This window comes from Oncorhynchus mykiss, chromosome 3 (assembly GCF_013265735.2).
Source record: "Oncorhynchus mykiss isolate Arlee chromosome 3, USDA_OmykA_1.1, whole genome shotgun sequence".
Classification (NCBI taxonomy): Eukaryota; Metazoa; Chordata; class Actinopteri; order Salmoniformes; family Salmonidae; genus Oncorhynchus; species Oncorhynchus mykiss.
The window spans coordinates 45,830,603-45,900,282 of record NC_048567.1 but is presented as its reverse complement, the minus strand read 5'-3'; the positions used below and the strand labels follow the sequence as shown (position 1 = coordinate 45,900,282).

At 42.5% G+C, this 69,680-nt stretch overlaps 2 protein-coding genes across 2 annotated transcripts; one reads left to right on the top strand and one right to left on the bottom strand.

Annotated features, from left to right (window-relative positions):
• Positions 1-16,088: 16,088 nt before the first annotated feature.
• LOC110504149 (protein Wnt-6-like) lies at positions 16,089-48,101 on the bottom strand. The gene is made up of 4 exons (XM_036974278.1): positions 47,732-48,101; positions 40,753-40,973; positions 20,736-21,046; positions 16,089-19,572 (listed from the first exon to the last, which is right to left on the bottom strand). Exons 1-4 carry the CDS (start codon positions 47,809-47,811, stop codon positions 19,111-19,113), a joined length of 1,074 nt encoding a protein of 357 aa, XP_036830173.1. The 5' UTR covers positions 47,812-48,101; the 3' UTR covers positions 16,089-19,110.
• A 7,137-nt stretch (positions 48,102-55,238) lies between these two features.
• LOC110520032 (chondroitin sulfate synthase 2) lies at positions 55,239-69,353 on the top strand. The gene is made up of 4 exons (XM_021597001.2): positions 55,239-55,879; positions 60,799-61,363; positions 66,466-66,648; positions 67,277-69,353. The coding sequence occupies exons 1-4, from the start codon at positions 55,599-55,601 to the stop codon at positions 68,537-68,539; spliced, it is 2,292 nt and encodes a 763-aa protein (XP_021452676.1). The 5' UTR covers positions 55,239-55,598; the 3' UTR covers positions 68,540-69,353.
• The last annotated feature ends 327 nt before the right edge of the window (positions 69,354-69,680 follow it).

Below are 69,680 nucleotides of genomic sequence, written 5' to 3'. Positions count from 1 at the left end.
ATTAACAATACTGTATTTACAGCATTAACAGTTTTAGTAGATATATACAGCACTATATTGCTGAGAAAACTGTCCGCCGACAGCTCAAAACCTCATGCCAAGTTCATGTTTCTTGGAGAGTTTTGTAAAGGAATGAGAAGAAGGTTAGCCAATTACAACAATTTCACAGACTAATAGGTAAATACTTGAGAGTACATCAAGAGAGGTGGAGAAACTACAAGACAAACTATGTCGAAAAGAACACAGAGAACACTCTCCACTTATAGGAGCATGCAGACAAATACTAGCTAAGAGTTGGAGGAATAATCAGTGTTTGGAATGGATCGGTATTATTACAACTGAATGAAAATAAGAGAGTCACGGTTCCTGAGATTGAAATGATGGGCTAATGCAGGACTATTAGATGATTGAGGAATACACTTCTACAATAGGCCTACATCTCAGACAATTGCAGTGGGCTATAGATCCGGACCAGTACTTTGGTCAATACTTCTGCCTGCCTGTTTTTATTTCCATACTAACAACCACTATAGAAATGTCGTGATTGTTGTACAGAAAGATTGTGCCGAATTTGTATTTAAAAAAAAAAAAGAGACTGTAATGTCGGGAATGAACTTCTTTAAAGTCTTAAGCCAAGACCTTGTAAAAAAAATGTTGTAAACATGTTGATTATTGAAACTGCACTGTTAAACTGATGCAAGGTGCAACAGAAAGGTTAGGCCGACCTTGTTATTCCTTTTTATCTGTGTTGCAATCTTCTGGGTGGAAGAACAGTATGGTTTTAATCAATTAACGAGTCATTGCGGTACAAAAAAAATAAATAGTTTGGGGATGAGTGAAACCTTATTTAGGACCGTCATTAACGACTCACAGAAGGTACACTAATTTGTCGCCTAGGGGAGACTTTAAATTTAGCAAAACTTTTCGTGGGCTGTTGAAACATGGGGCGGGCTTTGTTTCGATGTTAGCGAGAGAGTCGGGAAGGGTGGTGAAATGAGCCAAAGAGAGTGTGGTGTCTATGCACTACTCTACATGTTTATTTATCTGGAAAGGACATACTGGAGGTCAGGCTGAAATAGGGTGTGTCGTAAATGGCAGCCTATTCCTATGTAGTGCGCTAATTGTGAGTCCTAAAAATCAAATCAAAATCAATCAAAGTTTACTGGTCACGTACACAGATTTGAAGTGCAGTAACAGCTAGCAATAAAAAACAAAACAATACACACCAAATCCAGAAAAATATAACAATAAGTTGAGGATGAGCCATGACTAGAATACAGTATCTACATGTAAAGTGGGTGAAACAGCATGTAAACGTTATTAAAGTGACCAGTGTTAAATGACTATGTACATAGGGCAGCAGTTTATATGGTGCAGGGTAGAGTATCGGGTGGTAGCCGGCTAGAACAGTGACTAAGGTTCAGGGCAGGGTACTGGGCGTAGGCTGGCTAGTGGTGACTGTTTAACAGTCTGATGGCCTGGAGATAGAAGCTGTTTTTCAGTCTCTCGGTCCCAGCTTTGATGCACCTTCACTGTCTCCGCCTGAGGTCCTATGGGCTCTATATACGGAATCGGGTGGCATTTGGATGAAACTTGCCACTCTCAGCCTCACTCTGATATCTGACATGCATTGGAGTACGAGAGGAAACAAATCAGTAGCGTTTTGAGAAATGCGTTGGTGGTGGTGGTGGTGGGGGGCAGGGGGGGGGGGGGGGGCAGTTACATTTCTGCAATTGCACAGATTTTGCCATGGGGCAGAGATGAACATTTGCAGTTGTATAGCTAATCTTTCTATTCTACACATTTTGCCATGAGGCTGAGATAAAACATTGCTGTGTTAAAGCTCATTTCCTGTAATTCTACACATTTTGCCATGGGACAGAGAGGAAAATGTGCAGTTGTATAGCTAATCTTGCTATTCTACACATTTTGCCATGAGGCTGGGAGAAAATGTTGCCGTTTTAAAGCTATTGGTTTGTTGACTGTGATAAAGGCACTGGTGAGGCACTGGATTATGAGCTATCTTGTTTGTTAAATGAAAAAATGAAGTACAGTAGGCAGTGGCATGTTGCATATACATGTAGCTGTAGAAATATATGCCTCAATGCGGTCATATTCATAGCTTATTGGGGGTGTGGGTTTCAGTTAGTTATTTTTGGCCACCCATCCCATGAGAGTGAATGTCATTCCTGTTCATATGAATGTCATTCCAGTGCACTGCTTGCTATGAATTCTATCTGATGGTGTTTGCATGTTTAGGTAAAAAGACAAATAATGTCCCGTTTGCAGAGGTAGGTGAGTACTGAAAATCTATACTTAAACCTCTTAAGTTACAAATGTAGGTACTTTGTTACACCTAATGATAAACTGTGATAGCAAACAAAAAGAAAGACAACTTAGTGTAATTGATTTGACGTTAATGTATTATTTAAGACTGTCAGCATCATCTTGTGGACCCCAAGAATAGTACAGGCCGCTTTAGCCGCCGCTAATGGGGATCCTCAAGGGCGTCGTTAAGGAGGGGGGGACATTAATGATTCATGGGGCCCTAGCTTTGTATGGGCCCCTAAATGTTTAGAAAATGATTTGTTTATCACTTAAAAAATGTTAGACAAAGAAATCTGTGATGAAAATTAAAGCGAATAACCATAATCAGATCAGGCATCTCTACCCAACCATCTCAATAAAGCTAGCTTGATAACTTGCTAGCTATAGGTAGCTGCCTTCCTTGGACTCACTCGGCTCGGTCAGAGCAGTAATTATTAACATGATGATGATGAGCTACCACTACCAGCTATGGCTAGCTAATTAGCTATTATTTAGATATTATTATACAGTTGAAGTCAGATGTTTACATACACCTTAGCCAAATGCATTTAAAGTCAGTTTTTCACAATACCTGACATTTAATCCTAGTAACAATTCCCTGTTGTAGGTCAGTTGGGATCACCACTTTATTTTAAGAATGTGAAATGTCAAAATAATAGTAGAAAGAATGATTTATTTCAGCTTTTATTTCTTTCATCACATTCCCAGTGGGTCAGAAGTTTACATACACTCAATTAGAATTTGGTAGCGTTGCCTTTAAATTGTTTAACTTGGGTCAAACGTTTCGGGTAGCCTTCCACAAGCTTCCGACAATATGTTGGGTGAATTTTGGCTCATTCCTCCTGACTGAGTCAGGTTTGTAGGCCTCCTTGCTTGCACAAACTTTTTCAGTTCTGCCCACAAATGTTCTATAGGATTGAGGTCAGGGCTTTGGGATGGCCACTCCAATACCTTGACTTTGTTGTCCTTAAGCCATTTTGCCACAACTTTGGAAGTATGCTTGGGGTCATTGTCCATTTGGAAGACCCATTTGCGACCAAGCTTTAACTTCCTGACTGATGGCTTGTGATGTGGCTTCAATATATCCACATCATTTTCCTGCCTCATGACGCCATCTATTTTGTGAAGTGCACCAGTTCCTCCTGCAGCAAAACACCCCCACAATTAATCTGTCTGTAAACAGTTTTTTTTAAATTACTTGTGTCATGTCCTAACCGACTTGACAAAACTATAGTTTGTTAACAAGAAATTTGTGGAGTGGTTGAAAAATGAGTTTTAATGACTCCAACGTAAGTGTATGTAAACGAGTTTTAATGACTCCAACCTAAGTGTATGTAAACGAGTTTTAATGACTCCAACCTAAGTGTATGTAAACTTCCGACTTCAACTGTAACTGTATCCCCCACTATTTGCGTGATATTTGTTCGCTGGCTAGACTTTAATTAAAACCTAACATGTAGACTACCTATCCATACTGTAGATGTTACTACTACTACTGCTGTAGACAAAGATCCCAACATGTGTCTACTACATGAAGTGGGAAACAGCAGACCTTGGAGGTGAGGCAGTTGTTTTGTAGCAGCAGTAGCATAACTAGACCATTTTTTAATTGTAAAGTTAGGCACATGATGACTTAGACACACTTAAATACAGTGCCTTGCGAAAGTATTCGGCCCCCTTGAACTTTGCGACCTTTTGCCACATTTCAGGCTTCAAACATAAAGATATAAAACTGTATTTTTTTGTGAAGAATCAACAACAAGTGGGACACAATCATGAAGTGGAACGACATTTATTGGATCTTTCAAACTTTTTTAACAAATCAAAAACTGAAAAATTGGGCGTGCAAAATTATTCAGCCCCTTTACTTTCAGTGCAGCAAACTCTCTCCAGAAGTTCAGTGAGGATCTCTGAATGATCCAATGTTGACCTAAATGACTAATGATGATAAATACAATCCACCTGTGTGTAATCAAATCTCCGTATAAATGCACCTGCACTGTGATAGTCTCAGAGGTCCGTTAAAAGCGCAGAGAGCATCATGAAGAACAAGGAACACACCAGGCAGGTCCGAGATACTGTTGTGAAGAAGTTTAAAGCTGGATTTGGATACAAAAAGATTTCCCAAGCTTTAAACATCCCAAGGAACACTGTGCAAGCGATAATAATGAAATGGAAGGAGTATCAGACCACTGCAAATCTACCAAGACCTGGCCGTCCCTCTAAACTTTCAGCTCATACAAGGAGAAGACTGATCAGAGATGCAGCCAAGAGGCCCATGATCACTCTGGATGAACTGCAGAGATCTACAGCTGAGGTGGGAGACTCTGTCCATAGGACAAGAATCAGTCGTATATTGCACAAATCTGGCCTTTATGGAAGAGTGGCAAGAAGAAAGCCATTTCTTAAAGATATCCATAAAAAGTGTTGTTTAAAGTTTGCCACAAGCCACCTGGGAGACACACCAAACATGTGGAAGAAGGTGCTCTGGTCAGATGAAACCAAAATTGAACTTTTTGGCAACAATGCAAAATGTTATGTTTGGTGTAAAAGCAACACAGCTGAACACACCATCCCCACTGTCAAACATGGTGGTGGCAGCATCATGGTTTGGGCCTGCTTTTCTTCAGCAGGGACAGGGAAGATGGTTAAAATTGATGGGAAGATGGATGGAGCCAAATACAGGACCATTCTGGAAGAAAACCTGATGGAGTCTGCAAAAGACCTGAGACTGGGACGGAGATTTGTCTTCCAACAAGACAATGATCCAAAACATAAAGCAAAATCTACAATGGAATGGTTCAATAATAAACATATCCAGGTGTTAGAATGGCCAAGTCAAAGTCCAGACCTGAATCCAATCGAGAATCTGTGGAAAGAACTGAAAACTGCTGTTCACAAATGCTCCCCATCCAACCTCACTGAGCTCGAGCTGTTTTGCAAGGAGGAATGGGAAAAAATGTCAGTATCTCGATGTGCAAAACTGATTGAGACATACCCCAAGCGACTTACAGCTGTAATCGCAGCAAAAGGTGGCGCTACAAAGTATTAACTTAAGGGGGCTGAATAATTTTGCACGCCCAATTTTTCAGTTTTTGATTTGTTAAAAAAGTTTGAAATATCTAATAAATGTCGTTCCACTTCATGATTGTGTCCCACTTGTTGTTGATTCTTCACAAAAAAATACAGTTTTATATCTTTATGTTTGAAGCCTGAAATGTGGCAAAAGGTCGCAAAGTTCAAGGGGGCCGAATACTTTCGCAAGGCACTGTATGTACAGCTGCAGCGATCGGTTAGCTGCTCAGATAGCTGATGTGAAAAGTTAGTGAGGGAAATGTAAGTCTCCAGCTTCAGTGATTTTTGCAATTCGTTCCAGTTACTGGCAGCAGAGAACTGGAAGGAAAGGCGCTGTCCAGATTGTCTAGCCCAGCTGATTTGTACGAGTCCAGATTTTGCAGCTCTTTCAGAACATCTGCTGTCTGGATTTGGGTGAATGAGAAGCTGGGGAGGCTCGGGCAAGTAGCTGCGGGGGGGAAGAGCTGTTGGCCGGGGTTGGGGTAGCCAGGAGGAAAGCGTGGCCAGCCGTAGAGAAATGCTTATTGAAATTTTGGATTTTCATGGATTTATCGGTGGTGAACGTGTTACCTAGCCTCAGTGCAGTGGGCAGCTGGGAGGAGGTGCACTTGTTCTCCATGGACTTTACAGTCTCCCAAAACGTTTTGGAGTTAGAGCTACAGGATGCAAATTTCTGTTTGAAAAAGCTAGCCTTTGCTTTCCTGACTGACTGTGTGTATTGGTTCCTGACTTCCCTGAACAGTTGCATATCGCGGGGATGCAGGTAATGCAGTGATCGCTGAGATCCTGATTGAAAACAGCAGAGGTGTATTTGAAGGGCAAGTTGGTCAGGAAAATATCTATGAGGGTGCCCATGTTTACGGATTTAGGGTTGTATCTGGTGGTTTCCTTGATAATTTGTGTGAGATTGAGGGCATCTAGCTTAGATTGTAGGACTGCTGGGGTGTTAAGCATATCTCAGAGTAGGTCCCCTAACAGAACGAACTCTGAAGACAGATGGGGGGAAATCAATTCACATGTGGTGTCCAGGGCACAGCTGGGAGCTGAGGGGGTCTATAACAGGCAGCAACAGTGAGAGACTTATTTCTGGAGAGATTCATTTTTAAAATTAGAAGCTCGAACTGTTTGGGCATACTCACCTTGAGCATCCCATACTCTTAATCTTGTGGGTGTACGTGCAGCTCAGTCGTGCCCAGAAGTATCAACCTTTTTTCACTGTGTGAATTGTCTTTACAATCTGTTCAGTGCCAGCCCAGAGCGATGGGCCATTCTCAAGTTTAAAAAAACTGGCTGCTGTCTTAATCGCCTTTCAGACACGTGATGGAGTGTGTGTATTGCTGCCTAGACATGCCTCTTGCTACCTGCAGCCTGACAAACTAAGACAAATCTGAGACAAAGCATCTGAAAAGCTACTTCAATCAATCAATCAATCAATCAAATGTATTCATAAAGCCCTTCTTACATCAGCTGATGTCACAACGTGATGTACAAAAACCCAGCCTAAAACCCAAAACAGTGGCTAGGAAAAGCTCCCTAGAAAGGCCAGAACGTAGGAAGAAACCTAGTGAGGAACCAGGCTATGAGGGGTGGCCAGTCCTCTTCTGGCTGTGCCAGTTGGAGATTATAACAGAACATGGCCAAGATGTTCAAATGTTCATAGATGACCAGCAGGGTCAAATAGTAATAATCACCGTGGTTGTAGAGGGTCAGCACCTCAGGAGTAAATGTCAGTTGGCTTTTCATGGCCTATCATTCAGAGTATCTCTACCATTCCTGCTGTCTCTAGAGATTTGAAAACAGCAGGTCTGGGACAGGTAGCACGTCTGGTGAACAGGTCAGGGTTCCATAGCCGCAGGCAGAACAGTTGAAACTGGAGCAGCAGCACGACCAGGTGGACTGGGGACAGCAAGGAGTCATCAGTCCAGGTAGTCCTGAGGCATGGTCCTAGGGCTCAGGTCCTCGAGAGAGAGAAAGAAAGAAAGAAAGAAAGAAAAAGAGGCAATTAGAGAGAGCATACTTAAATTCACACAGCACACTGGATAAGACACGAGAAATACTCCAGATATAACAGACTAATCCTAGCCCACCGACACAAACTATTGCAGCATAAATACTGGAGGCTGAGACAGGAGGGGTCGGGAGACACTGTGGCCCCGTCCAACGCTACCCCCGGACAGGGCCAAACAGGCAGGATATAACCCCACCCACTTTGCCAAAGCACAGCCTCCACACCACTAGAGGGATATCTTCAACCACTAGAGGGATATCTTCAACCACCAACGAAGATATCTTCAACCACCACGAAGATCTCCCCCACGGCACAACCCAAGGGGGGGCGCCAACCCGGACAGGAAGATCACGTCAGTGACTCAACCCAGTCAAGTGACGCACCCCTCCCAGGGATGGCATGGAAGAGCACCAGTAAGCCAGTGACTCAGCCCCTGTAATAGGGTTAGAGGCAGAGAATCCCAGTGGAAGAGGGGAACCGGCCAGGCAGAGACGGCAAGGGTGGTTCGTTGCTCCAGTGCCTTTCTCTTCACCTTCACACTCCTGGGCCAGACTACACTCAATCACTCCACTCCACTACACTACACTAGTGAAGAGATGAGTCTTCAGAAAAGACTTAAAGGTCGAGACCGAGTCTGCGTCTCTCACATGGGTAGGCAGACCATTCCATAAAAATTTAGCTCTATAGGAAAAGGCCCTGCCTCCAGATGTTTGCTTAGAAATTCTAGGGACAGTAAGGAGGCCTGCGTCTTGTGACCGTAGCGTACGTGTAGGTATGTATGGCAGGACCAAATTGGAAAGGTAGGTAGGAGAAAGCCCATGTAATGCTTTGTAGATTAGCAGTAAAACCTTCAAATCAGGCCTTGCCTTAACAGGAAGACAGTGTAGAGAGGCTAGCACTGGAGTAATATGATCACATTTTTTGGTTCTAGTCAAGATTCTAGCAGCTGTGTTTAGTACTACTTCATGTCTTTCAACGCAATCTTCCTGCTCACTTTCTGGGTAAAAGTTTTGCAGCATTTTGAGAATAGAAGCCTAATTCTTCAGTCAGGAAATATTTACCTGGACACACAATAAGGCACTACAGGAAGAAATACAGGCTCTGCGTAATCAATGGAACGCTCTTCTGGCATCAGCCTCCACGGTGGCAAATGAAATGGGTGTAACTACTCAGTTTCACAGTGAACAGAGGAGCCGCCAGGAAAAAAAAGAAAATGTTTCCCTGACGAGACCGAAGATGACAGAGCAAATGAACCGTCAGACACTGGATTTCGCAACACAGTGTTTTATGTGGCTCTGGATAGTATAATCAGTCATTTGGATGTGCGGTTCCACACGATTACAGCTATACGCGAGGAGTTTTCACCAATACTTACATTTAGGAAATTGACTGATAACCAAATTCGTGTGTCTTGCCACAAATTGAGAAACAAGTACTCCAAAGATCTCACAGATGGATTTGAACATGAAGTGCGACATCCAAAGACGATATATGGTGTCACTTTTTCAGATGGTCTTTCTCCTGTAGAGATCCTAAATGCCATCCACAAGATGCAGCTGCGGAGCATTTCTGGAGAGGTGTGCGTTGCACCACGAATCTTCTGTACAATGACCTGTAACCGTTGCTGGAGGTGAACGTGCATTCAGTAAGCTGAAACTTACAATGAACTGTCTAAGATCTACGATGTGCCAAGACAGGTTGGACATCCTTGCTATCCTTTCAATTGAAAACCAGTTAGCTAGAAAATGTAACTCTAAAGACATTATGAATGAGTTTGCTCACAAGAAGGCTCGACGCTGGGCTCTTGGTGCAGTGTAACCTCTTGAGTTTTGTTTACAGGGAACAAACGCAAGGACAAATGCCTTAACCTGTTCTACCCAAGCCTACCTGGGGATGGGCAAAATACTGTTTCAGAGTATTATCTGCTATGGTTTATCTCCTGTTGAATTTACTCAGGAATGCCCACATGATGTCTTGACACTACAGTTGCAGTTTCACAGATGCTTGTTCTCTGTAGATACCACATTTATGCCTGCAGTCCACATAGTTCAGGACATTTATATTTCTTTTGGGTATGTTATTTAGGCATATATTTAGGAATTATGCATAGGGCAGAAGAGGGTTAGCCTTGTTTATAAGAATTGGTATTCAATTCTTTAATCTGAAACATGGATCATTGGTAATTTCTTCATTAAAACTGACTACAATACCATATATATTTTTTTTAAGTCACCAATTGTGTAGTTATTTATAATAAAGCATCATAAAAATGGCATGACCCAGACTGCTTTTGTTAACATTAGGAACCAAAAATGTTTGCAGTACTGTTAATATAGGCAAAGGACGAAGGTGAAAACTAGAATCTGCACATTTGTAGTATAGAGCAGCAGAAGCTTATAGTTAGTACATGTAATAACACATATTGTTCGGTACGTTATTTTAATCTGAAATGTTCTAATTTCTATGTTAGGGGCCCGGTAGTTTTTTTCCCATTAATTCTGGCAACGCCCCTGGGGGTCCTAATAAAAATAAGAAATTGCAGATGTCCTTCAGAACAGGTAGTCTTCAATAAAAATCTGCTGGCTGCACAGTTTAAATTATTGTCTCATTCAAAGTTGACTTAATATCTATCAATGTGCTCTATTTCATGAAAAAGGTAACTAGTACTCGAGACATTGGAATAATTTCCAAATTTCAATAGATTTAATGAAAATGAATTTCACAGTATAATAATAATGTGATGGTGAAAGCGTAGTAAAAAGGTTCACACCAAGTGTGATGTTGAATTTTTTTATTCAGAATTAAATTACAAGGAGGATCAGGTATCAGCCAAACAACAATCAGCTAGCTTGTCTAACTACCTTAGCTGGCATACCTTCTGGCAAGGTTGGTAGACTTTAGAAAAGCAAGCAATTACTAAATGTACTGAATATGACTCACATTCCTTTCAATCTTTTACCCAGATTTTTAGCAGAGATGAAGAGAAGCATATTTAATTTCTTAAAAGAAAAAAAACTACTAGTCAGGAGGGTACAGACAGTTTGAGAGGTATGCTTAGATAAAATAAAATAAACATAGAATTAAGCATAATGATTATGGCTCTAGATTGTAGAAAAAAAATGTTTAATGTCTTTGAAACATTCAAAATTCTCCAACTTCCTGAAAGAGGGTGTAACGAGCGTCGTCGTAGGTGGAAGGAGGTGAGGACCAAGGTGCAGCGTGGTAAGTGTCCATATTTTTTAATTAAGTAATTGAACACTGAAACAATAAATAGAATGACAAACGAACAGTCCTGAATGGTGCTGGAAAAACACTGGACAGAAAATAAACACCCACGAAACCCAGGTGGAAAAAGGCTACCTAAGTATGGATTCTCAATCAGAGACAACTAACGACACCTGCCTCTGATTGAGAACCACACTAGGCCGAACACAAAAAAACAACATAGAAAAACATACATAGACTTCCCACCCCAACTCACGCCCTTGACCATACTAAAACAAAGACAAAAACAAAGGAACTAAGGTCAGAACGTGACAGAGGGACCACGGGCCACCTCCAAGCCATCCTGACGTACTGTGTGCCACTTCAGATATTTGCGTTGCGTGACGCGCCCTGCTCCACTGTATTGGATTTTCATGCTGGTAAAGTAAAATTCACTTAAAAACAAAAAAGCTAAAATGTCCACGATTCTATTCCATCATATTCTATTCTACCGCATTCTATTATATTCCGTTCTATTCTCAACTGTCTGGGTATCCTCAGTTATTCCCAGATATTCCGTGACCAGGTAGTTTATGGTTTGAACTAAGCATTGGATGTGTTATTAATTCCTGGAGGGCAATAAGCAGGGAATCTTCTGTGCTGGTGTTTACCTATCAGCTGGCTCTGGCTCTCCAGAGCTCATTGAGGAAAATCAGAACATCGCTTATTTTCGTTACCGCTTGAATTACTCCTGAGTATCCCTAATTGGGCATAATTACATGTTTGTTTGATATTGTTATTGTGTAAGAACATCTGTTTGTGCAATGCTGGAGATACGACCAGAGAAGTATGTAAGACAGAAAACATTTCAGCAAACATGACCCCATTGGCCCCATGTGGGTACTTGGTAGGCAAGGTGGCCACGGGCTAGCCCACACCAGGCCCAAAGCAATCCTGCATCAGCCCAACAGGTCTATCCCACACCAGCCCAACACAGGCTAGCCCACACCAGTCCAACACAGGTTAGCCCACACCAGCCTAACAGGCTAGCCCAAACCAGTCCAACACAGGTCTAGCCCACACCAGCCCAACACAGGCTAGCCCACACCAGCCCAACGCAGGCTAGCCCACACCAGCCAAACAGGTCTACCCCACACCAAGCCCAACACAGGCTAACCCACAGAAAGCCCACACCAGCCCAACACAGGCTAGCCCACACCAAGCCCACACCAGCCCAACACAGGCTAGCCCACACCAACCCCAACACAGGATAGCCCACACCAGCCCAACACATGCTAGCCCATACCAAGCCCAACACATGATAGCCCATACCAAGCCCAACACAGGATAGCCCATACCAAGCCCAACACAGGATAGCCCATACCAAGCCCAACAAAGGATAGCCCATACCAAGCCCAACACAGGATAGCCCATACCAAGCCCAACAAAGGATAGCCCATACCAAGCCCAACAAAGGATAGCCCATACCAAGCCCAACAAAGGATAGCCCATACCAAGCCCAACACAGGATAGCCCATACCATGCCCAACACAGGATAGCCCATACCAAGCCCAACACAGGATAGCCAATACCAAGCCCAACACAGGATAGCCCATACTAAGCCCAGCTAGAGAAGGGGGCTCATTCGATTATTGGGTGGTGTGCACACAATTACTTTTATGCAACCATTACTGAGAGTGTCGTTCCAGTTTAAGCGATATGTTGTGAGATGTTTGGGATATGTTTGGGATCTTGTACACTGCCAATAATGAAGTCTTTAAAAAGACTTAAAAAAGTGCATGTGACATGAGAAACTTAAAAGTCGGTCCCTCTCCTTGTTCGGGCGGCGTTCGGCGGTCGACGTCACCGGCCTTCTAGCCACCGCCGATCCACTTTTCACTTTCCATTTGTTCTGTCTTTGTCTTTCACACCTGGCTTCACTCAACCAATGACTTGTTTATTATTTAACCCTCCGTTGCCCATGTTTTGCTTGTGAGTGATTGATCATTGTACATCGGTCCGTTTTTGTGGGCTCGCTATGTTACTGTGTATTTTTGTTTTTTGAGTAAAGTACGTTGATTACTCATATCTGCTGTCCTGCGCCTGACTCTCTACACCAGCTACACATAGGACTATTACAGATGTCTTTCTGATACAATAATGTATCACATTTCATAAAAACCTTTTACACTTGGAAATTATGCAATTTATGCATTGAATTAAATTCTTAATAAATGGCAAAGATGCATTGGTCCAATGTGGGCAGCCTTCACGGGGACAATATTTTAGCCTGCATTGGGCCAATTTGGGAATATTTGCTAGTATTTTTTTTGTTGTTGCTTATTTCAGACAAAGTGAGTGCTGCCTTCATCAGATATGGGCTACTCACACAAGGCCACACGTGGCAAATGCCTTGGGGGCTAATGTCCAGCCAATGAGCAAAGGTGCATTGGCCCAATGTTGGCAGCCGATATGGGGCCAATATGATATGGCCCAAATCGTGCCAATGTGGTCATGTTTGCTGGGATAGAATACACATTTTGAAATATCGGCTGTTTGTTGCTGTTTGTTTGCTCTACTGTGGGAATATTGTAGTGGGATCTCACTCTCTCTCTATGCTATAGATGGTGGTCTCTCTCTCTCGCTCTCTCTCTCTCTCTCTCTCTCTCTCTCTCTCTCGCTCTCTCTCTCATAGGCAGTGCTGACCCAATCATCTGGACTGTCTCTCTCCATGGCCTCCTGTGAATCATTCACCAATGTCTTGTTTATCAAGACAAAGGACCGCAACAATTTACGGAGCGGAACTTTTACAACTTTTACGTAAACTGCACATAAACCCCAGAAAGGAGGAGAAAGAAGTGGCTTGAGGCATTATCGATGAGCAATCTGAGGAGAGAAACGGGGTGAAGATTGAGATCTGAAGATATGCTGGGCCTGGGCATCTTTCAAAACCTTTAAGTAGAGTGATCTCAGGTGACAGAGATGAAGATAAGGATGAGAAAGCAGGGATTTCAGTCTGTTGAAGCACCTGGCCCACTAGGTCTGGTCAGCTCAGTGCACGAGTGTCTCCATCCCGAATGGCACCCTATTCCTTGTATAGTGCACTACATCTGACCAGGGCCCATAGGGCTCCTCTGTTCAATGTAGTGCACTATATAAGGAAATAGGGTGCCATTTGGGACGGAGACATTCATGCACTGAGCTGACCAGGCTGACCAGGCGACAGATCACTTTGGCTGGCCAGTGACCTTGAACAGAGAGTTATATTGAGTGGAGGATTTGAAAGCCACACAGTCAACAAAAAGCTCCAAACCCATAGGTATTGGTGTTGCAAGTCATCCATCGCAGTTAACCAGCTATTTCGTGACGCAACATTTCGAGGAGTTGTCTTTGAAGCATGGCTCAGATGGGAAAGGGAAAAAAACACCCTGTTCAAACAGCGCCATCTTGTGTCAAAAGATCATACTGTCCTCTAAATTGGCCCTGAATCTCAGTGCCGATTTGAGGTGTTTTGCCTTTTCGATCGCAATGAATAAGATTGCATAGACAGGGGGACCTGATCCTAGATCAGCACTACTGCTCTGAGACGCATGACACATACGGCCCCAGGACACCAGAGAAACTGAGCCATATACTGTATCATCAATACTCAACAAGAGGGATGTACTCAAACAGTGAAATCAACATTTGATTCCAGACAGAGACAACTACATTAGGGAATTCCCGTATGGAGTGTTCGCAAACAACATTGTTTATTGACACAGTCCTGGAGTGACTATCCTGAAGCCTGTTTTCTTTTGAACAGGCATTGCCAAGTCAACCTAAAACAGCAGGTTCCTCAATCACCCCCCGACCAAGCAGCAATGTTTTTACTGCAAAGGATAACAAGGAGGTCTACTTTTACTAAACAAAGAGTGCTCAATTGTATGTTCATCCAGCCAAAGTAATGATACACTGTAGGTAATTGTGTTACTCACATAGTATAATGCCGTGGACCATGGTGGGCCCCTCTCAGTCAGTCCACCACGCAGACAACAGCTGAACTTCCAGCTCCAGCGGGACGTCTCGCTCGTGAGTATCATTGTTTCATCCAAACACAGCGCTCACACACTGCTAGAACGGAGGTTTACACTCTGTGGGTTATAATTAGATTGATTATGGCTCGGATCAAATCTCACGCAGCGTTTGTGAGTAGATTTATAGTCGATAGCATCTCAGTGACGAGCAAGAGAAATTCACAAAAGTTCACAGAACATTATGGTGTTATGTTGTAACAGTTACTCTAGCTCTCACTCTCTCCTTTGTTCTTAGCAACGAGTCAAGCTGCCTGACAACAGAGAAAGATCTCCTTGATTAAAAGGAGCGAACAAGAAGAGATTCACATTTAAGTACATTTAACTGGCTTTCTGTGACAAACATGTTTCCCAAATGACACCCTATTCCCTATTTAGTGCACTCACTACTTTTGACCAGAGTCATATGGGTCTTGATCAAAAGTAGTACACTAGATAGGGAACAGGGTGCCATTTGGGACATAGACAAAAGTTATAGTATCTAAAGACCTACAGTATGCACCTTTAATGATAACCTCTAAGCTCAGTGACTAGACCACCGGGAGTTCATTCATTGCCCTTACGATAACCAGACGCTACCCCAGGAGGACTCCTATTGGTCTGATTGATCCAAGGAAATGACTGTCTGCCTCATGACACATATCCACTTACAGTGGCAGGCCTTCATTAATGTCTCTGTGTGTTTTACAATCAGCGGGCAAAGACAGACAGATCTCCGAATACACCGCATTCCTCGGGGCACTGTTTGGAGGGGGACATATGGAAAAGTACAACCTCTTCATTGAAACACGGCAGGGAGAGCGAGAGAGGCAGCCACATTAATACCAGAGCTTCTATAAATCTATCCACTGTCTATGCAGTTTCTCTGACTTTACCATTGCTGAGCCGTGGCAGCTTGAGGAGAGAGCGCCTCGGGCGCTCTCCATGTCTGTGGCCTACCTCTGCCTTCAACACTGCTGGCTCTGCTGCAATGTGAATTCCTGGATAATATGAACTTGTGTCGACTTGCAAGGCTCAAACTAATACAGCGGGAGTTTTTTCCCCCCTCCAACACCATAAATAACTAAAAACAACACCTTTGTTGCTGAGTGGCAAAAGGATATAGTTGAAGCAGAAGTGTCGAAAATATCTTTTCGAGAATGGTCATTGGGAGTGAGGTGAAACCCTCAACCCTGACCCAGTATGAAGTCAACCAGTTAGAATAACACTTACACGATGTGTTGAAGGTCAATGGAAGGAAAAAGTGACATACGTTTCTATAAGTCTACCAGTTTATACAAGGGTAATGAATCTAAACCTCTGCTTTATCTTGGTCTAAAAAAGTTAGTTGATGTAGTTCACATCAAATACAACAAAAATATTTTAAAAATGAAATACCCCAAAAATCAAGAGTAGAGAGAACAGTTGACTTTTTATTTGTATAGTAAATGCAGAAGCTCACTTGTCAATTCATTCCAATTTCTACACATACTGTAACTGGAAAATAACAAAATGGATATGAAACTAACTTTGTAGAATACAAAAGTTTAATCAATGAACAAGCAATTATGGAAGTCAAAATCCTGTCTCTGAACCCAAACAAATGCTGACGACTTCTCTTTAGATCATTCAACATGCCCTGACAAAATGATGTTTTCAAAACTTGGAAATTGGGTCTTGCCTTGAATCAAACCGTCAAAGCAGCTGTCTTCCATTTTGACAAGGGCTGTTTAAACATACATGCAGTAACATCGGAAAACTCCTGGCAGCCCAACAAGTCCTAAAGTTGTTCTATGGGGGAAATATAATGGCCAGTTTTTTAGGTACACCCATCTAGTACTGGGTCAGACCCCCCCCCCTCCCCCTTTGCCTCCAGAACAGCGTGGATTCTACAAGGTGTGGTGTTCAAACGTCGCTAGGAAAACATTTCACACACCATCACACGATCACACCACCGCCACCAGCATATACCGTTAACACCAGGCAGGATGGACCATGGACTCATAATGCTTATGGCAAATCCTGACGACTCAACAGGAAACGGGATTCGTCGGAACAGGCAATGTTTTTCCACCCTCAGTTGTCCAGTGTTGGTGATCGCATGCACACTGGAGCCGCTTCTTGTAGTTTTTGACTGATAGGAGTGGAATCTACTGCAATAGCCTATCCGTGACAAGTTGTACGCTGCGTGATGCTGTTCTGCACACCACTGTTCTACTGCACCGGTATTTGTCTGTTTGTGGCCCCCCCTGTTAGCTTGCACGATTCTTGTCATTCTCCTTCGACCTTTCTCATCAACAAGCTATTTTCCCCAACAGGGCTGACACTGACTGGATGTTTTTTTTGTTTGTCACACCATTCTCAGTAAACGCTAGACACTGTTGTGCGTGAAAAACCCAGGAGGCCGGCAATTTCCGAGGTACTGGAACTGGTGTGCCTGGCACCAATGATCATGCCACACTCAACGTCGCTTAGGTCACTCGTCTTGCCCATTCTAACGTTCAATCGAACAGTAACTGAATGCCTCAATGCCCGTCTGCCTGCTTGATATAGCAAGCCATAGCCACGTGACTCACTCTCTGTAGGAGCGAACCATTTTCGTGAACAAGGCGTACCTAATAAACTGGCCACTGAGTGTGTCTCACATAGGAATAGCCACATTTGGTCTGATTTCCTGATTTGGTAGACTGCAACCCAAACGTAACATGGTAAAGTGGCCAATTCTACTGCTTATGTAAAGAATGCCTGATATTGTTGCAGAGCTCAGTCAGAATAGTTGACCACTCTACCATGTGAAGAATGCCTAATATTGTTGCAGAGCTCAGTCAGAATAGTTCCACTATACCAAGTTTTTATCCCTTAACGTGATATGCTTTTGTACAAAAACTACATTTAGGTAAATTAAAAATTGAATGGTGCTGACTCCACAGACAGGACTAGTAGCTCCGAGGACAGAGTAATCCTGTGCAGTGTGTATCCACTGTCATGGTAACAATATTAACGATGAACCCTCTGGCAAGGAATAATCTGGTCATAAACCATGGCATATTGGCAATAAATTGTAGCGATGTCATCCCTCATTGTACTCTCTCTCTCTCTCTCTTTTGCCCAACAAAAGATCTTACAGATCCCTGAAAGGTAAGTAGCAACAAAATCATACTCTAAAGGAAGGGTAAGACACAGTACACTTGAATACCTTCGACCTATACACGTAAAAAGTGAAAATGTACAGCGCGTTTGGGTACAACACGCTTCGTAAGTAATTGTAATCATTAATGACGGTGAAGATAGGTTTTGTCCCCCCCCCCCCAAAAAAAAAAATTTAAAAAATAAGCAGAGATCTGATCTGCCTATTCCGAAGAACGTAGGCAGAGAGTCAAAAGAAATGGTCTTCCTGACGTCCAACTCACTTCAGCGAGTTGACTTATCAAAGAGACAAATGGATGGATTCATTGTCAGCATTGTATGTGATTGTGGAATGGCCATTCTGCACAACATGACTTATATGTAACAAATCTACACGCAGCAAATGCTTTAATTGAAAGTGCATTACAAAAGCCCTGTATATTAAACAGATAAACATAATATTATACTTTCTCGATACTGCACCTCGAACGAAAAAACAAAGAAAGTTGTAACACGTTTCTCCATTTGCAAACTACTCAAACAACAACCAATGTAACATATGGTTCACAGAGATAGCTCCCATGTCCAAAGTGCTTTTCAGAGAGAGACGTTAGGCACGTTCCTCACCTTATCACTATGAGTAGTCTTGTCATAAAATGTCCATAAATAATAGTCTCGGGTGTCAGTTCAGCTCCTCACCATGAAACGTGATGGGGTTCGTCCTCCAAACAAACTAATCCCCAGATTTCCCTTTTTCATACGTTTTGTGCTTGATACCTGTATTCCACGTTGTGCGTGTCCATTTTCAATGGCGAAAGGCTTGAGGTGGGTCACTGCGCAAACACGTTTGGGAACCACTGCTTTAGAGGCAACGACCTCCGTACCGACGACTGAGAATGGTACCAAGCTGTCTGATGGTCTTCTATGAGATGGGACCGAACCGTTCTGTTCTAGAGCGTTCTCGGAGCTGAATTTGAACTTTTAACCTTAGATGTGACCTTCAATATTCCACTCTGGAGAGCTGGAACAGTTGTTGGGTAAGTTCCTCCAGTGGGTTTCTAGAAAAAGAGCCTAAAAGAGCCTCCGTTTCTGGGTCATAGAGCTCTATGTGGTGAGCACTGGAGTAGCGGCCATTCTGGACTGTTCTACAGCTTGAGAGAAGAGTTACCGCAGCTGTCTGTCCAAGATGATCCTAGATAAGATACTAATCTCTCAGCGTGCTCCTGAATTGAACTGTGGGAGCATGATCTCAGTGCATCTTTCGTGTGAGGCAGAAGAGGCCAGGCCTGAAGCCAACCCAGCTTCACTATGGTAATGCTAGTGACAGAGACTGAGCTCTTTCCTCACCGAGCACTTCTTACACTGCACCACGCAGCACCAGTGGAAGCGGCAGAGGCAGTTCTCCTCGAACACCACCGTCTCGTCTCGGTAGCCACGCTCACAGCACAGCAGGTCACAGCCGCTCACGTCCATGGCTGTGCTGTTGCACATGCGGCCCCGCGTGCCCAGCGAGCCCGTCTTCCTATTGGGCGAGCAGAAGTCGGGCGACTCGGCCGAGTAGATCAGGTCCTGTTTGTTCGGAGGCTTGATGTTCTGGCCTACGGGAACCAGGGTCTTGCCATCATTGCCTCCCATCACCTTGGAAGCGCCATTGAACCGCTCTAGGAGGCGATCACCCACCTCGCGAAAGTGAGGCATCTTTTTCCAGCAGGTCCGGAGTGTGCAAGACCCGGACAGGCCATGACATTTACATTCAGTCCTCATATAATTCCTCACCGCCTGTAGTAAAGACACAGAGATAGATAGGTGAGATTAAAGCAGACACTATTCAGAAGGAATGTATCCCTTCCCCCACCCGCAACCGGCCTCTGGCCTTCCCAGAGCTCACAGGCCTTGACATCAGAACAGAGATCATTGAGTTACAATTGAGGTAATTAACCCATTTTGCATGCAGAGTTCTAAGCTCCTAAGTCTTTAACCTCACTTTGTTGTTTTTCTACATGTGTGCAACCTTTTTCTTCTTGTTGTTTCATTCAAAAACCTGTCTTCCGGAGACTATAATTGGCCCAACTACATAGCCACTCCTCCCCATTTACCTGTCTCTGACCCCTTGGGAAAGGTTTTGGCTTGTGTGCCAATGTAACATACTGTGATGAAGCAATACTGACAGGGGTGAGCAAAGTCCCAGGAAATTCAAAGCAATAACCTGTAATTGGCTTCTCAAAAGAGCAGACAACCTCCTAACTGAGTGCAATGCTCCTCTCTTCCTCTCAACAAGGAGGCCATTGTGAATCCAATATTTGACATTTTTAACATACATGTACTGTATTGAGTCCTTAACAAAGACCTGAAAAAGTAAAAGTTTTACAAGGAGAAAAAGTAGCAGCTACTTGCCTTAAAGCCTTGAAAACAAACTGAGGCTCACACTTGTTTTATTTTATCCGAAATATGATTCTGGTTAAAATATCAGTTTACATTGTTACAGAACTACAGCTAGAGGCTGTCTTGGATGATGCATTGGATAAAAAGAGGAACATTCAGCTAAATATTGAATACTTTCAGCACTTAGACCGAATTTTGTTTAAAAAAAAAAGCCATACAAATAAATTAAAGAATTTCACTTGATGATAGTGAGCATAATAGAAAAAACATTTCACATGTATGCTTGCTTGTACTTTTGCTTAAATCAGCACAGGTAAAATAAAAGATAGGAGATTTGGAGTGTGTTTGGAGGGAATTATAAAAAGGTCATTCACAGCCTGGGATGGTCTAGTGTTCTAAGCTGCTGCCTCTGGAGCATGTGTACTGTACATTGTACCGCTGGCAGCAAGGGGCCCTTTCAGCTTCATTTCCTTTCTATCTCTACCCTTTGTAATAAAGGATTAAAAAGTACAAAAGGAGTCCTGCAATTCTTATTAAAAAAATAAAAGTTAATTCACTACCAGTCGTCCTGCTTCGTTGTTGTGGAGATCGATCAACGTCCTGATGTCACTCTTGCCCTTTTTCCTCTTGGCATCCATGAACTGCTTGGACTTCTCGTAGCCAAACTCCACGTCGTCTCCGCAGCCGCCCCACTCCCACTTGACTCCCTCGCCAGAGGTGGTGGTGGAGGAGGAGGCAGGCCGGGGGGGAGCCCTGCTCCTGGTCGCCTCACAGCCACACTGCAGCAGCTCCCCCATACTGCAGGCCTGAGTCACCGTGTGGGTCACCCCAGCCGCTGTGATGGCGTACACAAACGCTGTCTCCCGGATGTCTGAAAGACACGCACGCGCGCACACGCGCACACACACACACACACACACACACACACACACACACACACACACACACACACACACACACACACACACACACACACACACACACACACACAGGGGTATCATCAGAGGAGTGAACAGAACAGTGACCCAGGTCACATACCGTGCTGATACCACTGGTATCTGAGATGGGGTGGGGGGGTGGGGGGGCTAGGACACAGCTGCAGGACTATTTGTGTAGTAGGGGAGTTTACCACTCTAGCCCAGAGGGATCCTCTGTCTTTATCTTAGGGACCACAACATCATTCTAATTTGTATTGTCCTTTGTTGCTTTGGAAAATACAACACGTCTATGCAGTGTTCCTAGCTGCTATGGGGGAGAAGAGGAGGTAGGCAGTTAGCAGTCCATTGTGTCGAAGCTGAAATGAATGACATTTATTTTCTGGAGCTGGAAGACATGAGCGTGTCGTCACCGCTTAGCCCTGTGCCAATTCCATATCGCATGATTCAGTGAATGGGATTCATTAAATCTAGTGAAACGGAATCGGTGCCGTGCGAGGGCCCTTCAGACCAGCACCCGGTGATATTAATACCAGCTGTCCGTCTGCACACCCACTGATGGCTCCATACAGGCCGGTTCTGTGTGTGTGGCGTCTCCCTGCCAGCCCAGACCCAGCCTCAGCCCCAGCCCAGCTTGGACCAGCACCTGAACACACAGTTCTCCTCACATACTGCTCCAATAAAGCCCTTCCCTGCCTGCCTGCCTGCCTGTCGTGTGCATTGTGAAGGCCATTCCCCATCCCACACCATCCCTGTTTCATCTCAGGTTTAGGCTGTAATAGATCTGGGGGGGGGGGGGGGGGGGGAACAAATGTTCTCCTCCCAGGACAATTGAGCGTACAGAAGGGACAGAGCTGACTAACTCAATAACTTCTGTTGAGACTTCTCTTAGACAGGCCAGTCATGTCTGCTTCATATAGGCTGCGTCCTAAATAGCACAATATTCCCTTTATAGTGCACTACTTTCGACCAGGGTCCACTGAGTGCACGAAACATTAAGAACACCTTCCTAATGTTGAGTTGCGTTCACCCTCTGAATGGCACACACAATCCACGTCTCAATTGCCTCAAGGCTTAAAAATTCCTTCTTTAACATGTCTCCTCCCCTTCATCTGAGAAGTTTATTTAACTAGTGACATCAGTAAGGGATCATATCTTTCACCTGGATTCACTGGGTCAGTATGTGTCATTAAAAGAGCAAGTGTTCTTAATGTGTTGTAATCTCAGTGAATATGGGCCATTCTACAGAAGTGATGCAAATTGTGGGGTTAAATGTTTTTTTTTCTCACATTTGTATCCTATTTCTCCAAAACTTTAAGCACGTCTTACAACACACTGTATGTCAGATAGACATATCTACCAGTGGAGGCTGCTGAGGGGAGGACGGCTCATAACAATGGCTAAAACGGAGCTAATGGAATGGCATGTATTTGATACCATTCCACTTATTCCGCTGCAGCCCTTGACACGAGCCCGTCCTCCGCAATTAAGGTGCCACCAACCTCCTTGTTTCTATCTACTACTCACACACTTTGTTTGTATTGCATATTTGAAATAATGTACCGAACTCCAAGCCACTAAATTTGTCACTACCGAAACATAGTGATAGTTGCAGCAAAGCGAGAACAATGCACAGTAGTGATCATTTTGATGAACCTTCTATTACAGATACATTTATTAAACGTTATTTGCAGACAACATTTACAAAATAGGAAAAAACATGATTTTTAACCAGATTTTCAAAACCTTTCAATTTCATTTATAGAAATATAATCTCTATTATTCTCTATAAAAGGTTCAATGTTGATTTTATGAATCTGTAACGACTCTCGTGGGTGGAAGAAGGGGACCAAGGTGCAGCGTGGTAGGGCGTTCATGATTTTTAATCAACTGAACACCGCAACAAAATAACAAAGTAGAAAAAACGAAAGCGCACAGTTCTGTCAGGCAACAAAACAGCTAAACAGAAAATAACTCCCCAAAAACACAAACGGAAAATCACAACTTATATATGATCCCCAATCAGAGACAACTGATCCCTCTGACTGGGAACCACACTCGGCAAAAACAACAAAGATATAGAAAACATAGATTCTCCCACCCGAGTCACACCCTGACCTAAGCAAACATAGAGAATAAATAAGGATCTCTGAGGTCAGGGCGTGACAGAATCTGAAACCTATTGATTCATTGAATAACTTATGCATCTAATTAGTTATGTTCGTTAGATGGTTCAATTGTCACTTTGTCTCTGTGGCAAAATATCAGGCGTTTCGGTAGTGACCAGGCGTCACATTAGGAACTTAATTAGGAACTTAAGTGCTTACTTAATTGAAACCATATCAAATATGATACACATAAATATCACAATCAATAAATGTCTTTCTGTTTATTTCTGCATTTTCACTGCTGCCCTGCACAGTAAAAAATAAAAGTGTTAATTTAACTCCAATAGAGTTGAATTCAACACTGTTTCAGATAACATTTGGTCCCAGTCTACATAGAGTTAAAGTTACTCTACAGGTAGTGTCACATTTTAAAAATTAATTTGACTCAAAATGGTGTTAAAATTCACACAAATGTGTAATAACACTGGTTTAACATATATAGGCTATTACTCTATAATTAAGTAAATGTCAAAGTGAAAACCTTGCTATTAGTTGTTGACCTTACTTACAATTGCGTTGACAAGTAAGTTGAAATAATGACCATCCACAACCACAGCAGAGGATTGGCACGTTTTTTCATTCCACTGAATTGAGTTGAATTACACTGCAACGGCTGCATAATTTTACACTCCGACACTATAGCTCATTGACTCCTCATAATGTTGAAAAAACTCATCCCGGGTTAAAATAAGTCATTAAAAATTAAAATTAAACATTAAAATAATGTTGTTCATCGACTACAGCTCAGCCTTCAACACCATAATGCCCTCCAAGCTCATCACTAAGCTCGGGACCCTGGGTCTGAACCCCTCCCTGTGCAAAAGGGTCCTTTACTTCCTGGCGGGCCGACTCCAATTGGTGAAGGTTGGCAACAACACCTCCACGACACTGATCCTCAAACACGGAAGCCCCACATGGGTGCGTGATCAGACCCCTCCTGTACTCCCTGTTCACCTATGACTGTGTGGCCACGCACGTCTCCAACTCAAATCATCAAGTTTGCTGACGACAACAGTGGTAGGCCTGATTACCAACAACAATGAAACAGCCTACAGGGAGGAGGTGAAAGCCCTGGCGGAGTAAAAATAATCTCTCCCTCAGCGTCAACTAAATGAAGGAGCTAATCGTGGACTACAGGAGGCAGCAGAGGGCATGTTGGGCATGTTGTCCGGTCCTCTGGCAGTCTCTATGGGGGTGCCACAGGGTTCAATTCTCGGGCCGACTCTTTTCTCTGTATATATCAATGATGTTGCTCTTGCTGCGGGCGATTCCCTGATCCACCTCTACGCAGACGACACCATTCTGTATACTTCTGGCCCTTCCTTGGACACTATGCTATCTAACCTCCAAACGAGCTTCAATGCCATACAACACTCCTTCCGTGGCCTCCAACTGCTCTTAAACGCTAGTAAAACCAAATGCATGCTTTTCAACCGTTCGCTGCCTGCACCCGCACGCCCGACTAGCATCACCACACTGGATGGTTCCGACCTAGAATATGTGGACATCTATAAGTACCTACGTGTCTGGCTAGACTGTAAACTTTCCTTCCAGACTCATATCAAACATCTCCAATCTAAAAGCCTCCTTCACTCCTGCCGCCAAACTTACCCTCGTAAAACTGACTATCCTACCGATCTTCGACTTCAGCGATGTCATCTACAAAATAGCTTCCAATACTCTACTCAGCAAACTGGATGCAGTTTATCACAGTGCCATCCGTTTTGTTACTAAAGCACCCTATACCACCCACCACTGCGACCTGTATGCTCTAGTTGGCTGGCCCTCGCTACATATTCGTCGCCAGACCCACTGGCTCCAGGTCATCTACAAGTCCATGCTAGGTAAAGCTCCGCCTTATCTCAGTTCACTGGTCACGATGGCAACACCCGTAGCACGCGCTCCAGCAGGTGTATCTCACTGATCATTCCTAAAGCCAACACCTCATTTGGCCATCCTTTCCTTCCAGTTCTCTGCTGCCTGTGACTGGAACGAATTGCAAAAATCGCTGAAGTTGGAGACTTTTATCTCCCTCACCAACTTTAAACATCTGCTATCTGAGCAGCTAACCGATCGCTGCAGCTGTACATAGTCCATCGGTAAATAGCCCACCAATTTACCTACCTCATCCCCATACTGTTTTTATTTATTTACGTTTCTGCTCTTTTGCACACCAGTATCTCTACCTGCACATGATCATCTGATCATTTATCACTCCAGTGTTAATCTGAAAAATTGTAATTATTCGCCTACCTCCTCATGCCTTTTGCACACAATGTATATAGACTCTTTTTTTCTTTTTTCTACTGTGTAATTGACTTGTTTATTGTTTACTCCATGTGTAACTCTGTGTTGTTGTCTGTTCACACTGCTATGCTTTATCTTGGCCAGGTCGCAGTTGTAAATGAGAACTTCAACTAGCCTACCTGGTTAAATAAAGGTGGAAAAAAAAGAGAGGATCCAGATTGTCTAACCCAGCAACGCTTTCAGAACATCAGCTATCTGGATTTGGTTGAAGGAAAAATGGGGGAGGCTTGGGCAATTTGCTATGGGGGGAGCAGGGCTGCTGACCAGGGTAGGGGTAGCCAGGTGAAAAGCATGGCCAGCCATGCTTATTGAAATTCTCAATTATCGTGGATTTATCGGTGGTGACAGTGTTTCCTATCCTCAGTGCAGTGGGCAGCTGGGAGGTGGTGCTCTTATTCGCCATGGCATTTACAGTGTCACAGAACTTTTTGGAGTTTGTGCTACAGGATGCACATTTCTGTATGAAAAAGCTAGTCTTAGCTTTCCTAACTGCCTGTGTATATTGGTTCCTAACTTCCCTTAAAAGTTGCATATCGCGGGGGCTATCCAATGCTAATGCGGAACGACACAGGATGTTTTTGTGCTGGTCAAGGGCAGTCAGGTCTGGAGTGAACCAAGGGCTATATCTGTTCCTGGTTCAAAGTTTTTTGAATGGGGCATGCTTATTTAAGATGGTGAGGAAAGCACTTTTAAAGAATAACCAGGCATCCTCTACTGACGGAATGAGGCGAATATCCTTCCAGGATACCCTGGCCAGATCGATTAGAAAGGCCTGCTCACTGAAGTGTTTTAGGGAGCGTTTGACAGTGATGAGGGGTGGTCGTTTGACCGCAGACCCATTACGGACTAAAAATCAAGTGTCAATCATAAGAGATAAATAGAGGACTCTTGATGGATATGACCCATTTAAGTATGGACATTGCAATTGAGGGCTTCCACCATTTTAAAGAATTTCAAAGTTAGTTAAATACTGTGACCTACTAAAACATTTCGTAGAAAGAAATCCCATCTTCAACTAGGAATCGACTCTTAAGATTCAGTATTTTTTTTTAAAAGGAGGAGACTGATCAGTTGCTGTACTTCCGAGAACACACGCATCTTTCATAGCGATCTAGCGAGGGACGGAGAGAGCACAGTATAGGCAGGCATTTTTCTTAACGTTAAGGATCCCAGTTTCATTTAACGTTTTAACATTTAAACGTTCACACCCCTACCCAAAACCATACTTTACATATTTATTGAAATATTAGATGTTCGCTAGTGACATTTCTTAAAAATACATGAAGATTTACCAATTTTTCTCACTAATTTTCTCTAAAATGTTTGCACATAGACTACCAACCATGCTGGAGAGAGGTGCGATCCCATCACCTGGTGATATTTGTAGGGGTGTGGCTTAAGGCACATTATACAACTGGTGGGTCTAATCCTGAATGCTGATTGATTAAAACAACATTCCAGCCGGTGTCTATTCCACAAGTTACCACCGGCTAAATCTATGACGTTAAAATGCCTATTTACTCTGCTCTATCTGACTGCGCAATTCACTGTCTCATCAGCCCAGCCAAGCAATTTATAAACTTGATCTCGACATTGTCTCACGTTTCTTTTAGACTAACATTTCATTTTCAACAGCAGAGATTTGTATAAACCTTGCTGTCTGTCTCTCCGACATTTGTAACATTGTTTCAATATTGAAATTCGATCTCCAGCTGTCCTATAGTAATGAAAGTGTCAGTGGTTGGGACGATTGTGTTAGCTGTGTTGTTGGCTAGCTCCTCTGAACAACAGTGTCCTGACTAAAGAGCAAATATTCTATGCCAGGTGAAATCGTGCCACATTAGCTCATTGTTATGGATGTATCCAATGGTAATGTCAATATAAAACAGCTTAAACAAAAGCAAATGCAGCTACTGTTGTTATTCTGGCTGCACTTTTTGACGTGGCTGTAAATTAGCCGTCGTTGCTAGCTAGCAAGCAAGAGATAAGAACGTTGCCAGCCAGTATGGCAATGGAAAATTTAGAATGAACGACTGGGTCGCGTCCATACATACAGAACAAAAAGACTGAATGACTGGGTTGTGTCTCTGGCAACCGAACCGATAGAACGAATGACCAGCCGGCTTGGGTAGCAACCCTAGATTTGTGTCGGGACTATATATTGTGGAAGGATGAAATAGTATAAAAAAATGTATCAAAATAATGTTTTTAATGAAAATATGTCAATCATTATTTGAATATGTTGATAACCCGTTGTATAAAAGTGATAATGAATCTCGGAGCCAGTGTTTGGAGGATATATTGGCACTTTGTCTCGGGCCTAACAACACCCATGCCAATATCCTCCAAACACCGGCTTCTCGGGCATCATCACTTAATTAATTCTGCAGTCTTTTAATGTGTGTGTTTCGGTAGTGTCATCAAAAGGTGGGACAGCATTTTTTTTTATTTGGGGGGGGGGGGGGGGATCTTTAAAAAACGAACAAAACTACTGATTAGAACAGCGTCTTTCAATGTAATTATAGAACAACTCGACATGTTCTATTGAAATAATAGGGGTAAAAACAAAAAGATCATAAATCAAGATGTGCTTTATTTTCAAACATGAAGTTTAGGAGTCAGGGTGTGGGACAGCCACATCTCAATAGAAATAGGTGTATAAACAATGATTTTGTACTATATTAATGTAACAATGTGTTTGTTATGGCCTTGGAATGAATTAAAGCATTCCAAGGCATAATTTGTTATTTTTTAATAGTTGTTTTTGGGGTGGGACAGCAATGTACCCCTCTTCTGTTGAATCACCCATATATGGGATAGGGTGCCATTTGTGACGCGTCCATAGAGGGATTATGGGTAAATGTCTAACAGTCACGCCTGTTTACTGTTTCAGTTGGAGAGGCGGAGATTAAAACGATGCAAAGAGAAATCGAACCGTAGACAACTAATCAGCCTCCACAGAATCTCTGAGGAGGTCGATGTCTAGACAAGCTACAGTCATAGGTGTTTCAGTAATGTCCCTCGGGCTCACTCGTCTTTAGCCCCTGCTCGCTCGTCTTTATCCTGAGCAATGCAATCATCGTGTCTATATTGGAAAGAAGACATTTCATTCATAGAAGTGAAATGAAATGTTATAACACAATCAAAAAGTAAGTCTGTTCAGTTGTATCATGTGACCCAGCCCCTTGACTAAGATAATAAAAACACGCTTACATGACAAAGAGAGAAGAGGTTATGAAAAAATATTTTAAAAAAATATCTTGATTTGAATGAACACCATTTTTCTATTTTCCTCGGAGACACAAATTCCCCCCAAAAATTCTCCAGCAGCCTACGCCTAGGCCTGCCTGGGAGATAACTTGGTGCCAGAAGGGGCTTTGCAAGGAATTAGACAATATTTTTTGAATACTCAATCTTTGAGTCAATGATGCATGCGTTCAGGTTCAAATGAATCGAGGAAACCCAGGGCCCCTCTATGCAGCAGTACATGTGACACAGCCTGATGAGTGCGAATCATTTTGGTTGATTGATTTTGCTGCCCTGTGCCACAGTCCAGGGGAAGTTCAAGTCTTGTACAGCGCATATCTCGTTGCATCTCTGAAATCCATTCGGTTACCTTGAGACTTACAGAACAGTGAGTACACCAAGCAATCCCTAAACATGCATCAAGCAGGCAAACACACGTACTCAAAACCACACACATTCCACCTTAAAAATGATGCATAGCCTTATATCGCACAGATTTGACTATAATCCGAAAATTGACGAAATGCAGCTGCTCTGTTGATCTCTCAATCAACACATACAGTATTTCTTTCATCATGCATTATAACATTGATCGATAGACTATGACTTTTCAGATCTCCCAGTCGTGCTTTCTGCGGAGTAAGCTTCAGGTAAAAATTGCAATTCTTCCGACCATTCCTGGACCCTGGATTTCTAGTCCAAGGCCATATGACCCACTCAAGCCCTCAATTTACAACCAGAGGAATGTTTAAGATTGTGGCTGAACACTGGTGTTCAACGGACGCACACTACGGTGAATGAAAAAGATTACATTGAGGAAACACGAGAGACGATTAGCTACAGTAGCTGACCTCCAGTGGACCCGTGAGAGTGTAATCTAAAGTGGCACGGTGTTACCTGATACAACAAAGCCATTACACCCTCTTTTATCTGAGTTTAGAACGGAGAGAAGAGGCAACATCTCCACTTTGATTGTATCAGTGTCAGGGCCTGACACAGGATCAGGATAAGCCCTGTGTAATTAACACTTCAGGGCTAATCGGTTCTAACACAACAGAGATTAAGGCAATTACGGTGGTAGATCATTACCGAGAACAGCAATTGCCTAAAAACAAGTGGATAGTACCTGACTTTAATGTTCGCAGTGGTACGTAATGTTTTGTATGTTCATTCATATTTGTCCACACCGTAAAAAAAAAATTATAATCTATAATCTTTCAACAAATTATTATTAAGTAACTGGTTCCACAGCCTTTATTTCATTTACTCAACTTTTCGGTCCAAGTGTTACCTGAACTAAAACATTTAGTTGGCCCAAACCTAGCTCCAACTTGAGAAAACTTTGGCAAAAATGGTGTTTGTTAAATTGTTTTTGGAGGGCAGCTTAACTAGAAAAGGGTGTGCAACTGTTTACACACACACTGCTTTTAACATACAATGTTTCCAATGTACATAGTTGACACACGTTGACATACATTTCGCATGTTCATTCATACACTAATTACGATTTGAACTCACAACCTCTTGGTTCATGGCATTCCAAGCTTCCTGCTACGCGACCATGTCTGTGACAATTTTCACTTAACCTGACTATTCTCTCATCGTTGATTTGATGGACTTATTTAAGTGATTCTTGTTTTTTCTGTATAGTTGTCTAATGTTTGGCGGAGCATATTACTCTGTTTTAATGTTACTCCTGAATCACTATGACGAACATAATAGCTTTTCTTGAGTGTACTTTTAACAGAGCTGAGATTTACAGTGAAGTGCAACGTGTAGCAGTACAGGTGAAATCAGTAATTGACACAGACATGATGATTATGTAGCAGGAATATTGTAATGCTGTGAACCAAGAGGTTCTGATTTCAAATACCAGGTTGAGGGCATTTTGAATACTAATTACTGTGTACATGCACAATGTAATCAAGTATGTCAATGTGTGTCAAATCTGTACGTTGGAAACATTGTATGTTAAAAGCACTGTGTGTAACTCGTTCCACAGCCTAAGAAGTCCAAATAATAGTTTCTAGTTCAAATCAAATGTTATTTGTCACATGCGCCGAATATAACAGGTTACAGTGAAATGCTTACTTACAAGCCCTTAACCAAACAACGCAGTTTTAATAAAAAAAATAAAAAAAATATCAGTAACAAATAATTAAAGAGCAGCAGTAAAATAACAATAGTGAGGCTATATACAGGGGTACCGGTACAGAGTCAATGGGCGGGGGCACCGGTTAGTCGAGGTAATTGAGGTAATATGTACATGTTGGTAGAGTTATTAAAGTGACTATGCATAGTTAATAACAGACAGTAGCCACAGCGTAAAAGAGGGGGGCATTGCAAATAGTGTGGATAGGCATTTGATTAGATGTTCAAGAGCCTTATGGCTTGGGGGTAGAAGCTGTTAAAAAGTATCTTGGACCCAGACTTGGAGCTCCGGTACTGCTTGCCGTGCAGTAGCAGAGAGAACAGTCTATGACTAGACTTGGAGCTCCGGTACTGCTTGCCGTGCGGTAGCAGAGAGAACAGTCTATGACTTGACTTGGAGCTCCGGTACTGCTTGCCGTACGGTAGCAGAGAGAACAGTCTATGACTAGACTTGGAGCTCCGGTACTGCTTGCCGTACGGTAGCAGAGAGAACAGTCTATGACTAGACTTGGAGCTCCGGTACTGCTTGCCGTGCGGTAGCAGAGAGAACAGTCTATGACTTGACTTGGAGCTCCGGTACTGCTTGCCGTACAGTAGCAGAGAGAACAGTCTATGACTAGACTTGGAGCTCCGGTACTGCTTGCCGTACGGTAGCAGAGAGAACAGTCTATGACTAGACTTGGAGCTCCGGTACTGCTTGCCGTGCGGTAGCAGAGAGAACAGTCTATGACTAGACTTGGAGCTCCGGTACTGCTTGCCGTGCGGTAGCAGAGAGAACAGTCTATGACTAGACTTGGAGCTCCGGTACTGCTTGCCGTGCGGTAGCAGAGAGAACAGTCTATGACTAGACTTGGAACTCCGGTACTGCTTGCCGTACGGTAGCAGAGAGAACAGTCTATGACTAGACTTGGAGCTCCGGTACTGCTTGCCGTGCGGTAGCAGAGAGAACAGTCTATGACTAGACTTGGAGCTCCGGTACTGCTTGCCGTGCGGTAGCAGAGAGAACAGTCTATGACTAGACTTGGAGCTCCGGTACTGCTTGCCGTACGGTAGCAGAGAGAACAGTCTATGACTAGACTTGGAGCTCCGGTACTGCTTGCCGTACGGTAGCAGAGAGAACAGTCTATGACTAGACTTGGAGCTCCGGTACTGCTTGCCGTGCGGTAGCAGAGATAACAGTCTATGACTAGACTTGGAGCTCCGGTACTGCTTGCCGTGCGGTAGCATAGAGAACAGTCTATGACTAGACTTGGAGCTCCGGTACTGCTTGCCGTGCGGTAGCAGAGAGAACAGTCTATGACTAGACTTGAAGCTCCGGTACTGCTTGCCGTGCGGTAGCAGAGAGAACAGTCTATGACTAGACTTGGAGCTCCGGTACTGCTTGCCGTGCGGTAGCAGAGAGAACAGTCTATGACTAGACTTGGAGCTCCGGTACTGCTTGCCGTGCGGTAGCAGAGAGAACAGTCTATGACTAGACTTGGAGCTCCGGTACTGCTTGCCGTACGGTAGCAGAGAGAACAGTCTATGACTAGACTTGGAGCTCCTGTACTGCTTGCCGTACGGTAGCAGAGAGAACAGTCTATGACTAGGGTGGCTGGAGACAATTTTTAGGACCTTCCTCTGAAAAAATTGTCAAAGACTCCAGCTACCCTAGTTGAATGAACATATGAGATCATTTGAGCAAACCCATCACTTTAAGTTGACTGAATTCTTGCCTATGTTTTCTTATTGTTGGAGCCAAATTTGTTAAGTTCAGGTAACACTTTGACCAAAAAGTTGAGTAAACAAAAATAAAAGCAGCGGAAAGTGTTACATTTAATTGAAACAACTTTTTTTTTTTACAGTGCAATTTATCCCATGTCTAACTGGGATCATTTCATTGACATTATGACATTATGCCACAGTGTCTCACCTCATCCAGAGAGTTTGGCCAGAGTACTATGGGTCCTGATCAAATGAGGTACACCATATAGGGAATTTTATTTTATGTATTTTTTTATTTCACCTTTATTTAACCAGGTAGGCTAGTTGAGAACAAGTTCTCATTTGCAACTGTGACCTGGCCAAGATAAAGCGTAGCAATTCGACACATACAACAACACAGAGTTACACATGGAATAGTCAATAATACAGTAGAACAAAAGAAAACAAAAAGTCTATATACAGTGAGTGCAAATGAGGTAAGATAAGGGAGTAAATGCAATAAATAGGCCATGGTGGCGAAGTAATTACAATATAACAATTAAACACTGGAATTGTAGCTGTGCAGAAGCTGAATGTGCAAGTAGAGATACTGGGGTGCAAAGGAGCAAGATAAATAAATAAATATATACTGTATGGGGATGAGGTAGGTAGATAGATGGGCTATGTACAGGTGCAGTGATCTGTGAGCTGCTCTGACAGCTGGTGCTTAAAGCTAGTGAGGGAGATATGAGTCTCCAGCTTCAGAGATGTTTGCAGTTCGTTCCAGTCATTGGCAGCAGAGAACTGGAAGGAAAGACAACCAAAGGAGGAATTGGCTTTGGGGGTGACCAGTGAGATATACCTGCTGGAGCGCGTGCTACGAGTGGGTGCTGCTATGGTGACCAGTGAGCTGAGATTAGGCAGGGCTTTACCTAGCAGAGACTTGTAGATAACCTGTAGCCAGTGGGTTTGGCGATGCGTATGAAGCGAGGGCCAACCAACAAGAGCATACAAGTCGCAATGGTGGGTAGTGTATGGGGCTTTGGTGACAAAACGGATGGCACTGTGATAGACTGCATCCAGTTTGTTGAGTAGAGTATTGGAGGCTATTTTATAGATGACATCACCGAAGTCAAGGATCGGTAGAAAGGTCAGTTTTACGAGGGTATGTTTGGCAGCATGAGTGAAGGATGCTTTGTTGAGATACAGGAAGCCAATTCTATATTTAATTTTGGATTGGAGATGCTTAAAGTGAGCCTGGAAGGAGAGTTTACAGTCTAACCAGACACCAAGGTATTTGTAGTTGTCCACGTATTCTAAGTCAGAGCCGTCCAGAGTAGTGATGCTGAACAGGCGAGCAGGTGAGGGCAGTGATCGGTTGAATAGCATGCATTTAGTTTTCCCTGCGTTTAAGAGCAGTTGGAGGCAACGGAAGGAGAGTTGTGTGGCATTAAAGCTCGTCTGGAGGTTAGTTGACACAGTGTCCAAAGAGGGGCCAGAAGTATACAGAATGGTGTCGTCTGCGTAGAGGTGTACCAGAGAATCACCAGCAGCAAGAGCAACATCATTGATGTATACAAAGAAGAGAGTCGGCCCGAGGATTGAACCATGTGGCACCACCATAGAGACAGCCAGAGGTCCGGACAACAGACCCTCCAATTTGACACACTGAAATCTATCAGAGAAGTAGTTGGTAAACCAGGCGAGGCAATCATTTGAGAAACCAAGGCTGTCGAGTCTGCCAATAAGAATGTGGTGATTGACAGAGTCGAAAGCCTTGGCCAGGTCGATGAAAACGTCTGCACAGTAATGTCTCTTATCGATGGCGGTTATAATGTCATTTAGGACCTTGAGCATGGCTGAGGTGCACCCATGACCAGCTCTGAAACCAGATTGCATACCGGAGAAGGTACGGTGGGATTCGAAATGGTCGGTAATCTGTTTGATAACTTGGCTTTCGAAGATCTTAGAAAGACAGGGTAGGATAGATATAGGTCTGTAGTGTAGCAGTTTGGGTCTAGAGTGTCACCCCCTTTGACGAGGGGGATGACCGCGGCAGCTTTCCAATCTTTGGGAATCTCAGACGATACAAAAGAGAGGTTGAACAAGCTAGTAATAAGAATTGCAACAATTTCGGCAGATTATTTTAGAAAGAGAGGGTCCAGATTGTCTAGCCCAGCTGATTTGTTGGGGTCCAGATTTTGCAGCTCTTTCAGAACATCAGCTATCTGGATTTGGGTAAAGGAGAAATGGTGGGGGCTTTGGCGGGTTGCTGTGGAGGGTGCCGGGCAGTTGACCGGGGTAGGGGTAGCCAGGTGGAAAGCATGGCCAGCCGTAGAGAAATGCTTATTGAAATTTTCATTATAGTGGATTTATCAGTGGTGACAGTGTTTCCTAGCCTCAGAGCAGTGGGCAGCTGGGAGGAGGTGCTCTTATTCTCCATGGACTTTACAGTGTCAAATAACTTTTTGGAGTTAGTACTACAGGATGCACACTTGAAAAACCTAGCCTTAGCTTTCCTAACTGCCTGTGTATATTGGTTCCTAACTTCCCTGAAAAGTTGCATATCACGGGGGCTATTCGATGCTAATGCAGAACGCCACGGCCTGTTTTTGTGCTGGTCAAGGGCAGACAGGTCTGGAGTGAACCAAGGACTACATCTATTCCTAGTTCTACATTTTTTGAATGGGGCATGCTTATTTAAGACGGTGAGGAAGGCACTTTTAAAGAATAGCCAGGCATTGTCTACTGACGGGATGAGGTCAATGTCATTCCAGGATACCCCGGCCAGGTCAATTAGAAAGGCCTGCTCGCAGAAGTGTTTTAAGGAGCGTTTGACAGTGATGAGTGGAGGCCGTTTGACCGCTGAATAAGGTGCTATTTGGGGCATAGACTAAGTGTGTCACATTCATAAGAAAGGACAGATACTGAAAGACCTCAAATGTGTGGTGTTTGTTTTCTCTCCAGGAGTCTGGAGAAAACCTCTCCCCCCCGGCCAGACGATGCAAAGCTCCCAAATGATGATTGACAGAGAAGCAGACAGAAGCAGGAGCATTTTAACAGAGCTAATAATGAGCTGCATTCCTGAGGTGGCAGAAGAATTATGATTATTCTATCTTGTCACAACTGCATACTGTCTCTGAGCACGTCTAAATTACTTCATTACAACCATGAGACAACATGTCGAAGCAGCCAGCATAGCTCACAGCAAACCCCTGGCAACCCCTGGCATCGATAAGTCAACACAACAACATCTCTGGTTTATATGTTTGAATATAGGAAGAAAAAGCCTCCAGTTATTTTTGCAAAGGGAGAAAGATGTAAGCTACTTGGCACAGCACCCCCAGCCCGCCGCGTGCATGTGAGGAAGTGAACCTGTCCTTGCAGATCTTCCTGCAATGACAAATGGTCATTAGAGCTACATCTTGGTAATTGTTCGGAATGCTTCAAAACATAGGAGCACTTAAGCCATACCCATAGACATGGAGGAATTTATGATTAATTGCCATTTTGGCAAGGAGTTTCACTGAGTTCTCCAGTTCTCAATGAAAGGAGTAGCTAATGTTGTAATCCTTATACTGACAGCAAAAACTCTTCACTAAATTTACACTCAACAAAAGCTACAAAGATGCTATTTAGATTCGTCTGTCTGGGAACAAATCAGGGCCTGGGTTCCCAAAAGCATCTTAAAACCTCTTGGATGTAAAGTTCCCTGTTTAGGGGTCTGCGTTGTTCTGGTACCGGTTCCGAGCAACTTTTTGGCTTACGAATTGATCTGTGGACACTGTCGATCAACATGGCTTGCATTGAGCGATAGCCCTGGTTCCTACAGACACAGTAGTATATTTTGTCTGCCTGTGTGACGTAGGGCGTATGTGAAATATGAAACCACTTGAAGCTGGGATGTCCCTCCTACCATTTAATTCACTCTTCCGACTGTCCATCAACTCCTGGCTGAACCCTACGTCACAGCAACTGACAAAGCACATGCCTGCAATCCTTATTTAATAGTGCAGCAGGAGAGAGTGATTTCGTCACAACTGCACATTCAGAGATAAAAAAAAGCCATTATTCTAAAATAATTCATAGATTTTAAACAAAAAACACATTCTGTTTGTCTTAGATGAGATGAACTCCTAAGGAGTTCAGGAAGCCAAGCTAGAGCTCGGTGAGACATTCACAGCTGTGGAGGCAGATGTTTTGATCTCTAACGCTAAACATACAAATATGTATTTTACAGTTATTAGAAGGGTGAAATCTTATAGTTAGTCATTTTATAATTTCATTATACTATATTTAGAAAGCATATACAGTGCCTTGCGAAAGTATTCGGCCCCCTTGAACTTTGCGACCTTTTGCCACATTTCAGGCTTCAAACATAAAGATATAAAACTGTATTTTTTTTGTGAAGAATCAACAACAAGTGGGACACAATCATGAAGTGGAACGACATTTATTGGATATTTCAAACTTTTTTAACAAATCAAAAACTGAAAAATTGGGCGAGCAAAATTATTCAGCCCCCATAAGTTAATACTTTGTAGCGCCACCTTTTGCTGCGATTACAGCTGTAAGTCGCTTGGGGTATGTCTCTATCAGTTTTGCACATCGAGAGACTGACATTTTTTCCCATTCCTCCTTGCAAAACAGCTCGAGCTCAGTGAGGTTGGATGGAGAGCATTTGTGAACAGCAGTTTTCAGTTCTTTCCACAGATTCTCGATTGGATTCAGGTCTGGACTTTGACTTGGCCATTCTAACACCTGGATATGTTTATTTTTGAACCATTCCATTGTAGATTTTGCTTTATGTTTTGGATCATTGTCTTGTTGGAAGACAAATCTCCGTCCCAGTCTCAGGTCTTTTGCAGACTCCATCAGGTTTTCTTCCAGAATGGTCCTGTATTTGGCTCCATCCATCTTCCCATCAATTTTAACCATCTTCCCAGTCCCTGCTGAAGAAAAGCAGGCCCAAACCATGATGCTGCCACCACCATGTTTGACAGTGGGGATGGTGTGTTCAGCTGTGTTGCTTTTACGCCAAACATAACGTTTTGCATTGTTGCCAAAAAGTTCAATTTTGGTTTCATCTGACCAGAGCACCTTCTTCCACATGTTTGGTGTGTCTCCCAGGTGGCTTGTGGCAAACTTTAAACGACACTTTTTATGGATATCTTTAAGAAATGGCTTTCTTCTTGCCACTCTTCCATAAAGGCCAGATTTGTGCAATATACGACTGATTGTTGTCCTATGGACAGAGTCTCCCACCTCAGCTGTAGATCTCTGCAGTTCATCCAGAGTGATCATGGGCCTCTTGGCTGCATCTCTGATCAGTCTTCTCCTTGTATGAGCTGAAAGTTTAGAGGAACGGCCAGGTCTTGGTAGATTTGCAGTGGTCTGATTCTCCTTTCATTTCAATATTATCGCTTGCACAGTGCTCCTTGGGATGTTTAAAGCTTGGGAAATCTTTTTGTATCCAAATCCGGCTTTAAACTTCTTCACAACAGTATCTCGGACCTGCCTGGTGTGTTCCTTGTTCTTCATGATGCTCTCTGCGCTTTTAACGGACCTCTGAGACTATCACAGTGCAGGTGCATTTATACGGAGACTTGGTTACACACAGGTGGATTGTATTTATCATCATTAGTCATTTAGGTCAACATTGGATCATTCAGAGATCCTCACTGAACTTCTGGAGAGAGTTTGCTGCACTGAAAGTAAAGGGGCTGAATAATTTTGCACACCCAATTTTTCAGTTTTTGATTTGTTAAAAAAGTTTGAAATATCCAATAAATGTCGTTCCACTTCATGATTGTGTCCCACTTGTTGTTGATTCTTCACAAAAAAATACAGTTTTATATCTTTATGTTTGAAGCCTGAAATGTGGCAAAAGGTCGCAAAGTTCAAGGGGGCCGAATACTTTCGCAAGGCACTGTAAGTCATTTTGAGCCTTATTCATACAGTTTTGTTGAATACAAAATACATAGATATTTTTTAGCGTATTTGTACTGTGCTTGAGCTTGTGTCCTCAAAATTGGGTACACCTCAGCAATTTATAACAGTATGCAGCATTGCTAGTTATTGTTTATGGCTTTCTCGTGATAAATAATTACTTTTGGAGATTACGTAAATTACCTTTTCGATTACATATAGTTACATCTAGTTACACTGGTGTTCGTTAGAACCTTCGTAGGAGCATCATTAAATATCTGAGTTGTTTCCCAAAACCATCATAAGTAAAGTTGCACTTGAAAACACTTGTTATCTACTGACCGTCTCAGACCACTCATATAGAACAGCTAAGGTAGTTGTTAGATTATTTTTTGCCGTTCCGCGTCGCTTTACACACAGAAGATATCTGCTAAACATAGAATCAAGCTGTTTGCGATACAATTTTGTCTTCGCAATTTAACAAGCGAAGAATAAAAAGATGATTCTGAGATGACTGCATTAAAACAAAACACAGCAGGGCTATAGGCAACATAGGCCTATATAGATATATATATATACATATATATTTATTGTTCAGTCAATTGAGTTCTATTTGTAGGCTACACTGTCTGTAACGCCTCAGTATATTTCATGAGGTGTAACAACGTGTGCAATGAAGTGCCAAATTAATCTGTGATTTAGTGCATTATTATGGAGTAAGCATTAGAATGAGCCACCTCAATACTTGCAGCCAGCCATATGGTGATAGCTCTCTAGGAGCTGGTCTGTCATCAGTATTGTGAAATAATTATAAAGCTACGGTAAGATTTGAATGGAGAACGCTGATCAGGGAGCTGCGCTGCCTTTCTTTCATTCCTCTCAGTATCGACAAATGGTCCAACGACGCACTTCGCGAACGTTCTTTCTGCGTGGTGTTTTTGGGAAACTCATGTTACATCTTCGGCCGTTGTGGGAAAGATGCATCGTTAAAACACTTTAGTAAGCATCATTTCCATCGCTATCGGGAAACCGGGCCCAGTCCAATAAGAGAGGTCACATAAAACCAGGTCAGATCAATGTTCTAGCTGTTCCTTGGATCAACATCTGACGGTTGGATTCACATCTGACCAGAGGAGACTAACCGCACCATAGGCACTCTGCCCTCTGCTGACTCTCAGCAACAAAACAGGAATGTTGCAAACCACCGTTTAAAGGAAGAGGATGTATATAATATAGCACTATAGAAGGTATCATCTTAATACCCACATATTCCTCACCGAGCGAACAAAATAACTTTAAAGCGCCTGCAGAATACTTAGCTTTGCCTCAAGAGATTTAAAGGCTTCATCTGTAATGACTTAAATGGCTACGGCATTTTTACTCAGAATTGAGTCTTTAGAACTAAGCGGCGGTTCTTCAAGACAACATCTTGAAGGGAAAGTTATAATGGACACTTCTTGTGTCAGATTAATGACGGTAAAGAACAGGAATTCTGTCAACGCCAGCAGGATGCTTGCAACGGTACTCTAATTGTTTTGAATATGAAAGACCTGCTCAAAAGATTGTTCAAACAACTGAAGGCATGCATTAGCTAGATAGTAGAAGATAAAAACCAATAATGGATACACTATACTGGAGCTAAACGGTGGTTTGTTGACAAAACACTTCCTTGTTGGTACACACAGAATGGTCTCTATTAAGCAAGCATAGGAAAAGTGCAACGGGAGGAGACAACGTACAAAAAGCAAGACAATAATTGCATAGTAGCAGGGCCTACATTTGTTTTATTACTCAGTTCAAAGAGCACCGACAATGGTAGAGATCAGTGGTTATATGAGAAGCAATTTAGGGGGTAATTTGGAGTTTGCAATTTGATGCAAAAGAGGAGCAGTCAAGTGTAAATCAGTCTTGTTAACATACAACAGCTGGCCTTGTTCTCCACTGCACTTTGGATCAGAGTAAAGTTGAAGTGAGGCCATTGGCTGTGCACTCAAAGGTCAAGGGGTCACGTCTTAAGTGAGACACTGTTAAACCATTTGAAAGGCACTTAGATTATTATTTTCTATGTCAGGCAGGCCGTGTGTATGCGGAGCTATTGGAAAGATTAGGGGGAAATTATCATAGGGTCCTATTTTCCATAATGACAAGTGCTCACTCACCTTGTTGGAGTATTTTGCCAAAGTACTTGTTCTGACTGGTGCAGTTCCAGCGGCGAAAACGAAACTGGTACTGGCACTCCCGCACACCCAGCTTGGCACCCTTGGCGACCTCGTGGACGATCTCTGGCTGGTTCTGGCACAGCTCAGCCTGCTTGCCCGCTAGTCGCTTGGTCTTCCGACAGATACTATTGGGGTCCATGACCAGAGGGCTCCCCACTGCCCTACAGGGAAGCATACAACAGATAGACTGTGACTACAAATCACACTACAGCGGCATAGCATTATGATGTGTTCGTGTCTTACTCTTTATCCATATAAGTATCACTAAAGCTAAATGTATGTGTTCTTCTTTTAGGCCGTTTGATTACCTGACATTGGGTGTGGAGAGAAATAGTAAAGCTGCAGTGATGCGGAAACATAAAAAGGAGCTAGAGAGCTGTGTGTTAATTGCCGTGTTTCTTACCTAGCACTGACAGATGTATGTTTACCCTTAGGAAAATTGTTTATTTCAATTTCTAACGGGAGTACGGGCCTCGGGTTCAACACTGTGAACTCTCGCCAGTCCTTCTCGTGACAGTTGCTATGACATAATGTGAGAACAGCCCTATCCCCCTGTTCCCTCGATTCAATAACTCTGCATCTGACTCCAGTTCAGCTGATGTGATCCGTAAAGCTCGGGTCCGTTTTTATCATTATGTGGGAGTAGGAGTGTGTGAGAATACCTCATTGCTTTTCGCTCACCCGTGTCACAGCTAATCTTCCTGACTAATAACATTCATCTGCCTTGTGAGTTTGTTTTAAGAAGTCAAACAAGCACTCTTGCCAATCCCGAGCATTTGTGGCCTGATAAGAAGCATGAGACACAGGACCGTTGCTCTTAAAATGTAATGCATCCCATCTCCAGTAAGTCAATTACATTATTAAGTCGAAACCATTTATATATCAATGTCCGAAACATCACTGTATATCTGTGATTCAATCAAAATACCAATTATTTGCAGTTAGATGCACCTTTTTTAGCCATAGCGTCATGGAAAACAAAAATGTAACTGCCAACATACTGTACACAAAATAGCATAATGGCTGCACAGATTAAGTATAGAAAAATGATTGAAAGCCTAATAATTCACACTGCCCTAAAAGTGGGGGGTGAACAGTAGCTTAATGCCCACAATGTGAGCTGTCTTCACTGAAGTGTGAGAACTTGACTCCGACAGTCCAGCGTCACCGGCTTCTGGGATCCTGAAATCCTACTGCCAGTTCCTGATGATGTATTGGTAACGTCTCTATGGAAACGGATCACAGGGGAACGCATCTCCGGCGCGCTATAGTATACCTACACAGATCTGAGATCCAATGATTCCACACCCATGTGCAAGTGACATGGGCAGACCCAGAACTTAGCAGACACACCGAGTCTTTACAACCCCTGATTATCTGACGTGTCATGGATCGTCAAACCTGGGGGGATCTGCGAGCCAGGATCATAGCTTTGAAATTGGCTCGGCAAGCTGCTCACAAAAAAGGGACCAGGTTTTACAGCAGGAGGTGTAGACTCGTAAAAAAAAAGAAAAAAGGAAAAAGAAGCAGACCATGTTTGAGTTTCTTCTCCAAGTCCTGTGTCATTGTCAAAGTGAAAGGGCAAACCCTCCTCGCCCAATTCAAAAGCAAGGCTTTTATATCACACGAGCAGCCGAAGCAGCTAGAACACTGGCAAGGACGAATCATGCGGTCTGAATATGGCTCCGGCAATATGTATGACGAAGACATTTCTCTGTCTTGAACACCATGCTGTGTTCCAGTGTCAATACAAACCAGGACCGACCCGAACAAAGCACTCACTATGAGGAACACAATGTTATCAGTGTTGAATATGAAAGGATAGGGATCTCTATAAAAGCACACATATCGGAACTACAAAATCAGATAAGCAATCAATCTTCCACGTCCATGCAATGTGTTCATTATTCCGTCTCCTTTATCAGTCACGGTAATGCTCATGGACACGATAATGCTGAAACAGAGTCTTATCACGAAAGAAAGGAGGATGCACTACCATCTACGCCATCAAGAGCCCTCCAAACAGTGCCTCGCATGAAATATCACAGCGATAACCAGAGACCAAAATAGAAAGGGAAACACTGATAAAGGACATGTATCCAAATAATCTAGTCTCCATGTGGGCCATCATGATCGTTTGGAGATAAGCTGTTCTTCTTGCTTTGTGTGGACCTCAAGTGACATTATGAAGTGCATGGCCATAAAGGCTTTTTTTCTCACTTTGCAAAACAATACATTTCATCCTCCTAATTCTCTATGCCGGCTATGGTGGATACGAAGTCGGTCATGACAAGGCTGGAACCCTAGCTGTGGAGAGTGGCTTGTGTTCAGCTCTCTGGTCCGTGTCGCCGAGCCACGGCACAATCGTCTCTAAAACTCAAATCCTGAACTCAAATCCTGCACAACACCAACGCGCCGCCGCTGTCCGTCACATGATTGTCTTGCAATAAGTGAGGACCACATGAGGTCTATGCGCGCACTGAAAAACCTCAATGTCTGGAAATTGGTGGAGGCCACATGCTCTGTGGTGAAACAGTGTACATAGTAGCCCCAGGCCAAGCCCTGTCATTGAATGAGACCTCACGTTGTCACTTATTGCAAGACAAACGTGTGACAGACAGCAGCGGTGCATCAGTGTTGTGCACGATTGGATTTAGTGCTGTGATGGCGCCAGAGGGGAAGGCTGCCGTCTTATTGGATCTCAACCAACCCTGCTGTTTTGTTTGTTTTGTACATAAGGTTGCTGATACAGTCTATTTTGACTGAAAATAGCTTCTGGACATCAGAACTGGGATTGCTCAACTCAAACTGGACGAAGAGATCTTCATCAATGAGTCGGACGGGAGGGATATAATACAGACACCTGACCAGGCCCAAATCCCCGTTATTCGATGGAGAAGGAAACTGAGATTTCGCGGAAAGAGATCCGGGTGCCTTGTGAGGCTCAGGCGACCAGGGGCTAATCTGCCCATGCCTTCCGTCCTGCTAGCTAACGTTCAATCGCTGGAAAAATAAATGAAAAATACAAAAAATTAACTGAAAAAAATATATAAAAAATAAACTGAAAGCACGTTTATCCTACCAACGGGATATTAAAAACTGTAATATCTTACGTTTCACTGAGTCATGGCTGAACGACGACATTAAGAACATAAAGATGGCGGGTTATACACTCTATCGGCAGGACAGAACAGCAGCTTCTGGCAAGACACGGGGCGAGGGCCTATGCATTCATGTAAGCTGGTGCACAATATCTAAGGAAGTCTCGAGGTTTTGCTCACCTGAGGTAGAGTATATCATGATAAGCTGTAGACCACACGTATCTACCAAGAGAGTTTTCATCTGTATTTTTTTATAGCTGTCAACATGCCACCACAGACCGATGCTGGCACTAAAACCGCACTCAATGAGCTGTATACCGCCATAAGCAAACAGGAAAACGCTCATCCAGAGGCTGCGCTCCTGGACTTTAATGCAGGGAAACTTAAATCAGTTTTACCTCATTTCTATCAGCATGTTAAATGTGTAACCAGAGGGAAAACAATTCTAGACCACCTTTACTCCACATACCATAATTCTATCCTTCTGATTCCTGCTTACACGCAAAAAATTCAAGCAGGAAGCACCAGTGACTCGGTTTATAACAATGTGGTCAGATGAAACTGATGCTAAGCTACAGGACTGTTTTGCTAGCTCAGAATGGAATATGTTCTAGGATTCTTTCGATGGAATTGAGGAGCACACCACATCAGTCACTGGCTTTATCAATAAGTGCATCGAGGACGACGTCCCCACAGAGACCGTACGTACATACCCCAACCAGATGCCATGGACTACAGGCAACATCTGCACTGATCTAAAGGGTAGTGCTAGCCGCTTTCAAGGAGCGGGACTCTAACCTAAAAGCTTATAAGAAATCCAGCTATTTAAACAGGTCAACATTCACAAGGCCACAGGCCAGACGGATTACCAGGACGTGTACTCCAAGCATGCGCTGACCAACTGGCAAGTGTCTTCACTGACGTTTTCAACCTCTCCCTGTCTAAGTCTGTAATACCAACATGTTTCAAGCAGACCACCATAGTTCCTGTGCCCAAGAACACTAAGGCAACCTGCTTAACTGAATACCAATCCGTAGCACTCACGTCTGTAGCCATGAAATGCTTTGAAAGGCTGGTCATGGCTCACATCAACACCATTATCCCAGAAAAAGTAGACCCACTCCAATTTGCATACCGCACCAACAGATCTACAGATGATGCAATCTCTATTGCACTCCACACTGCCCTTTCACACCTGGACAAAAGGAACACCTATGTCAGAATGCTATTCATTGACTACAGCTCAGCGTTCAACACCATAGTGCCCTCAAAGCTCATCAATAAGCTAAGGACCCTGGGACTGAACACCTCCCTCCGCAACTGGATCCAGGACTTTCTGACGGCCGCCCCTAGGTGGTAAGGGTAGGTAACAACACATCCGCCATGCTAATCCTCAACACGGGGGCCCCTCAGGGGTGCGTGCTCAGTCCGCTTCTGTACTCCCTGTTCACTCATGACTGCACGGCCAGGCACGACTCCAACACCATCATTAAGTTTGCTGATGACACAACAGTGGTAGGCCTGATCCCCGACAACGATGAGACAGCCTATAGGGAGGAGGTCAAAGACCTGACCGTGTGGTTCAAGGACAACAACCTATCCCTCAACGTGACCAAGACAAAGGCCAAGACACAACATCATTCTCATCGATGGGGCTGTAGTGGAGCAGCTTGAGAGCTTCAAGTACCTTGGATCCACATCACCAACAAACTAACATGGTCCAAGCACACCAAGACAGTCATAAAGAGGGTACGACAAAACCTATTAATGCTCACTAGACTGAAAAGATTTGGCATGGGTCCTCAGATCTTCAAAAGGTTTTACAGCTGCACCATTGAGAGCATTCCAACAGGTTGCATCACTGCCTGGTATGGCACTACAGAGGGTAGTGCGTAAGGCCCATTACATCACTGGGGCCAAGCTTCCTGCCATCCATGACCTCTATACCAGGCGGTATCAGAGGAAGGCCCTAAAAATTGTCAAAGACACCAGCCACCCTAGTCATTGACTGTTCTCTCTGCTACTGCACGGCAAGCGGTACCGGAGTGCCAAGTCTAGGTCCAAGAGGCTTCTAAACAGCATCTACCCCAAGCCATAAGACTCCTGAACAGCTAATCAAATGGCTACGCAGACTATTTGCTTTGCCCCCCCCCCCCCCCCCCCCCTACGCTGCTGCTACTCTCTGTTATTATCTATGCATAGTCACTTTAATAACTCTACCTACATGTACATATTACCTCAATTACCACGACACCGGTGCCCCCGCACATTGACTCTGTACCGGTACCCCCTGTATATAGCCCCGCTATTGTTATTTACTGCTGATCTTTAATCATTTGTTATTCTTATCTCTTACTTTTTGGGGTGTATTTTCTTAAAACTGCATTGTTGGTTAAGGGCTTGTAAGTAAGCATTTCACTGTAAGCTACACCTGTTGTATTCAGGGCATTGTGACAAATAAAATGTGATGTTTGATTTGATTTGATAACGATCTGGTATAATGAAGTGCTTCTCTACAGATGATGACGAGCTGAAGCTTGGCCCAGAACCCATTCCAGGAGCGGATGAGTGGAAATGGCACACGCTATATGCACACCTGTGGGCCACACTCCTGGCTGCCTGCCAGACTATGACCCACACACAGCCAGGAGGACCGGGAGTTTACTTGTCCTGAAACTTGCAAAGGCATTCCAAATTCTCTGGTCTTCACTGCTCTCTGCCAAAATGATTAGAGCCTAATCAAAGAAGCTCTGAAAGAAGAGGTTTATCTCAGAGATGTTTCATCTACCCCCACAAATGGCATCCTGTCTGTCTGGTCGGGCTGACAACCATTTGCTTTTAAAGACAAGGGGCAGAGAGACAGGAGTGAGATGGCATGCACAGCTCTCAACAGAAAGCATCTTTGTCCTGTCAAACTGCAGGACCTCCAGGTGTGCTCACCTGAGTACTCCAATTTTGTCTTTGGGGAGAGAGGTTCACAGTTTAGCAGTACTAATAGCTGGCCTTCAAACTTGAAAAGGTTTGATTTAGTTAAACATCCCTCTTCAGATGTGCGTGTCTGAAATGAATTGATTATACTTCAGAAAAAAATAATCTGTCTTGTGTCTTTTTAAGTCTCATACATCTCAGAGTACTGAACAAATAATTGTTTTATGATGACATATCCACTGCCTCAAGGTCCACAGGAAAAAATTCCAACTCTGACCTCCCTAATATCTCTGTTTTTACAACAGGCAATTGCAGACCTCCACAAGCTGAAGCTGAATCTTTTTTGGCTAGCTGAGTCATAACATTAGGGACTTTAGTTTTTTATTGTTGATTTCATTGAGTTACTTAACCACATTTTAGATATTAGTTCGTTACCAACAATAAAAAATGCTGTATTGAAAATAAATGTTGTGGTTCGTTAAGACATTTTTAGAGATTGTCTGATCAGTCATTACAATTGTTTTGAGTGAGTTTGCAGTAGGGAGGTGGTGATAGATAAAGAAAACGAAAACGTTTAATTAGTATGTAATTGTAGGCTAAGTATTACGAAATGCTTCACAGTGCGGTCAAGGTCATCAAAAGTATCACCATGTTATTACACTTGTCAATACGAGGCTCTTTGAATAGTGGTTGTATCAATAGAGTCAAATTCAGAATTGCATGTATTTGAGTACATCATGCCAATCTTTAGCCAGATATCAACCATGGACGCGTGCAAAACATAACCTTACATAACATCAGATGACAAAAAAACACAGTTTTCTAAGAAACCTTATTTACATTAGCAACTCAACTTGACGCACATGTTAATTGTTTGTAGCATGACTTACCACCATAACCCAATGATATTGACCGGACACAGGAGGATGAAAAACAGGGCTAGTTGAGTCCGAGATAATGGAATCGTCATGATGAGAGTGTCCTTCAAAAAAACAACAACGTTAAATTAAAAAGTGAGAGGCGCCAATCCCCAATTCAATTAAGGTGTTGTTGTTTTCATTGGATGTCCTGCAGAGTTCGTAATCTGCAGGATTCAGCACACCCACTAAATGCTCAAAAAGTCATTTGAACCCCTCTTTGGATGCACCACTAAAGTTCGATTACACGGTCAGGAGGGAAGAGACATCGTGATGAAATGTGTTAACCTCTTCATAGTCGTCTCTCTGGCAGATAGATTCAAGACTGAAACACCAGAGGCAGAGGTGACAAGCACGTCCTGACTAAAACACCCAAATTCCAATAGCACAGCGATTTTAATCTGGCAGCAAGAATACTACAGCCCGGGGGTGATGGAATGTAGCCAGACTTTGGGCAGAAAAGTAAACCCATGGACCAGCAGATTCCGTGAGGACAATCAATGCTAGCGTTTTAGTGCAAAAGTAATACAATCTATTGGCCTTGGTAACAACTGTACATTTTTACTCGGCATCGAAGTGTCGGGTACTTTTCGATTCACAGGTAGGCGCAAAACCCGCACATTTATCCGGGTGTCTGCGCTCTAATGCACGTTTCAAGTGCTTAAAATATGCGCTCATCTCCCACCTGGTATGATGTCGCTTCGGGCCAAGTGAATACCTATTTTGTCACTCAGAAAAACGGGATAATTAGTTGGAAGAACCTGACTGTGTGCAAAAAAATATAATTTACATCAGAATGGCAGAGAAAGGGAAACATTTTCCCTGTGAGTTTATAGTGAAGAAATGAGAGCTTTCAGGTGTTGCATACCTTTGTCATATTTGCCACTATCTGTTGATAATGTGAACATGCATACTTCTGGGGAAACGATGTAGACCCAAAGTTGTTTTTCCGAAATAAAGTAGACCAATAGACCAGTAAAGCCAACTTCCATTGCAACTGTTGTGGAAAGGCAATAACTTTTTCATCAAAAATATTTATTGAGAGAGAGAGATAATATGTTTCTGCTCATCCATTCATCTATATTTGTATTTATTTATTCAGGACAAATAGCCTAAGGTAATCTTTGGGCTATTACCTACGTCTGTGCTGAAATATATTTTATGATTTGTTTACATTATACTGTATGGAAAAACCTTCTCAGTGCTTTTTCTTTGCTGAGCTCACATTCTATTGTTTCATATTAGTAATTAATAAATTATTTACAATCTTTTCACGACAAAAGGACACTTTGCGTCCATGTGTCATACATATTTTAGATAGGATTACCATCTACTAATCTCCTTTTAGAGTTGCCAAGGGCATCCCACTTGAAATTCAAGATCTCTGTCTTCATGTAGCCCATCAAAGATTCACCCCTGCATTCCAATACAGTGATCCAATCAATCACAATATAAACACAAGCAAACAGGTAATTTCACTAGTCTCATTTGCATTTTTCATTTCTCTCTCTTATAGCCCCGAGCGGCTAAGAGGAAAGAAGAGGAGCCTTGTCTACTATCTCATGTCCAGGTCTCTTTGATTCATACCTTTTGTTTCCCCTCCAACTTCAAAGGTGAGATATGGAAGAGTTTTGTCTACGCCGCAGGTGTGTCACTGTAATGATAGTTCAATTTATCATTAGATTTTTTAAAAAAAGAAAAAAAGTGATATCTGGCTCAATGTGTCATCAATGGGTCATGTGACAAAGCAGACATTGAATCTAAAGTTTTGTTGTTGTTGTGTGACCTACAGTAAAATCAAGATCACATGTCGGACACGAAGTAGACTGAACTGTGTATTTTCTGTGCAATTTTGTATCAAGTTTGAAGTCTCTCTTTACTAACCACATGCAGACAGTTCATGTCGCAGCTTTGAGTGCAATACATTACATTTGACCTAAATCCAATAAATTGGCCTACGTAAATCTACCCTTACATTTTTGGAATTCCTGCAAAAAAAATGCTCTGCTATTTATATGAATTGCACTCATAATCATATAATAAAGTTATGAAAATGGGGTTATCACTCCTCGTCTATATTTAACTGAGGCATAATTGCAAGCATGACTACTCCACTTGTAGTCCCCCCTCCCCTCTCGCTCTGTATGGGTGAGTGTTTTTGTTAGGGAAGACTGATTCTTCATACTTGGCTTAAACTTTATGGACAATAAAGATCCCATTTCAAAGTACAGCAGGGTGTTGAGCCTGGGGCCTTGGCTGAGTGTTCCTGGGAACAGCCCTAAGCAGAACTAGAGTATGTCTTTAGCTGACAGTGCTTCAACAATCCCTTGTACTGCTAGCATGTGCTTCATACTTCGCGCTTGCAACGTGGCTCAGCGTACTCACCTTTTCACACTGCCTTCATCCAACCATGACCTACTGTCTGCCATGGGATTGCACCTCCTATCTCTGGTTACCAGAGCCTCATCTTTCTACCACACATTAGCCCTTTGTTTATCAAATCTTATAAAATCCCCTTAATCTGTCAAAAAAAAGTCTGTCAATGCATTCCCCTGCGATTGTCATCCAAAATGATTCGAAATCCCATCACACATCATATTTTATATGCCAAATTAAATTAAGGCTAAGTCAAACTCGCATGATGTGTATGTGCCTTAACCTTTTTAAACAAACCACAGCCATTTTGTTTCACAACCGGTAAGGAAATGTCATTAGAAAACATCAATATTGCCACATGATACTACATATCTGTAAACACTACGTCTGTTTGGAAAAATAAATTGTGTTGTCGTCATATGTCATATGATATGATGTCCTGACTACAGCAAACGAGGGAGACGGATGCTATATTTTCATCCAAATTGTGTAAATGTTTTTAGGAAAACAGTAAGTTGCTCAGAGTAAATTGCACAGAGAGAAAAAAAGGATTATCTCGTATTCTCACATAGGCAAGGCCCGTTGGTGTTGACACCTACAAATCAATGTCACTTGTCTGCACTGTCACCTATTTTTTTTTATTTTTTTTTTATTTTACCTTTATTTAACCAGGCAAGTCAGTTAAGAACAAATTCTTATTTTCAATGACGGCCTGGGAACAGTGGGTTAACTGCCTGTTCAGGGGCAGAACGACAGATTTGTACCTTGTCAGCTCGGGGGTTTGAACTCGCAACCTTCCGGTTACTAGTCCAACACTCTAACCACTAGGCTACCCTGCCGCCCCTATGACCCTTTGCGGTGAGTCCAGACCGCATGCTTCCTCGACACAAACCTAATTCCCATGCAGATTACGCATTCTGACTGTAAAAACGTGTTACATTTTTTACTGATCATGAGCTCACCCCCTCAGCAGCAAATTGTCCCCTTAGAATCGGGCCAGCCTATTGAAAACATAATTGATTCCAGCGGTTTTCGCATCTTCCAAGTGCGTCACTTTTAATACTCCATAATAGCATCACTGTTGAACTTTTGTTTATTAGATTAGGTTTGGTCCAATCAATTGCGTGAAAGTGAGACCCACTGTCTCTCGGATAGTGTCTATCTGATAGTGTGCCTATCACTTACATGCACAGCTGCTTTTATTTCACCAAGATCTGTCCTATTGGGCAGGGTCCTTTTACACGAAGCCATGGCACTACAGATGTGTTCTTATCTTGGGCCTGTGTTTAAAAGACAAAAGAGACAAAAGGAGATACGTGGAGCTGCTTCTGAATTTTCGCTCGCTCAACATGTGTCTCCGTGTGCTGCCTTGCGTCAACAGTGCCGGTGTCTTACAAAGGAAATACAGTATTTATGTACTACTAGTGAATCTCTCCCGGGAGAGAATGCTCTCTCAGAGGTCTTTTGTTTGTGTTGCACGTTTGCAGGGAGGTGATCAGAAGTTAACAGGCCACACACGGGTCACTGGAATGATAACTCCAGGTCATGCACAGTGCTCACAATGAGATGTACAGTAGTAAAACATTGTCGGGCCACAGTGTGCTTTTCTTTTCATTACCTTCACTACATTATTGTTCATTATGATACCTCATGATGGTATGTACAGTGGGTACACTACATAGTCAAGCCCTGCTACTTTGGAAATATTTGTTTTATTCGTTTTGTCTGAAAAACAATGCTATGGTTTATTAGTATATAGCGCCACATTGTGGAAATATATGTAAAGGACGCTTCAGAGAGAAGAGAGGAAAGAATTCATGACTAGCCTTGGCTACTCTGTAGCGTGAGCTTTGATGTCATCAATTATTTTATGAGATGTGCCATGAACTTATAAACATAGAGAGAGATCTTATTAAAACACTATACGATTCCATGCAGTATTAAAGTATTCTACATTAAGGATAATGTGGATGCTACAATAATTTTCAATATGCTACATTTAATCTCTCTGAACGTTCTGCGCCCCCCTGAACCGGTCTCTGGTGTCACAGGTCTGAATCAGCATGGAAACCAGTAGCCTACTGCTGCGGCCGTCCAGGGGACCATAATTGATGTGATGATCGTTGCTTGCGAGTGCGACTTTGGTAATCAGCGGTTGAGTAGATGAGTAGCCTCAGAGGCGAAGCCCCATTCCCGTCAAAATCTATCCACGTGAGAATATAGTGATAATCAGACCATGTGGTGATTTTTTTGCATGGAGGTGTTTGAGAGTGTCGGATTTGGTCAGCAAAAATATGTGATTGCTAATTTGCTAAGTGAGGCTTATTTGATCGAATACAAGTGCCGTAATATATCTAGGTTGTTACGAATATTCTGATATAAGTGGACGCACGTGGCATTTTGGCAACTTTGAGAAAACAACTTTATATTTGAGTTGTGTCTGTCGTTCACACACGAGTATCTGCCCTCTCATTGGCTACAATGTTCCCACCTGATCTCACCTCCTTTTCCTGTCTTTGCAACGACTCCCATTGTTAGAGCAGAAACAAGACCATCTCCTCATTATATATATATATATATATATATATATATATATATATATATCATTTTATTTAACCTTTTTTTTAACTAGGCAAGTCAGTTAAGATTTTTATTTTATTTTACAATGAAGGCCTGCCCCTGCCCAACCCTCCCCTAACCTGGACAAAGCTGGGCCAATTGTGTGCCTCCCTATGGGACTCCAGATCACGGCTGGTTGTGATACAGCCCAGGATCAAACCAGGATCTGTAGAGACACCTCCAGCACAGAGATGCAGTGCCTTAGACCGATGTGCCACTCGGGAGCCTAAACACATTATATAGAGTATCTCTGATAGCCTACTCAAAATATGTTAGTGCCGGAAGACACATTTCAGTTGAAGGCATTCAGTTGTACAACTGATAACGCATCCCCATTTCCCTTTCCCTATTCAGAATCCTATCCTAAACCCTTACCCTAACCTTAACCCTCACAATAACCTTAAAGGCCCATTGCAGTCAAAAACATGATTTTCTGAATGTTATATGTATTTCCACACTATGTGGTTGGAATAATACTGTGACATTTTGAAATGTATGATGCCCTTTAAGTTTAAGAGATGTTTGAAAAGACTGCCTGAAATTTCTGCCTGTTTTGGAGGGATGGAGTTTTGGCCTGTCTGGTGACATCACTAGGCAGAAAATGTGTTAATAGATCAATAAGAAGGAGAGTTTCAAACCTCTCTGCCAATAACAGCTACTTTTCAGATTGCATCTCCCCACTCAGACGACTCTCAGACAGTCCTAGTAAAAAGCTATTTTTGTGTATTTTTGTATATTTTTATTGAGAAAATTCACAGTAAGGTACTTAATTGTTACCCAGAAATATTGGTATTGAGATAAAAACTGCTGCATTGAGCCTTTAACCATAACCATAATCCTTACCTAACCCTAACCTTAACCCTTAACCATTGAAATTCAAATGGGTAAGGGCTTCCCAAGGATCCCGATAGCAAGGAACACTCAAAATAGGTTGACCTTCCGGTGATTTGGTGCACGTCTGCCTCGTGAATATGTTCTTGATTTAATTTGCATACCGCATCGCAGATGCGTTTGGAAATCTTCATGAGCAATGCATGTATGCAAAGTAGCCAGTGCTATCTGTTGCTTCAACGGGGAGGTGAAGGGCAAAACGTGAAAATATGTGTCAAATGACATGGTGCATTTGGTCGCATGTTGGTTCTTGCCAAGAGGTGGACCATAAACAGCTATTGGGAGAGGGTGAAGCAGATCCTTTTGCACAACCCAAAACCCCTCATTTCTTATATACTAAAACAAATACACCAAGTGGTTAACCAGGTCCATTCACGTATAGGTCGGTGACTTATCAGCACCTCCCAAGGTCCTCACTTCTTCTCTGAGTGGAGTTGTGGGATGGGGGTGCGTGCGGTAGTGAGTTGTTACTGTTATTGTAACTTGGTGTGTTTATTGTTACTGTTGGTTGTAGTTGCTGATTGATGCTTCCATATTTAGCTCTATTATACAGTCCTTTGCTATGAGTGATACTATTGCTCCAGTTGTGCTATTGTTGTTAGTAGTCCATTGCATTCTGTCTTATTCTGGATCCATGAGCTTATCCTGTGTCACAGAACCACATCCTTTCCACGCTTTCTGTTGTTTGTGTGTCTCTATGACAATAAAGTGATCTAACTTTGAGGTTGCCTTATTCCCCTCTGACTGGGGGAGGTACTAGTGGGCCACAGATCAGCCCAAACGGAGAGTCGCTCTCGTTCAGGTAGGTTAATGCTACCACAAGTTTTTTTTAAATGGGCCTATTACAATAATATTTTGGAAATATGGTCTATTTTGCAGTGTAACATCTACAGGTTTGTTTTGTAGTGTCAGATCTAACTGAGTGTCCACTATCATCCATTTATGTACCCTAGTTCCCATAGCCTCTAGTAAGGTGTCGGGGCTTATAGGACAGTGACCTGGCCTGAGGTGTTGTGACCTCTACTGGCCTGACCTGGAGAAAGATATGCAGTGTCGTTCTAAACACGTAACAATTTCTTTCTAATCTAGGGCCTTTTTAGGGTCATTTTTGCAAGGTAAAAAAAAAGTGACAACCAGAGAGCGTTATCCTCTAAAATTGCACATATCCTCATAGTCCTCTATTTAGTCTCTTAGGGAAGGTTTCTCAGACACATATTATGAAAAATACATACATAATCATTATTCTATTATTTAATTAGCATTTGTAGGCCTGTGACATCCCAGGCCCTTCATAAAACCAGGCCAAGGTTTCCAAGTCAAGAAAACAACAACAATGTGCTTCTTGTAGGGCATGTTTGAACAGTCGTGCAGCTTAACATTTGTTTTATTTCACACACTAACCGTGTATCATAATTCATAGCAACCGTAAATCATTATTATTTGATTTTGTCTTAACCCGCAAATCTGGGCTTTGTGTTCGATTGAATGTGACTCTAGGATGCCCTCTAGTGTGACAGCCCACCCCTGTAAATAGGCTTTTCAGCTGAAGCAAGGATTGACTTAAAAACAGCTCATGTTTTATTAAAACCAACATTTATCTAGGCCACAGTATTGTGATCTATTTAGCCATGGGCGAGGTCGGCGGGTTTTATTTGACAATTTCTGTGATTCAGAGGGCTACAGAAAGAGTGCTGGAAACGCCTATGCTTATGTATTTCTGACGTTGGTGTGTTTTATTTGAGGCGGAGCTAGAGACCACTGACACGTAAGGATCCTGCATTAATTCCAAGGGAGAAGCTACATAGGCCTACATCTTTTTAGTCGAGAAGAATGTCCTTTTTAAATACAACCAGCTGCTAATGTTCTCTATTCGGATTGATGCATAAAATTACCCAACGAGTCGCACATTAGGGTGTGTGTAGGCTGGCGACGTAGTCTATAGTCAACGTTGAAAATGAGATTTGCAATGTTTATTTCTCTGCTGAGGCCGATCGGCCCGGTTATTATCGGTGTTTCTTTGGGATTTACCTTGAGTTTGCTTAGTGTCAATTGGGTAGAGGAAACTTGTGTCCTCGACGGGAAAGCGAGTGAAGAAATACGTTTGGCCCAAGATGGGAATTCAAAAGGAGCGAGGAGACCCAATTCGATATCGACTGTGGATGCCGAGGAAGATTTTGAGCCAAGAATAGTGCCATATAAACCAGTCCAACAAAGCCAAACAAAGCAACTTTTTCGGTAAGCACTCAAAAGGGATGGTTGAAACCCGAAAAGGTCAAATATGTTATTATAAACATGATTCAACAGTGTAGCCTACTTTAGATCTTATTTTTTCAGTTGACTACTGTCTGACGCTATTGCCCCACAACTTTTTTTCAGAATGGATATTTTATTGCCCCTTTTCCCAGAAAAACAATGTTGCCAATTTGTCTTTCAGAGGTATATTACGAGTTTAGGTTAATTTAGGCATGTGGTTGTTTTTCACCTTTCTTCGGCAGTTGTTCATTTTTGGCATTATTTCAACTCATAGATGTAAAGCACACTTAAACAACATCAGATAGCAATTAATGAACAATATACACATTACATTGGAAATCAGTCCGTTTTGGAGTCTGCTTTTATTATGACCACTAAAACAGAAACATCTGTGAAAGGACAACATTCCTGAAACTATTTCACTAATTTTTACAACCTATCTAACCTAACCCTATCTGTGCCCTTCAGTCTCGGCTACCAGAGTACAGTATTTTGGGCCATAACAAATTATTGTAAAGTATTGTATTGATGTAGTCTACATAGTCTACCTACTGTATGTGAAAGAATATTTGGAGAATTGCATTTAATATGGTGCCATGTGCTTGCCTAACCCTGCGTAGGATGCACAGTCAAGTTTTGCATCATGGTGTAGTTCTGTATTACCCTGGATGTAGAAAATAGTCAAGTTAAACAAAAATCCTTGAACTATGAAATAACACATGGAATCATGAAGTAACCAAAAAGAAGTGTTAAACAAATACATACCAAGCGTGTGCAAAGCTGTCAAGGAAAAGGGTGGCTACTTTGAAGAATCTCAAATATATTTTGATTTGTTTAACACTTCTTTTTGGTTACTACATGATTCCATGTGTTATTTCATAGTTTTGATGTCTTCACTATTATTCTACAATGTAGAAAATAGTTTAAAAAAAATACAAACCCTGGAATGAATAGGTGTCCAAACTTTTGACTTGTACTACTATACATATAAACTCTTGGCATTCTCTCAACCAGCTTCACCTGGAATGCATTTCCAACAGTCCCAAACCATCTCAATTGGGTTGAGTGATTTGTGGAGGCCAGGTAATCTGATGCATCGTGCTCCTTTAAACAGTTGATGTTGAGATGTCTGTTACTTGAACTCTGTGACGCAATTATTTGGGCTGCAATCTGAGGTGCAGTAATGGATTTATCTTCTCCAGCAGAGGTAACTCTGGTTCTTCCTTTCTTGTGGCAGTCCTCGTGCGAGCCATTATCATCGTAAGGCTTGATGTTTTTTTTTACGACTGCACTTGAAGAAACTTTAAAAGTTCTTAATGTTCCGTATTGACTGACCTTCATGTCTTAAAGTAATGATGGACTGTTGTTTCTCTTTACTTAGTTGAGCTGTTCTTGCCAATTTATGGACTTGGTCTTTTACCAAATAGGGTTATCTTCTGTATACCACCCCTATTGATTGGCTCAAACACATTAAGAAGGAAATACATTCCACAAATTAACTTTTTAAGAAGGCACACCTGTTCATTGAAATGCTTTCCATTACCCCATGAAGCTGGTTGAGAGAACTCCACAAGTGTGCAAAGCTGTCAAGGCAAAGGGTGGCTGCTTTGAAGAATCTTAAACAAAGCAAAATACATTTTATATTTAACACTTTTTAGGTTACTACAGGTTTCCATATGTGTTATTTCATAGTGTTGATGTATTCACTATTATTCTACAATGTAGAAATACATAGAACCCTTGATACCACCCTCATGGTGTTAGGTGTTCTAAAACATTTGACTGGTACTCTATGTATATGTACAGTGCCTTGCAAAAGTATTCAGACCCCTTGGATTTCTTCACATGTTGTTACATAGTGGGATTAAAATGGATGAAATTGTCATTTTGATTTTAAAAATAAATAAGAGCTAAAATGTAGTTGTTACATAAGTATTCAGCCACTAGTTGTTACATAAGTATTCAGCCACTAACCTCAATTAGTTCAGGAGTCAAATTTGGAATGATAGCTGTTGAAGTGATTTTTTTTTAATGATTAACCCTTCATCTGTGCCCCATACATACTACATCTGTATGGTCCCTCATTTCAAGCACAGATTTAACTACCAAGACCGGGAGCTTTTGATAAGCCTCATAAAGAAGGGCAATGATTGTTAGATGGGTAACAATAACAAATTAGACATTCAATATATTTTTAAGCATGGTCAAGTTAATAATTGTTTGGGGTTTATATATTAAACCACCCAGACACAAAGATAATCGTCCTTCTGCTCAGGGATGTTACCATGAGGCCATTGGTGATTTTTAGAACAGCTACGTTGTTCAATGTCTGTGATGGTAGAAAACTGAGGAGGACTCAACAACATTGTAGTGACTCCACAATAATGACCTAAATATTCCAAAACTTGCATCTTGTATGCAACGAGGCACTAAAGTAATCCTGTAAAGGAATACACTTTTGCCAAAAAATGTTTGGTGCATATCCGGCACATCAGAGGAACTGCCTCTTTATTTTCGAGCATGGTGGTGGCTGCATCATGGTATGGGTATGCTTGCCATTGGCAAATACTGAGGAGTTTTTTTTTAAAGGATACAAATAAATGGGATGGAGCTAAGCACAAGCTAAATCCTAGAGGAAAACCTGCTTCTGTCTGCTTTACACCAGCGACTGGGAGAAGAATGTACCTTTCAGCAGGACAATCACCTACAACACAAGGCCAAATCTACACTGGAATTTCCAAGAAGACGGCGAATGTTCCTAAGTGGAACATAGTCATGTGAAAAAGTAGGCATACCCCCAGATTTATTTATTTATTTTTAAACATATTTGGACAGATGGATATGTGATCTTCACTTCAACACTATTGACAGATAACGGTAACCTAATTTACAAAATACACTGAAAGATTATACTTTGCAATCATCTATTCATCAAAAATCAACAAATGTACACCCCTAGCTTCAATAGCTTGTGTTTCCCCCGTTGGCTGAAATAACTTAATGTAGCTGTTTCTTTTAACTGTCTATCAGTCTCTTACATTGACTGGAAGGAATTTTTGTCCACTCTACTTTACAGCACTGCTTCAACTGTCATGTTTGAGGGGTTTCTTGCATGCACGGCCCGTTTCAAGTCCCCATACAAAATTTAGATGGGATTGAGATTTGGGTTTTGACTCTGCCATTCCATAACCCTCAATTTCTTCTTTTTGAGCCGTTCTGTTGTAGCTTTGCTTCTGGGGTTTGGATTATTGTCCTGTTGCAAGATCCATGTTCGGTTCAGCTTCAGTTTTTTGACAGATGGCCCAACATTCTCAAGAATTCTCTGGTACAATCCTAGAATTCATGGTTGACTCAATGATGGCAAGTTGGCCAGGCCTTGAGGCAGCAAAGCAGCCCCAAACCAAAATGCCACCGCCTCCATGCTTTATGATTGGTATGAGGTTCTTTCGTTTTTGCCAAACATGGTGTCTGGCATTGCGGCCAAACAACTTCACCTCATCTGTCCAGAGCACATTGTTCCAGTAGTTTTGGTCTTTACCCAGGTGTTGTTTGGCAAACGTCAGTCGTGTCTTGAGGCGTCTTCCTTCCTGACCTCCCATGTAGGCCAAGTTTATGCATGTCTCTTTCTGACAGATGACTCCTGTACTTCGACATTGATTGTGGCAAGAGAGGCCTGTAAGATCCCGTGATGTTACCCTGGGGTTCTTAGAGACTTCTATGAGCATATTTCAGTCAGCTCTTGGGCTGAATTTGGTGGGATGACATGTCCTAGGTAGATTGCCAGTGGCCTGGAAGTTTCTCCATTTGTAGATGAGCCATCGGACAGTGGAATGATGTACTTCAAACTTCTTGGAAATGGATTTGTAACCACTCCCAGAATCATGGGCATTAATAATAATTATTTTAAGAGCCTCGGATAGGTATTTTGCTTTTGGCATGATGTGTTACCACACACCCATATGGTTATGACCGAACCAGACCAAGTTTCTGATCTTTATGGAAGGCTGGACCCGCCTACATTTCTCTCCAATGATTTTCTAATCACTTGCACCTGTTTTGGTGCACCTGGTTCTAATTTTAACCATTTTATATGATGGTAAAGGTAGGGGTGTACTAACTTTTTCTTCATAAGTAAAATGCATTTGTTTATTTTAATTGCGAATATTGTGCAATCCAGGTGTGCAAAGCTCATATAGTATAGACTTACCCAAGTTGACTCGCAGCTGTAATCGATGCCAAATGTGTTTCTAACATGTATTGACATAGGGAGGGGGATGCTTATGCAACGACTATACATTTGCTATTTAATTTCTATTCCTCTATTAAATGTTCAAGTTTTTCCTTTCACTTGAACATTAGTATTTTGTATAAATTGTTGCCAAAAAAATGACAAAACAATTGTAATCTCACTTTGTAACGCACAATGTGAAGAGATCCAAAGGTTCTGAATACTTTTGCGAGGAACTCTAAAAATATGTACAAAATCTCTGTTTAGTCTGTTTTTGTGGACTTGATTCTCTAGATTGAACTTTTCCCATTTGCAAATAGCAGCAATCGCTTAAAGTTTCGATCCATAGTTGCCACATACATTTTTGGATTGATAAGTACCCATCGGATTCTTGAAGAATAACACAAATGCCTCGTGAGCTTAGTACAACTGTCGTACACCAAAAAATAAACTCCAATGTTTTGTAAACAATGTAAATGACCACTGTTTTTAATACCATTTTGATATCACGGATGATCGGTCCTTGCATCCATAGCCTAGGTTCCATTTCTCCAGCCTCATCCCTCAGCTTCTTACTGAAACTGTGTTTTGGGGATGACACTTAATGTTTTCAATTTAAGGATTGCGTCTTTAAAAAAAAAAATGTTTTAATGTGAGTGTGTATGTTTTCCAGGGCTAAGTACATCAGTACAGAGCTGGGGATCCGGCAGCGCCTCTTTGTAGGGATCCTGACGTCCAAAAGCACCATCAACACATTGGGAGTGGCCGTGAACCGCACCATCAGCCACCACCTGGACACTGTGGTCTTCTTCACCGGCATGCGCAACCGCAAAGTGCCCCACGGCATGTTCGTGGTCACCCATGGGGACGAGAGGCTCATATGGAACATTTTCCAGACCATCAAGTACATCTTGGAGCACTACGTCCATGAGTATGACTGGTTCTACCTGGCCCAGGACGACACCTACACCGAGGCAGACCGGATCCAACAGCTGGTGGACCACCTGAGCATAGACCGGGAGCTTTACATGGGCAGCCCTGAGGAGTTTATAGGTGGGGAGATGGAGGGGAGGTACTGCTACGGTGGGTTCGGATACCTCCTGTCCCGTACCCTGCTGCTCCGGCTCAAACCCTTCCTGGAGAACTGTAGGAATGACATCCTGAGCGCCAGGCCTGACGAGTGGCTGGGCAGATGCATCATTGATTATGCCAACACCAACTGTGTGGCTGAGCATGAGGTAGGCTATGTATTGCTACTGTCTTGTACAGACGAGTTCCACAAAGGGAGTTCTGTTCCATGGGTTTATGATCCCTTTGACCAAGCGACTGTTTTCCGGAAATAGATTAGGCCTAGTCCTAGAATAAGAATCGTGTTTAAAGGAGATTCTCTATTCAGTAAGGAGATTCTCTATTCAGTTTTTTTTATGGCCCCGACTAGGCTTAATCTGTGCCCGAAAAAGCATCCCCAAGTGTTTCTCAGTAAGTTAACGTTTCTTGTGTCAACAAAGCAGACCTGTGTTGAAGACATAATGTCAAATACTTGCGCTGCGTTTGATTTAGTTCATCCAGTACAATAGAACCAATGTATAGTCACAAAAGTGGACGCTCAAGAATTGAACATGTGTATTTGGCCCAGGTCTGCTCTGAATAGAAACTACAAAGTCGATTACCTTTCACTGGCATCTTCCCCCAAAAAATATGAAACGGAGCCTGACTTTATGACGCCTCATAAACTTGACTCATTATCTGTCAGTGTAGTCGGCTGGTTCCTGCTCCGTAATCGCGTGAGATACACGCACACCATATTGTAAAAAAAAAAATTGAAGGCCATATACTACAACATCAAAACATAAGAGCCATCTTTCAAGATCCACCAGCCTCACATTAGAATACTTTCTTTCCAAACTACATCTGTAGTTAAAAAGTAGTCTCCTTAAAGTGTGTACTAGTGACATCTATAGAATAAAGCATGTTGCACCATTATTAGTGCAAAAACATAGTTGTAACACCATCTGTGTTTTAGCACTGCATTCTCTGTAGAGACAGAATTGCCCGTCTTCACACTGGGGCCCCTGAGGGTACTTGTCCCCTCTGCTGTGACGGGGAGCTTTGCTTCGCCTGTTCTGCACTGACAGTCAGGGACCCAGTGGAGCCCTGTCACAGTCACACTGCTTGTCCAAGTGACAGTTTAAATACTGTGCACCTTCGATAACTACATTGATTTCATCTGTTTGTATATGTTACCCGTTTTGGCCCATAGTGTGGCCGCATGCACATTACACCTGCATTTGTTCCAGCAATATCACCAGTTATACACCATTCTTCCGCAATACTATTTAGAAGTGGATTTATTTTTTACATAATGAGTAGTTAATGCAAGACAGTTTGAGTTTGCCTAAACTTTTTTCTCTGGCGTGTTACGTTCTATACCCTCTTTAATTGGGCTTCCATTTTTTATTTTTTTCCTATGGTCGCATTTGAGCAGGAAACCATCTTGTTTAAGAGTGTGTATTGGAACAGAAACTGAGGGCCTGTTTCACTGCTGCGTGGTCATCTTGCCTCAGGGCCAGCACAACTCCAGGAGGGAGAAGTAGGGGAAAAGTCAGATGAAAAAACATGGGAGAGTGTTACGTGGAAGTACAACTCACATTCCACAACTGTATTTGTAACAGTTGTCAGTTGTGTCGAAGTGACATTGATTCTTTAGACCTTTGCAATTCATTTTTCAGTCCGACGGTTGGTGACCTCGGTTCATGCGATTTCATTATTTGTTATTTTAATAGCTTGATCAGATTGGATAAATGCTTTCTTCCGAATTGGTTAACTTCTTAAGATGCTTACTCTATTCTAAATGGTTGTCTCTTTAGATTAAAGCTGCAATACATACCTTTTTGGGCAACCTGACCAAATTCACATAGAAATGTGAGTTATAGATCTGTCATGCTCACCGAAAGCAAGTCCTAGAGGCGGTGGATCTGTTCTGTGTGCTTAAGTTTTTGCTTTTACTTTGTTTTGTAAATTAGTGGGGGGAAAAATAATAATAAGAAGAAATATTTCACCAGCGGTTTAGATGGTACAATGATTATCTACTGTACACTATACTTGCTTGTTTTGTCACACTGAAATTAGGCGAACATGCAGTAGACTTTTAGCAACCTGGAAATGGCGGAGCGATTTCTGCATAGTGCATCTTAAGTGGTCTTATTACCTATGGTAATGTAGGTGTTCGTACACTGATTCCTCTTAGGTTGTGACACCATACATTCCAGTAGTGTTTTTCCTATGAAGCCATTTCTAAAAGTTTGTTAAACATGAATTGTTTGGACAGAAGTTCTTTCAAGTTTTATTAGCTATAAGTACGGGATAGGCAAGGTATACATCGTCCAACGAAACGTTTACTTGCAGGTTCCTTCTCGACAATGCAACAGCAATAAGAAATAGTAAAACAAAACAACAAAGTAAAATGGCAGAAGAATAGAAAACATTTTAGCATAAGTATAATACAGGAAGGAACTATTTTTAGTACAATAGAGCAGGTGGTCAGTCCAGTTCAAGTATTCAGCAGTGTAAAGGCTTGTAGATAGTTTCTATCAGACCTCATGTTCCAATAGGTCTGTGTGAGGTCCCTTCCTTAGGCGTTGTTTTGAGTAGATGTCCTGGATGGGTGGAAGTATCGTCCCAGTGATGTACTGGGCCGTCTTCACCAACCGCTGGAGGGTCTTGCAGAGCATTTGAACCGGTGGGCTATGTGTATTTTTATTTCATTAATTGAAAAAAATAAAAAAAATAATCTAAAGTGCTTTAGTCTTACATGTTGTTAGGATCTGTAATACAATGGTTGTCGGAACTCTTAGTACAGAAAGTTGTTGCTCAAAAAGAAGCCTTACTTTGCCTTTTGCTATGACCGATACGGGCTGTACGGGTCAATGGGTTTGGAAACTGCTAGTGAAACAGCCGCTAAGAAAAGTTTTTCTAAAACATGTCAGAGGACCAATGTTTGATCGTGGAGCATCATCAGGGCTAAATGTCTATCACATTGCCTTAGGTGGACTAAAACTGACTCACTGTCTGACACATTCTCTTTTTTTTTTTCTTCATACCTTCTCTTTGAAAGCACCCCATATCTCCCCTACATTCATTTACTCCATCCAAATGGATAGGAAAGCTTCCAAATCCATGTTCAAGTAAACAATTCTATCAGCTTTCAACCGTCACTACTAAATAATACACAGGGCTCTATTTCCAGCTTTCACTAAGGAGGCCGCAAGTGTCAAACGCACGTCAGTTGGCCATTTCGGCATGCGTGAGGTTCGGCAATTTATCTGTCTAACATCGGCTCACTTGCGCTGCGGTGGGAGGGGTAGCAATATCTGACTCGTGTCTTCAAAAATGAAAATTTCATGGAGCACAAAGGGTGAGATTTTAAGACCAACGAAAAGCAGGTCTTCGCGGTAACATGGATGGTAATGACATGGATTTTGAGGGCGGGAGCGCAAACCTATTCAGCCGTGACGCACAGTGCACATACTCTCCTGTAACAAGAGGGGAAATTTGCATTTTGCGCTGGTAACCCTGGCATTTAGTAACCTAAAACATTTGACATTTTTTGTTTTTAAGTTGATTTAAAAAAAACAAGCATAGTCTCCCCTCCCCCTCAGAAGGCAGTTTGTTTTTGGTAGCAGACTATGAATAAAGGGATTGACTAGCGAGACTGCTTTGAAATAAACCTTAATCACCCACAGCTTTACTTAAAGATCAAATTTGGAAGCAGCAAAACAGTGAGTGGATAAGTTATTTCAGCCAGCTCCCATTATTATTTTGGACATGCGTTAAACCTCCTATGTACATATGTCCATAAGAAATGTGCCGGTCGGTGACCCTCGTATTTATATATATTTTTTAATTAAAAACCAAACGTTTTATTAGGATGATTCAACGTCCTTGGCTTCCTGGTGAGAACGTCCATGGCTCGCATGCAATGCAATTTAAGAGCTGTCTGCTATTTCTGGAGAAGTGCGAATGCTATCTGTAGAGTGGATGTGTAGCCTATAATGATGAGGGGACATTACCCCCTCTTTATATTGAATTTGGATCTTTGTTTGGATCTCCTATGAAAAGTTTTGGAAGTGCGTAAAACCCTCTGTCGTCTACATTGCCTCATTTATTATGTCCTCGCAGGGAGCCGTTATTGTGGCTGTAACTATATTTAGACGGCCTATTTAAAACAAGTTGTTTTGATTTTATAATCGTTCACTCGCTTTTTAAGCCGTATCAGTAGTGACTTTAATCTTGCTTATTGACAATGTTTGGCATGTCCATCATTGAGACGTGGCAGGCGTAATGCTATTTTACAGTTGGCCTAGCCAATATATCAATGAAAAATGCTATGTTCAACAATGCATTTCCATATTGAAGCCGTGCAATTACTTCTTAGAACAATGTGCCTTGCAAACATGTTCAACATATTTAGCAAATATGGGACAAGCCTACATATATTTTGTTTCTGTAGGCTATGTAACAAAGTAGGCTATAACAAACTAACATTCAAATCAGCGTTGATGACAACGCAATACATAAAAGTCCGTAAATGCACAACTTGAAGCAACCACCTATTTAGCCATGGAGCAGGTTCTGATTGGCCAGTGAGGGGTCAAGCCTCCACCTACAACTTATTTATTCATCAAAACCCAGCCCTTTCACGCCACTGCGGCCATAATTCCAGCTGTGAAAATACCAAGAATATAGCACTATTGACAGCGCTAACATTTACCATTTGCCTTAGATTTGATGAAATGGAACCCAAAGACTTAACTCAGTCTTCTGTTTGTTTTCACCCAATTTCCCATGTTACCACTTTGCTAAATGTACAGTACCATTCAAAAGTTTGGACACACCTACTCATTCCAGAGTTTCTTTATTTTTACTATTTTCTACATTGTAGAATAATAGTGAAGACATCAACTGAAATAACACATGGAATCGTGTAGTAACCCCAAAAAGTCTTAAATTATTTGCCTTGCCTTAATGACAGCTTTGCACACTCTTGGCATTCTCTCAACCTGAGGTAGTCACCTGGAATGCATTTCAATTAACAGGTGTGCATTAAGTTGTGGAATTTCTTTCCTTAATGCGTTTGAACCAATCCGTTGTTGTGACAAGGTAGGGGTTGGTATGCAGAAGATAACCCCCAAAAAAGTGTTACTACATGATTCCACGTGTTATTTCATAGTTGTGATGTCTTCACTATTATTCTACAATGTAGAAAATAAAAACCCTGGAATGTGTAGGTGTGTCCAAACCTTTGACTGGCACTGTACGTACATTTTTGTTTTGTTTTCAGGGGCTGCAGTACTACCATTATGAGATGGGCAAGAACTCGGATCCAAGTAAGGTGAAGAATGTGCAGTTTAATAATGCCTTGACTGTCCACCCGGTATCTGACCCTGAGCAGATGTACAGACTACACAAACACTTCACTGAAATCGAACTTCGGAGGACATACGATGAGATTGAGAAGTTGCAGGTAAACGATCTAATCCTGAACGCCACAAAACATCCTTTGTCCAGTGAACACCGATGCAGTCAGTCTCCCCTGTCTGTTTTCATTTAACATTGAGTGCTGAAGGCTTATTTCAGTTGAATATTTGTTTTGTGAATGACTGTTCTCTTGGTTGGACATAAGGGGCATTTAAAGATATGCTTGGGAACTTTGCCAACTAGTATTTTTTAAACCTCCTGCTTTGGGCTGGATGAGTTGTGTAGTTCATTCATGCAGAATTCCCTAGTTTTGAAAGTTTTCTGGAAGCCTTGCGGTGCCATTTTCCCCAAAATGTTCCCCACGTGGGCCAGCTCCCTAGCAATTTGAGGTCATGCCAAGAGATTCAGCCCCTCGCCATTTGCGTGACAGCTAACAAGATGTAGGGAGAGAGAGAGAGAGAGAGAGAGAGCGAGAGAGAGAGAGGATGTTGTGCAAATATCTGCATGTGACGTAGTATGCAATTTCCTGAGACCACTTTTGGCTCGCGAGCACTACTTTCAGAACTACTGGTTGAAAGTACTGGAGAATCTCTTCAATTGTAGCAGTACAGTATCACTGTCAGTTGGACTTTAGAGGTTATTTTTTTATATCTGTACATCTCATGTGTCCACAGGCAGAGATAAAGAATGTGAGCAAAGTGGCTTTTGATGGCAACCGGAGCGCCCAGTGGCCCGTTGGGATCAATCCTACGTTTGAGCCGAAGTCACGTTTTGAGGTCATCCGATGGGACTACTTCACAGAGGAGCAGGTCTATTCATGCATTGACGGCTCCCCCAAGTGTGAACTGCGTGGCATTGATCGGTTGGACGTGGCTGACGTCATCGAGAGAGCCATGGGGGAGCTGAACAAGAAGTACAAGCCTGTCCTCCACCTGAAGAAGCAGCAGCTGATCAACGGCTACCGCCGCTTCGACCCCACTCGGGGCATGGAGTACACCCTGGACCTGCAGCTGGAGGTGGTCAATCAGAAGGGCCGCAGTCGCTCCATCACCAAGAGGGTCCACCTGGTGCGTCCCCTGAGTCGCATCGAGATCATCCCCATGCCTTACGTCACAGAGGCCACCAGGGTTCACGTCATCTTGCCGTTGACTTTTCAGGAACGGGGTGCCGTCAACCATTTTCTAGAAGTGTTTGCCACAAATTTGTTTGAGACCAGTGACAACGCCATCTTGACTTTACTGTTTATCTACGACCCATTCGAGGCCCAGCAGGTCAACCAGAATGACATATTCGCCAGTGTTAAAGCGCAGATCAATGCATACGAACGCAAGTATCCGGCAGTGAAGATCCTGTGGATAAGTGTCAAGACAGAAACCCCTTCTCAAATCAAATTCATGGACATCATTTCCAAGAAGCACCCAGTAGACACGCTGTTCTTCATCACCAACGTCAACACCAACGTCAACTCCGAGTTCCTCAACCGTTGCCGCATGAACTCCATCAACAACTGGCAGGTATTCTTCCCAATCCACTTCCAGGACTACAACCCAGACATTGCCTTCCACAACCAGGAGCCCCCACCCACAGTAGACCTGGTCAAGGACGCCGGACACTTTGACCGCAGTTCTTTCGAGGAGGCGTGCTTCTACAACTCCGACTACATGGTGACGCGCACGCGCATGGCCTCCGACGTGCAGGAGAACGAGGAGATCATGGAGACCTTGGATATCTATGACATGTTTGTCAGGTACTCCACCCTGCATGTGTTCAGGGCTGTGGAGCCGGCTCTGCACCAGAAGTACCACTACCAGGCCTGTAACCCGCAGCTCAGTGAGGACATCTACCACAGGTGTGTCCAGAGCAACCTGGATGGCCTGGGATCCCGTTCCCAGCTCGCCATGCTGTTATTTGAACAAGAGCAAGGAAATAGCACTTGATCACCAGCCCCCTTAGAAACTTGACCTAGTATGTGTGTGAGTGTGATGTGTGTATGCGTGCGTGTTTGTTTTAAAACTAATGCAGTACATTCCTAAGCGGAAACTTTTTTTAAACTAAATGTTTACAATAAAAATGTGCTGTCCGTACAGAAAACTATGGTGGAACCAATTGTGGTTTAAACATTCGGATTTGGTGGTCATGCTGGTCATCTCATTATTTTAACATGTTACAAAAGTTCTACATACCTTTTGTGGCTCTTGAGGGTATGGCTTTAAACCTGCACAGCTTTTGATACTTGGTCATTTGCAGTTTAGTAATCACTACTAAAGCACATGTGTGCCTTTTCTTTCTTTTTTTTTTATTTCCGTCAGTCCTCTTGTATTTTCATGTCCGTTATCATATCAAGCAAAATAAGTAGAGATGTTTTACATTGTATACGTTTTATCAATATTTGAGTCCCTTCCTTTCACATTACACTTCTCACATTTGAATGAATGAGCTGGCATCTGCAATATAGATTCACTCTACTCGCATGTTAACGGGAAGGAAGCTTTACGGCACTGACGTCATCAGATGCAGAATGCGATTACTGTGGGGTTGAGAGGATTGGATGGTATGTGTTGGTGCTGTGGGTCCCCATAGGTGACCTCACAAACAAGCCTGTAGATGTAGAGCCTCTTCAGGAGGTTACAGTAAAAAAAATAGAACGATATGATTGTCTCTTCTTTAGAATAGGGAATTATGTAATCTTTATCCATTACATTTATATATGCAACGTTCTGAATGTTTTAACTCTGAATACACCCCTGGTCAGATACGTTTGTCTGACGATATTTTGTGAGTCCTTGTTGAGAGGCTAACGCACAGTTCAGACGCTGAACTTTTGGTTAATCGAATTGAATAGAAATTAAGAGGTTGAAAGGTTTTGCTTGACATACTGATTGGTTTCATACAACCGCTTTCAACACTACAGACTTCCTTGTAGGCTTTGGGTCGAATTCAGGCACAACACCTCTTGTTTTAAAGAAGTGCATTGCACAAAAAGGACAAAGACAGACGATTCCCACACCTATGCAGCGCGGAAGATAATGTTTGAAACGGTGAATATGATGGGTTTAATGTGTATATTATAGGGATGGG

What these genes read in the sequence shown, in the direction of transcription:
- LOC110504149 (XM_036974278.1), bottom strand. Translation starts at nt 47,811, where the DNA reads ATGACGATTCCATTATCTCGGACTCAACTAGCCCTGTTTTTCATCCTC. An exon ending in AATATCATTGGGTTATGGTG is followed by an intron (nt 40,974 to 47,731) that starts GTAAGTCATGCT and finishes GCTTCCCTGTAG; the next exon opens with GGCAGTGGGGAGCCCTCTGG. An exon ending in ACAACGAAGCAGGACGACTG is followed by an intron (nt 19,573 to 20,735) that starts GTAGTGAATTAA and finishes TCTTTACTACAG; the next exon opens with GCGGTGAGGAATTATATGAG.
- LOC110520032 (XM_021597001.2), top strand. Translation starts at nt 55,599, where the DNA reads ATGAGATTTGCAATGTTTATTTCTCTGCTGAGGCCGATCGGCCCGGTT. An exon ending in CAAACAAAGCAACTTTTTCG is followed by an intron (nt 55,880 to 60,798) that starts GTAAGCACTCAA and finishes TATGTTTTCCAG; the next exon opens with GGCTAAGTACATCAGTACAG. An exon ending in ACTGTGTGGCTGAGCATGAG is followed by an intron (nt 61,364 to 66,465) that starts GTAGGCTATGTA and finishes TTTTGTTTTCAG; the next exon opens with GGGCTGCAGTACTACCATTA.